Source organism: Oryx dammah, unplaced genomic scaffold (assembly GCF_014754425.2).
Source record: "Oryx dammah isolate SB20612 unplaced genomic scaffold, SCBI_Odam_1.1 HiC_scaffold_23, whole genome shotgun sequence".
NCBI lineage: Eukaryota > Metazoa > Chordata > Mammalia > Artiodactyla > Bovidae > Oryx > Oryx dammah.
Genome location: NW_024070207.1, coordinates 50,500,082 through 50,572,170, shown reverse-complemented (window position 1 = coordinate 50,572,170; position 72,089 = coordinate 50,500,082).

Here is a 72,089-nt window from a genome sequence, read left to right as displayed (position 1 = left end):
CTCACATATATATATATACACACATGCATACACACACACATACATATATACATATATGTATGTATATACATCCCCACACCGGGTGGATATATATGGATATATATGTATGTATGTGAGTATATGTAGATATACACTTACTTGAGTGTTTCCTTTATAATTTCTCAAATGTATTAATACCATACTATGCTGTGCCTCTATACTTTTTCTCTTGCTATTCCTCATCTACCTGTAATCACGTAGGCCTGGATAATGTGTCTTTATCTCTGACAATGTAGTATGAGCATCACCACATCTAAGAAGCCTCCTTATACACATTTAAGCAGGTTTAATATAATCATCTCTGCTCCCATACCATACCTGTCTTTTCACATATATCTTGTCTTAAAATAAACTGTTGCATATGAATAACTTTCCCGATGGACTATGATTTTGGAACAAGGACTAATTTTTCTTTTAATTCTAGTGGCTAGAAGGGTGGTTAGCACATAGTTTGTTATCAGTAACTACTAAACTGAACTGAACTTATTTAAATCAATGTGAAGGATACACAGATGCTAGCAAATCTAGAAATTGTGGAAATCATTTTTCATTGTGAATAATGTCTGATTATGTGCAAATAATAATGAAACCATCAACAGTAACAATGGCCTCCTTTTATTGAGTTGCTAAAATGGGCCAGGTGTGGAATATAAGCTTTATGTCTTTTCTCATTTCATTTCACAACAATTACAAGAAATGTCAGCATTTTTATCTTTTTGATTTGGAACCAAGGACATCTAAATATGAGATTTAAGCAGCATGCATTTTATACTTACTAATATGACTTTCATTTTTTTTTCTCATTTCTATTCATATTATGCTTTGGATAAACTCTCTAAGCATATGTCCTTCCAAATGCTTTCATAAATCGTCTACAGTTGCTGTCCTTTACAGCTTTAATGTGGTAGGTAAATTTTTCTCTCCTTAATTAGTAGACGTTAAAGAGGGAAAACTGTTTATATTTACATGTTTTAGACAGGCAATATATTTTATCAGAATTTTTTTAGAGTTAAGTGGTAGAAGATGCAATTTCCCTCATTTTAAAGTGGAAAATATTTTTGCTATGAATGCTAATGTGCTTTGGAAGGGGAAAAAAAACCCTACCCTTTGACTAATAAATAGAAGAATGTCCTAGTCTCAGTTCTTTTCTTCACTAATTTATTATCTTAGGAGTTGCTTCTCTTTTCTGGCCTCAATTTGCTCAGATTGTTAATGAAGGCATTGAACTAAATTATCTAAAATTACTTCAATTGTTTCAGTTCTAATATTTTATGAATATGTAACCCACAATAGTCATATCTGTTGAATAAATAAATTTGTTGGTGTTCAGTCACTAAATCACGTCTGACTCTTTGTGACCACTTGGACAGCAGCGTGCCAGGCTTCCCTGTCCTTCACTATCGCCCGGAGTGTACTCAAACTCATGTCCATGAGTCGGTAATACTATTCATCCATCTCATCCTCTGTCATCCCCTTCTCCTCCTCTTTCAATCTTTCCCAGTATCAAGGTCTTTTCCAATCAGTTGGCTCTTTGCATCAGGTGACCAAAGTATTGAAACTTCAGCTTTAGCATCAGTCCTTCCAATGAATATTCAGGGTTTATTTCCTTTAGGATTGAGTGGCTTGATCTCCTTTCTGTCCAAGGCACTCTCAAGAGTCTTGTACAGAACCACAATTTGAAATCATCAATTCTTTGGTGCTCAGTCTCTTTATGGTCCAACTCTCACATCTGTGCATGACTACCAGAAAAACCATAGCTTTCACTATATTGATCTTTGTCGGGAAAGTAAGGTCTCTGCTTTTTAATACTTTGTCTAGGTTTGTCATAGCTTTCCTTCCGTGGGACAAGTGTCTTAATTTCATGGCTGCAGTCACCATCCAGAGTGATTTTGGCACCCAAGAAAATAAAATCTGCCACTGCTTCCACTTTTTCCTCTTCTATTTGCCACAAGTGATGGGACCAGATGCCTTGATCTTGGGTTTTTGAATGTTGAGTTTTAATATGTGACTTTAAGTTTATCATCAACTACACCATTTGTTTATGTTTTAAAGATTTCATGAATCTCCCTTCTCTTTCTCTTCTGTTCTTCTTGACGTCAGACTTAAACAACTGCAGTGACCTCTCAAATACTATCTCGGACTTTTCTCTCATGGTCCTCCAAATACTTTTGCATGTATTATATAATAATACCATTACCATGACAAAAATTTGTCAGAAGAAACCTATACAATCCAAGTAAAGTTCCAAATTATTCACAGACTAAGGCTTTTTATGATCTAGCTTCAAACTATGTTTCTACACTCAAATCTTTTTCCATGATTCACATGTGTGTGTTCCAAATTCCATCAGTGGAACATTGTTTACCATTCCTTATAAGTGTCATAAATTTTATACCCTATAATTTTTACATATTAATCTTAGTTCCCGTGATGTACTGTCCATGCTTTCTCTCTCTCTCTTCCCCACCCATCTTATTAAGCCCAAAGTGACATTGAGTACCTCAACTTATGTCAGCTGCCCACGTCTACAACAATGTATTATGGCCAGAAGCATGGTGACAAAATCAAATATATGGTTTCTAAAAGTTCTGCCCTATTTTCCAAGTAGGCAATTCCAAGAAGAGATGAGCTGGACACCAAATGAAATCATTGTAGTCATGATTTCAAAATATGACTGATCATTATAAGATAAAAAATTATTTTAAATGTACTGTTCCAAGTCCTAAGCTTTTGGAGATTTTACAAGGTGATAAATAAATAATACCCTCTGCTTAACCAAGTTCTGAGCCAGTTAAGAGGCAAGACAAAGAATCTACATATAGACACCAAAATATCACCTTCTTATTAACAAAGCTATTATTAGAAAATTCAGCTTATATCTGAAAACAATCAGACTTCTTAATACTGAATTCCACAGATAGGCAGAGTTGTCTACCTAGTCATTGACAACAGTACTAAAAAGTACTATGGTTGCAGAGCTTGGAAACTATAAGATCCCAGGAAATACCAGGAAATGTTTGAATCCTGAGGAAGCCAATCAAGTAGAGAGGATTGAAGATACAGGTGAAAGAGTAGATAGATACTTGAAGGAGCAAAGTCCTTTAAGGGTAAAGAGAGATGGGATGCAGACAACACTTAGAGAAGTTGATGTCCAGTGGGAGGTGTGTGTGTGTGCATGGGCATGGACACACACATATCAGTCAAGATTCAACCACAGAAACAGAACTTGTAGGATTGGATATGTAGGTAGATAGAACATAGACACACGCATGCACACACACACACATGCACACACATACATGGACTTGGCTTATATAATTGTGGGCAATGACTCAGGTAGAATTTTTTCTCTCTTAAGGAAGCCTCAGCCCTGCTTTTCGAGCCTTACAAATTATGTAGTCAATCCCACTGAAGTCATCCTCCAGAATAATCTTCCTTAAAACCCTTCCCAGCAACACCTAGGGTAGTGTTTGATTGAATACCTGGGGACTGTAGCTTAGCCAAGATGACTCACTAAAAAGAACATTATAGAACTTGAAAAATCATTCCTTTAAATTTATTGCCTTTGTAACCCTTAACTATTTGAACAATCTACAATCCCACTATCCTTGTCATCTATTATATCATGAGAGTTGTAGCAGTTGACGTTTCAGCCCATAGATTTAGCAATTAGATCTCATTAAGGTTTCTGGAGAGTTATCTGGCTAAATACCTGTACCTTATCTTTTTTTTATTTTTATTTTTACTTTATTTTACTTTACAATACTGTATTGGTTTTGCCATACATTGACATGAATCCGCCACGGGTGTACATGAGTTCCCAATCCTGAACCCCCCTCCCACCTCCCACCCCATATCATCTCTCTAGATCATCCCCGTGCACCAGCCCCAAGCATCCTGTATCCTGTATCGAACATAGACTGGTGATTCATTTCTTACATGATAGGATACATGTTTCAATGCCATCCTCCCAAATCATCCCACCCTCTCCCTCTCCCTCAGAGTCCAAAAGTCTGTTCTATACATCTGTGTCTCTTTTGCATAGAGATGTAATTGATGCATAACATCATATAGGTTTAATGTGCAACATGATGATTTGATATACATGTATACAGATCATCCTCAACTTATATCCCAATAAACCCATCTTAAGTTGAAAAATATTGTTAAATCAAAAATGCATTTAATACACTTAACTTATGGAACATCATAGCTTAGCCTTTTGTTGTTCAGTCGCTCAGTCATGTCAGACTCTTTGCAACCCCATGGACTGCAGCACACAGGTTTCCCTGTCCTTCACCATCTCCTGGAGATTGTTCAAACTTGGGTCCATTGAGCCAGTGATGCCATCCAACCCTCTCATCCTCTGGCATCCCTTTCTCCTCTTACATTCAATCTTTCCCAGCATCAGGGTCTTTTCTAATGAGTCGGCATGCTCAGAACACTTCTATTAGCCACCAGTGTGGCAAAATCATCTAACATAAATCCTATTTTGTAAGAAAGTATTGAATATCTCATGTAATTTATTGAATACTGTAATTAAACTGAAAAATAGAATACTTTTCTGGAGACAAAATGGTGGTAAGTGTGTGGGTTGTTTATCCTCCTGATTGCATGGCCCAGCCATGGGAGAGAGAATAGGACTGCATATCACTAGCTGAAAGATCAGACATTGAAATAGAGTTTCTACTATATGCATATGGCTCTTCCACCACCATAAAGTCAAAATATCATTAAATCAAATCATCATAAGTTGGAGACTGCCTGTATTGTGAAGTGATTACCACAATAATGTTAATTATTGTATCTATTATCTCACATCTCACATATGTGAGATGTCTATGTGGTAAGAACTTTTAAGATTTACTCTTCTAGTAACTTTCAATTGTACAGTACAGTATTGACTATAGTCACCATGCTGTATATCAGAGCCCCAGAACTTACTCATCATATAATTGAAATTTTGTTCCCTTTGACCACCTTAACCCAATACCTAAATTCTACCACCCCCAGAAACAGCAAATCTACTGTCTATTTCTATAAGTGTCTTTTTAATTCCACATATAATTGATATCATACAGTGTTTATCTTTCTCTGTCTCGCTTATTTCACTTATCATAGTGCCTTTAAACTTCATCCATATTGTCACAAAATGGCAAGATTTCCTTCGTTTTTGTGGCTGAATGATAGTGAATTGTGTGTGTACATATATATACACATGCACACATATACATACAGCACCTTCTCTATCCATTCATCCACTGACAGAAACTTGTTTTCAGTTTTGGTTACTGTGAAGAATGCTGCAATAAGCTTAGCAATGTATATGTCTTTGATATAGTAATTTCATTTTCTTCAGATACACACACACACACACACTTATATACCCAGAAGTGATGTTTCTAGATCATATGATAGCCTTGTTTTAATTTTTTGAGGAACTTCCATATGTTTTCCATAATGGCTGTACCAATTTACATTTCTATTAACAATACACAAGTGTTCCCTTTTCTACACATCCTGACTAGCACTTGTCTTTCTTTTTTGAGGTAATACCTCACTGATTTTTTTTTAATTGAAATACAGCTGATGTACAGTATTATAAATTACAGGTGTAGGGTCAGAATGTTGAAATGACTTGTTCAAAGTCAATGCTTTGAAGTCAAATTCACCTTTGATTCTCAATCCAATTGTCTTCCCATACATAAGTTTTAAGCTATGCTTTGTGGAACTTTAGAGATCTTAGTAGCCACCAAGGAAAAGGGATATTGGAAAAGATGAGAAGTTTTTCTGTTTTATTTTGCATATTTGGATTTTAGATTTGGTCTGTGCAGACTCCCTTCAAGTTATAGAAACTGCACTCTTATGAGAACTGCATCATACTCTATCCATAGAATCATTATGGAGGCTGCTGTGTTAATAGCACATGATTAAATCCTTGGCCCGTTTATGGTACCAAAGGTGAGTACCACGCATGGCCAGTGTTTCTACCTTAGTTCTTTATGCAGCTGACTACAATCAATAGTATGTAACAGAATTAAGGTTTAGGATAAAATGGGCCCATAATATTTCTAAAAGCTATCAAGCTCATGAATACAATGGAATGCTAAAATTAGGAATCATAATACTATATTTAATAATCATTGCTACTACTAGAGCTATTGAAAGTTATAGTGAAGGCAATATAATTGCTCCTGGAGCCAGAGTGCCTCTGTTCAAACCCTAGTTCTAATACAGGTTAGTTGTGTGACTGTGAAAGAGTTACATATCACCTCTGCATATCAGGTTTTCATCTTAGAAATCAGTTTTTCATCTTGTTCAGTCACTAAATCATGTCTGACTCTTTTGCAACCCAATTGACTATAGTCTGCCAGGTTCCTCTGTCCATGGGATTCTCCAGGCAACAATACTGGAGTGGTTTGCCATTTATTTCTCCAGGGGATTTTCCCAACACAGGGATTGAACTTGAGTCTCATTTTGTGTCTAGAACTTAGGCACTTAATAACTATGTTTTGAATGAGTAAATGAGCAAAATAGTTAATGAAGAATACTCAAACATTAAAGTCATTTTGAAAAGTGAATAATTAGAAAACTAGAGATGGTTCCTGGTTTATGGTTCAACTTAAAATGATTTTTTGGCTTTATGATGAAATGAAAGCAATGTGAATTCAGTAAAATTACACTTTGAATTTTTATCTTTTCCTGTGGTAGCAATATGTGGGACAGTATTTTTTGTGATGCTAGGCAGAAGTAATGAGCCACAGCTCCTGGTCAGCCTCATGATCACAGAGGTTAACAACCCATATACTTACTCCTATTCTGTACTCAGATAACCATTCTTTTTTTTTTTTTCCACTTTCAGTACAGTAGTCAGTTACATGAGATATTTAACACTTTCTTATAAAATAGACTTTCCGTTAGATGATTTTGTCAAACTCTAGGCTAATATAAGTGTTCTGAGCATGTTCAAGGTGGGCTAAGCTCAACTATGACGTTTGGTAGGGATTCATGTTGATGTATGGCAAAACCAATACAATATTGTAAAGTAATTGACTCCAATTAAAATAAATAAATTTATATTAAAAAAGAACATTTTGGCTTAAAATATTTTCAACTTACAAGGGGTTTATTGGGACACAACCCAATCGTAAGTTGAAAAGGCTCCATAGTAAATCTCAAGTTATTTGTAAAACACAAAGAATAGTACCACTTCATAATGTGAAATCATGATGTTGCTTTGTAGGTTACAACACATTAGGACTAAGCCTACCCACCTGTGGACTTCAATTTATTTTAATGAATATCACTGCTTTTAATAGATCTCTGATATCTTTTATTAAAGGTTTATAGTTTTCCTCATACAGATCTTGAAATTTTTTTTTTTTTTTTGGCTTATAGCTGATCATTTCATGTTTTTGTTTTCATGTACATGGCTTCTGTTTTTAATTTTAAATTCCAGTTACTCATTGCTTATATATAGAAAAGCAACTGACTTTTGTTTATTGACCTTGTATCCTACACCCTTGCAATAATTGCTTATTTTTAAAAGGAGACTTTATTTTTAGAGAAGTTTCAGGTCCACAGAAAAACTGAGGGAAGAGTATAGATATCTCCTGTATATGTTCTACCAAGACTTATGCAAAGCCTCCCTATTATAAACATCCCTAATAGAGTGCTTCATTTGTTACAGTTCATGAGCCTAAATGGACACATCATTACCACCCCAAATTTATACATTATATTAGGGTTCAACCTTAGTTAATTCATCTTGAGTTTATTTGTTGTATATTGTGTAAGATAGTGGTCCAGTTTCATTCTTCTTCATGAATCTTTCCAGTTTTCCTAATACCATTTGTTGAAGACACTATCTTCTCTCCATTGTATATTCTTGCCTCCTTTATCATAGATTAATGCACTGTATGTATGTGGATTTATTTGGGAGTTCTCTGTTTTTTTCTACAGATCTATGTCTACATTTTCATTACATTATAGTACCATTTTGATTACTACATCTTAGCAATATAGTTTGAAATCAGGGAAGGTGATACCTCCTTGTTCTTCTTTCTCAAGATTGTTTTGGCTATGGAGTCTTTTGTGGTTCCATATAAATTTTAGGATTCTTTGTTCTAGTTCTGTGAAAAATGCCATGGTATTTTGATAAGGATTGCATTTAATCTGTAGATTGCATTGAGAAGTATGGCTGTTTTAATGATACTGATTCTTCCAGTCCATGAATATGGCATATATTTTCATTTATTTCTGTCATATTCAATTTCTTTCATCAATCGCTTATAGTTTTCAGAGTACAGGTTTATTAATTCCTTGGTTAAGTTTATACGTAGGCTTCATATTCCTTTTGGTGCATTTCTAAATGAGATTATTTTCTTAAATTTTCTTTCTGATAGTTCATTTATGTATAGAAACAACTGATTTCTGTATATTAATTTTGTATCCTGCAACTTTATTGGGTTCATTTATTAGTTCTAATAACTTTTCTGCCAGAGTCTTTAGGATTTTCTATATATAGTATCTTGTCATCTGAAAATATTATTTTACATTTTCCTTTCCAATTTGGATGTCTTTTTTCTCTTGCCTAAGTTGTGGCTAGGACTTCCAATACAATCTTCAATAAAAGTGTCAAGAGTGGGCATCCTTGTCTTGTTCTTCATCTTACAGGGAAAATTTTCAGCTTTCTATCATTGAGTATGATGTTAGTTGTGTTTGTTATATATAGCTTTAATTATGTTGAGGTATGTTGCCTCTATATCCAGTTTGTTGAGAGTTTTTAATCATAAAGATTTATCATTTGTTTATCTTTTCAAAGAATCAGCTCTTCATTTCATTGATTTTTCTACTGTTTTTCATTTGTTTCCACTCTGATCTTTATTGTTTCCTTTCTTCAGTCAACTTGTGGTTTTCTTTTACATTTTCTAGTTCCTTTTTAACTCTAGTTTCTTATGACTTTCTAGTTTATTTTGACTTTTTAAATTTTTTATTTTTAATTTAAATTTATTTATTTTAATTGGAGGCTAATTACTTTACAGTATTATATTGGTTTTGCCATACATCAACATGAATCCTCCACGGGTGTACACGTGTTCCCAATCCTGAACTCCCCTCCCACCTCCCTCCCCATACCATCCCTCTGGGTCATCCCAGTGAACCAGCCCCAAGAAACTTGTATTATGCATCAAACCTGGACTGGTGATTCGTTTCATATATGGTATTATACATGTTTCAATGCCATTCTTCCAAATCATCCCACCCTCTCCATCTCCCACAGAGTCCAAAAGACTGTTTTATACATCTGTGTCTAGAGAAAGGATAGGTATTTTTTTTTATTTCCTCTTTGATTTACTAGTTAATTCATTGGTTGTTTAGTAGCATGTTCTTTGGTTTCCATGTGTTTGTGTTTTCCTGTTTTCTTCTTGTAATCGATTTCTAGTTTCATACTGTTCTGTTTGGAAAAGCTGCTTGATATGATTTCAGTCTTCTTAAATTTACTGAGACCATTTTAAAAAATTTGTTTTAATTGGAGGCTAATTACTTTACAATATTATAGTGGTTTTTGCCATACATTGACATGAATCAGCCATGGGTGAACATCTGTTCCCCATCCTGAACACCCCTCCCACCTCCCTCCCCATCCCATCCCTCATGGTCATCCCAGTGCACCAGCCCTGAGCACCCTGTCTCATGCATTGAACCTGGACTGGTTATCTATTTCACATATGATAATATATATGATTCAATGCTATTCCCTCAGATCATCCCACCCTCACCTTCTCCCACAGAGTCCAAAAGTCTGTTCTTTACATCTGTGTCTCTTTTGCTGTCTCGCATATAGGGTCATCATTACCATCTTTCTAAATTCCATATATATGTGTTAATATACTGTATTGGTGTTTTTCTTTCTGACTTACTTCACTCTGTATGATAGTCTCCAGTTTCATCCACCTCATTAGAACTGATTCAAATGCATTCTTTTTAACAACCAAGTAATATTCCATTGTGTATATGTACCACAGCTTTCTTATCCATTCATCTGCCAATGGACATCTAGGTTGCTTCCATGTCCTGAATATTGTAAACAGTGCTGCAATGAACATTTGGGTACACGCATCTCTTTCAATTCTGGTTTCCTCAGTGTGTGTGCCCAGCAGTGGGATTGCTGGGTCGTATGGCAGTTCTATTTCCAGGTTTTTAAGGAATCTCCACCCTGTTCTCCATAGTGGCTGTACTAGTTTGTATTCCCACCAACAATGTAAGAGCATTCCCTTTTCTCCACACCCTCTCCAGCATTTATTGCTTGTAGAGTTTTTGATAGCAGCCATTTTGATTGGCGTGAGATGGTACCTCATTGTGGTTTTGATTTGCATTTCTCTGATAATGAGTGATGTTGAGCATCTTTTCATGTGTTTGTTAGCCATCTGTATGTCTTCTTTGGAGAAATGTCTGTTTAAATTCTTTGGCCCAGTTTTTGATTGGATCGTTTATTTTTGTGGGAGTGAGCTGCAGGAGCTACTTCCATATTTTTGAGATTAATTCTTTGTCAGTTACTTCGTTTGCTATTATTTTCTCCCATTCTGAATGATGTCTTTTCACCTTGCTTATAGTTTCCTTTGTTTTGCAAAAGCTTTTAAGTTTAGTTAGGTCCCATTTGTTCCTTTTGCTTTTGTTTCCATTACTCTGGGTGGTGGGTCATAGAGGATCCTGGTGTGATTTATGTCGGAGAGTGTTTTGCCTATGTTCTCCTCTAGGAGTTTTATAGTTTCTGGTCTTTTAGATCTTTAATCCATTTTGAGTTTATTTTTGTGTATGGTGTTAGAAGGTGTTCTAGTTTCATTCTTTTACAAGTGGTTGACCAGTTTTTCCAGCACCACTTGGTAAAGAGATTGTCTTTTCTCCATTGTATATTCTTGCCTCCTTTGTCAAAGATAAGGTGTCCATAGGTGAATGGATTTATCTCTGGGCTTTCTCTTTTGTTCCATTGATCTATTTTTCTGTCTTTGTGCCAGTACCACACTGTCTTGATGACTGTAGCTTTGTAGTATAGCTGAGACCATTTTGTGACTTTACATGTGCTCTGTCTTGGGGAATGTTATATGTGCACTGTAAAAATGTTTATTCTGAAGTTTTCTGAGCCATGTTAAGCGTAAATCTATTACATTCATCTGTCTTAATGTTGTTTAAGCCCAATGTTTCCTTATTGAGATTCTATCCGGATGGTATATCCCTGCCAGGTTGGAATTTGCTTGTGAATTTTCCTCTTTTCAGCATTTTGCATTGTATTATACCACTCCCTTCTGGCCTGAAAAATTTCTGCTGAAATATCTGCTGATAGTCTTGTGGACTATATATACCAAATTGTTTTTCTCTCATTGCTTCTAAAATTCTCTCTTCAACATTTGACATTTTAATTACAATGTGGTTCTCTTTGGGTTCATCTTGTTTGGGCCACTCTGTGCTTCCTGGACCTGGATGTCTGTATCCTTCCACAGCTTCGAGAAGTTTTCAGCCATTGTTTCTTTAAATAAAATTTCTGCCCCTTTCTTTCTTTGTTCTCCTTCTGGGACCCTTATAATGTGAACGTTAATATGCTCAGTGTTGCCTAGAGGTACCTTAAACTATCCTCTTTTAAAAAAATAGTTTTCTTCTTTTCGCTATTCTGATTGGGTGATTTCTATTACCCTGGTCTTCCTGGTTGCTAATCCATTCCTTTGTATCATCTAATCTGCTGTTGATTCACCATAGTATATTTTTCATTGCTGTTATTTTATTATTCAACTCTGACTGATTCTTTCTTATAGTTTCTAAGTCTTTGTTGTAATTTGCACTGTATTCATCCATTATTCTCCTAAGTTAGGTTAACATTTTTATGACAATTCAATCTACTTTTTTTTTTTCCAGGTTGATTACTTATCATCATATCATGAAGATCATTTTTTTTCTGAGGTTTTGTGTTGTTCTTTCATTTGGAACATATTTCTCTGTTTCCTCATTTTTTTTTCTTGGCTCTCTGTGTTTATTTCTATGTATTAGGCAAAACTGCTACCTCAGTATTGATGGAGTGACTGTGTAGGTGACATTCCTCCTTGTTTAACCCTTTCAGAGCTCTTGTTTATCTTTTAAATATTTGAGGTTATGTATGCTACCTAATCACTGCAGATGGTAACTGCAGCCATGAAATTAAAAGACGCTTACTCCTTGGAAGAAAAGTTATGACCAACCTAGACAGCATATTCAAAAGCAGAGACATTACTTTGCCAATTAAGGTCCTTCTAGTCGAGGCTATGGTTTTTCCTGTGGTCATGTATGGATGTGAGAGTTGGACTGTGAAGAAGGCTGAGCGTCAAAGAATTGATGCTTTTGAACTGTGGTGTTGGAGAAGACTCTTGAGAGTCCCTTGGACTGCAAGGAGATCCAACCAGTCCATTCTGAAGGAGATCAGCCCTGGGATTTCTTTGGAAGGAATGATGCTAAAGCTGAAGCTCCAGTACTTTGGCCACCTTATGTGAAGATTTGACTCATTGGAAAAGCCTCTGATGCTGGGAGGTATTGGGGGCAGGAGGAGAAGGGGATGACCGAGGATGAGATGGCTGGATGGCATCACTGACTCAATGGACGTGAATCTGAGTGAACTCCAGGAGTTGGTGATGGACAGGGAGGCCTGGTGTGCTGAGATTCATGGGGTCGCAAAGAGTTGGACGTGACTGAGTGACTGAGCTGAACTGAACCGATGCTACCTAATTTATTCTTGATATGTTCCTATTTTGTATGCAGAGACCTGTCAGTGTTTCAAGGGGAGGATCTCATTTAACATCTAGCTTCAGGGTGTTTGGAAGCCAGACCCTTAGGCAGTGGATATTTAAGGATGCTTGTATCTACAGTTCCATGGGGATGTAATTCTTGATGGCTTCCACCATGATATCTGGAAGTGTCCACTGGGTGACAGTTGCAAAACTTGAGACTCCTGGATGAGTGTTTAAGGTCCTTTATGGGGAGCCTTGTTGAGCTGGAGTAAGGCCAGTGGGGTACAAAGGGATGGTGTCTTCCTATTTATGCTCCATGGGGGTGTCTCCTTAGCCTCTAGATGTGTGGGAAACCTGAAGTTTGTTTCTCAGGGTGGAGCTCAAAACTAAGAGGACTTTTTCACAGAACGACTGCCATTGTGTTTCAGTCTGCTGTCTGTGCAGTACCGTGGGGGTGGTGACCTGATGAGAGCTATCTATCCAATTTTTACAGTTCTTTGGAGCTCAGGAACACTACCCTTTTGGCTACCAAGGTCAGGAGATCAAGGGGTATTTTTTGTGGATTGCTTGTGCTCTCTGGCTTTAGCTAGGCAGCTGGGTAAGTATAGGGGGTGGAGCTTACATTCTTGATTCAGAAAGGCAGCTGGAAAATGACTTGACTGTGCACACCTGCCAGCTTTAGCCGTGCATCAGGAGGGTGCCTTGGTTATATGTGTGCATCAGCTTTAGGCCAGGAGTAGGAGGATACCACTACTGCTTGTGCTTGCCAACCCTAGCCAAAGGGTACGGGAGTATTAAGTCAGCTTTAGACTAGGACAGGGATAATGTGGTGATGGCTCACATGCACCAGCCCTAACCAGGGCTGGAGGGAGTGTTGCAGCCTCCTGCACTTGCAGAATTTAGCTAAAGAGCAGGAGAATGGCTGTTTACCCCAGCCAGGAAGTGGGCAGGCATTGCAACCACCAGAGTGCTCCTGCTTCAGCAAGACAGCATGATAGTGCTGTGATAACTTGCTTCTGTGTCCAAGCTCACCTGCCTGTGCTAGCAGGCTAGGGGTGGAGTTCAGGTTAGGTGGTATCCGAGTGTTTCATATTATTATAGCTATACCAAGTGTCTTTTAGACATTGTTTGCATGGTATAACATGTTCATGTTACAGTTAATTTTTTTCTTTGAGTCTAGAGTGCATCTCTTATAAAAAACTTATAGTTGGATAAAGTTATTTTTTGTTACCCATCTGGCAACATTTGTCTTTATTTTATTTTATTTTTTGTATAAAAGAACTTAGTGGTTTATTCACTATAGGAAAAGTGGAGAATTATCACCTAATATAATTGTTTGATAACTACCTGATATTTTATTTTATTTTTTAATTAATGAATTAATTTTTTAGAATTTTTATTTAAATTTATTTATGTTAATTGGAGGCTAATTACTTTACAATATTGTATGGTTTTGCTATACATCAACATGAACATGTGTTCCCCATCCTGAACCCCCCTCCCACCTCCCTCTCCGTACCATCCCTCTGGGTCATCCCAGTGCACCAGCCCCAAGCATCTTGTATTCTGCATCAAACCTGGACTGGCGATTCTTTTCTTATATGATATTACACATATTTCAATGCCATTCTCCCAAATCATCTCACCCTCTCCCTCTCCCACAGAGTTTTAAAGATTGTTCTATACATCTGTGTATCTTTTGCTGTCTCGCATACAGGGTTAATTTATTTATTTTAATTGGAGGAATATTTGTCTTTAAATTGGAGTGTTTCATCCATTAACATATAGTGTAACTACTGGTGACATATGATTTATGTTAGCAAATTTGCAGTATATTTTCTGTGTTTTGTTTTTATCTTTCCATTATTCCTCCACTACTTCCTCCCTATCTCCTAATAAATTTCTAGTAGACAGTTATAATTACTGTGTTGGTTTTTTTCCTGTATATATCTACTAGTCCCATTTTATCCATAGTTTCACTTTCCATGGTTTCAGTTACCCATAGTCAACTACTCCCCAAATATATGAAATTGGAAATTCCAGTAATAAACAATTCATAAAATTTAAATTATGTGCTATTCTGAGTATTGTGGTGAAATTTCATGCCATCTCACTCTGACCCACCTGGGATGTGAATCATCCCTTTGTCCATTACATCTCACCCATTAGTAAATTAGTAGTTGTCTCACTTATCAGATCAACTGTCACAATACTGTGATGCTTTTATCCAAGTAACCCTTATTTTACTTAATAATGGCCACAAAGTACAAGAGTAGTGATGATGATGGCAATTTGGATGTGCCAAAAAAGACACCATACAAGTGCTTCCTTTAAGTGAAAAAGTTAAAGTTATCAACTTCATTGGGAAAGAAAAAAAATTGTATGCTGTTTGCCAATAACCTACAGTGACTGAAGTTGCTCAGTCGTATCCGACTCTTTGCGAACCCATGTACTGTAGCCTACCAGGCTCCTCTGTCCATGGGATTTTCCAGGCAATAGTACTGGAGTGGATTGCCATTTCCTTCTCCAGGGGATCTTCCCAACCCAGGGATTGAACCTGGGTCTCCTGCATTATAGACAGACGCTTTACCGTCTGAGCCACCAATAATCTACAGTAAGAATAAATCCATCCATGAAATTGTAAAAAAGGAAAAAGGAATTATTGCTAGCTTCTCTGCTTCACCTCAAACTGCAAATGATACAGCCAGTGTGTGATAAGTGCTTAGTGGAAAAGACATTAAATTTGTACAGTAAGATATTTTAAGGGAGAGAAAGAAACCATATTCACATAACTTTTGTTATATTGTTATAATTATTCTATTATTATTGTTCATCTTACTGGGCCTAATTTTTAAATTTTATCATAGCTATGTATGCATTGGGAAAATACAATATAGATAGGGATTGATACTATCCATAATGGTTTCAGTCATCCACTGGAGGTGTTGGATTATATCCCCTGGAGATAAGAGGGGACTACTGTTTTTTAGTTATTTTCTTACTGTCAGCTAATGGTGTTACTGTTAATATCTTAACTTACAAAGATCTAGTTTAGTTTGATATCCAACTAAATTCATAGCATACAAAAACTTTTATATGCTATAGCTCCAGTCTCTTTTCCTCTTTTGTGCTATTATTATTACAAAGCTACATCTTTATGTTCTATAAACATTAGTTCAGCCAGTTCAGTTCAGTCACTCAATTGTATCCAACTCTTTGCGATCCCATGGACTGCAGCACGCCAGGCTTCCCTGTCCATCACCAACTCCTGGAACTTGCTCAAACTCATGTCCATTGAGTTGGTGATGCCAAACATCAATATTGTATTACAATTACTGATTTATGAAATTGTTCTTATAATCAGGGTTGAAAAGTAAAGAGTTAATTTATATTTATATAAATATAATTTATACTGTCTTATAATTATCTATGTAGCTACTTTTATTAATGCTGTTTATTTCTTTGTATTCAGATTTTTATCTAGTGTCCATTTATTTCATGGTGAAAACCTCTAATATTTCTTCTATAGCATGTCTTCTAGTGACATGTTCTTTCAATATTTGTTTCTGTGCAGATGTTTTAATTGCTCCTACATTTTATGAAGGATAGTTTTTCTGGATATGGATTCTTAGATTATACTTTTTTCTTCCAACACATTAAATATACCATCCTACTTCCCTCTGCCTCTTATGATTTCTGATGAGAAATCTTATGGAAACTATCTTTCATGCAATGAGCTGATGCTTTATTGTTACTTTAGAAATTCATACTTTGCATATATATGGAATTTAGAAAAATGGTAACGATAACCCTATATGTGAGACAGCAAAGGAGACACAGATGTATAGAACAGTCTTTTGGACTCTGTGGGAGAAGGCGAGGGTGGGATGATCTGAGAGAGTAGCATTGAAACATGTATATTATCATATGTGAAACAGATCACCAGTCCAGGTTCGATGCATGAGACAAGGTGCTCAGGGCTGGTGCACTGGGATGACCCAGAAGGATGGGATGGGGAGGGAGGTGGCAGGGGGTTTCAGAATGGGGAACACATGTAAACCCATGGCTGATTCATGTCAATATATGGCAGAAACCACTACAATATTGTAAAGTAATTAGCCTCCAATTAAAATAAATTAACTAAAATTAAAAAAAAACACACACACACAAAAGAAATTCGTACTTTTTCTTTGGCTTTCAATGTATACCTTGGTATGGATCTCTTTCAGCTTATTCTACATAGATTTTTCTGCACTTGTGGGTGTGTAGATTTATGTAGTTTTTCATCAAATTTGGGAAGTTATATGTATTATTTCTCCAAATATCCTTTATATCCTTTTCTTATTTACTTCTTCTGTTAGACTTGTTTTTATGCATATGTTGGTCTACTAGATGTTGCTACACAAGTTCTGAGGTTCTGATGATGTTTCTTCATATTTTTTTCTATTTCTCAAGCAGGAAAATCTCAGTTGGTTCATCCTCATGTTCACTTATTCTTTTTCACCCCAAACCTGATGTTGAATGCTGCTAGTGAATTTATCATTCTAGTTATTACATTATTTAACTTCAGAATTTCTATTTGATTTACTTAGTAATTTACATCTATTTATGGGTATTTTTTATGTGATGAAATATTATACTTTCTCTGAGTGTTTAGACATGGTTTAATTTTCTTTGTGAATGGTTGGTGCCAGGTTTCTCACTGCTTTAGTAGGACATTACAATTATTCAAGGACAAGAATCTTGAGTGATCTGTGGGATAATGGATTAGAGCTGCAGATGTCAGTAAGAAATTGTTCTTTATGTAACTATAGTTAAGTACCTGTAGACATATTTATGGAAATGATATTTCTTTGCTTTGTTATCTGAGAGAGCTTAGAAGAAATGACACACATACACACCCATAGCAGCACATTTAGAACCCAGGTCTTCCTTTTTAATACCATTTTTTCCAATAAAATGACCCAAATATCCTTGTAGAAATGGCTGATTCTTGGAATTCAGTTCAGTTGCTCAGTCATGTCCAACTCTTTGCAATCCCATGGACTTCAGCATGCCAGGCTTCCCTGTCCATCACCTTGGAGACTGGCAGGAAATAAAAAGATGAATCCAGAGCATCATGTAATATTCAAAAATATGATAACACCCTTCCCTGATGCCAAAAAATTAAATCTCCACATGATGGGAATATATCAAAGTGGAAGAGCAATCAATTAAAATATCTGTCAATGGACCAAAGCTGGAATGGTTTGAGCAAGAAAATAAGGTAATAGTGGATTTTAACCCAAGGCATAATAAAAATATCCATGAGTCCATACTGAGGTAAATAAATGATTAAGTAAAGTCACAAAAGAGAAGAGACAATCTCCTATTTGGAAGAGTTCCAAATGATTTATACAGCTATTCTTCCCTTAAGGAATAAGAATATAACTCCCTATCCTTAAGTATAGGCTGAACATTCTGACTTCCATAGAATACAGTACAAAGAGGGAGAAAATAACTAAAATGATTAAATTCAATGTGGTATCCAGATGAGACTCTACATAGGAAAAAAATACATTAAACTACAGTTAAGAAAATCTGTACTAAGCATCAACTTCAATTAATAATATAGTATCAATATCAGTTAATTAATTGTAACAAATATACCAGTATAAGCTCTTAAGAGGTAGAAATCAATGTGGTGTTTATGATACCTCTCTTTATTAGCTTCTCGATTTTTCTTTATATAAAAAACCATTCAAAAAATTAAAGTTTATTTTAAAGATAACATAGAAGGCAGTTATATATCCAAGATTTCAGGAGACCAATATATCTGCTTTCTCTGGTCAAAAGGCAACAAAAAAATCTTACTGAGAGCTTTAAAAAGTAAATTTTGGAGAAGAGTCAAAAGTTGGAGATATGACTATAAGACATAGTTTCTCACTTGTTTTATTCCCTCATGGCTTTGCCCTGAGGGCAGAGCCCAATTGTGAAGCAAAACAATACCAGTGATGGGTCAGGTTGCTAAAACACCATTAGAAACTTGAACTTTCCGGCCAAGGGAAAAAGAGAAGGGAATCCTTTGGTGCTGGAAATGACAGAAACATCCTTAAGGAGACAAAGAAGGTATTGTTTCATTCTGTGTATGAATCTGCACAAATCTCAAGATAATCCCTTTAAATGTATGAGAAGAGAGATTTATACCAGTATAATAAAAGCTTAGAGAATCTAAATAAACTATAAAATACCACATAATGCTCAGGCTAATCCCTGAGAGACAAATGTATGGGACAGACTTAAACTAGCACAGCAAAGTTTTCGAGAAAGACCATATGATATGAACAAATACTTAATGAAAAGGAGACAGAACTTGTAGTTTGAAGTTAACAGGGTTTATTGCCAGCTAAAATTAAAACATCATATTCCAGATCATAATGGAAAACTGATTCTATACAATAGAATTCTCACAATGTTCAAGATGTAACTAAAAACTACTCTACAAACAAATACCCACAGTAATGTGACCAATTCTCAAAGGAAAAAGAGATCAATAGGGACTTTACCTAAGAGGTATAGATATTGGAATTATAAGACAAAAAGTATATATGATTATGTAACATGATGGAGACATTAAGTAATGCTATGGTAATAATTACTTTCTAATATATATGTGTATCAAATGAACACATTGTATACATTAAGCTTACACAATGCTATATGTCAATTACCTCTCTCTAAAGCTAGAAAAAGGAAATTAAGAAAAAAAAAAACCTTGAAAAAAAAAAGACTGTGCATCAGTTATTATAATTATTCACTATAAGGTCAAGGAAAATATACCTAAAATGAATACAGACATTCTCTGGAAAGACAGAGGGGAAAAACAAAACTTTAGAATGAAGAAGATTTCAATGAGAACTGAAAAATATAATACTTGAAATAGAAATCCACTCTATAGAGTCAATACAAGAATAGAGATGACTGTCAAAACAAAATTTATAACATCTGCTGGTGTTTTGATGAACTCGGTAATAAAAAAATTTCCAGTCAAAAAAGAGGAAGAAGGCCTACATACACATTTCTCCAAAGAAGACCTTATTTCAAGAATGTCCACAAAGAAAATTCCAGGTCCACAGGGCTTCATTCAAGAATTTTGTTGAATATTTAAGAAACCAAATCTTTCAGAAATTAGAGAAGGAAAAATCATTCCCCAATAAATGTATCAGGACAAGATTATCCTTACACCAAAGGCAGAAGAAATGACAAGTAAAATAAAATTTAAACCCCCATCATTAACATAAATGCAAAGTGAAGAGAAGTGAAGTGAAAGTTGCTCCTCATGTCCGACTCTTTGTGACCCTCATAAAATCCATGGAATTTTCCAGGCCAGAATACTGGAGTGGGTAATCCTTTCCTCCTCCAGGGGATCTTCCCAACCCAGACATTGAACCCAGGTCTCCCACATTGCAGATGGATTCTTTCACAGCTGAGCCACCAGGGAAGCCCATAAATGCAAAAATCCTGGCTAAAGTATTAGCAAATTAAAGCCAGAAACACATTAAAAAATGATCATTGCTCAAGACCCATTGAGGTTTATCCCATGAAATCAAGATAGATTTAATATGCAAAAATAAATTTTAATGTATTTTAATAGAAGAAAAGATGAAAAAGAAAAGTGATTTAATAAAATTGAACAGCTATTCATTAAACGAGAAATAGAAGGGAAGTTCCTCAACCTCAAACCCCTACTAATAGGAATAGACAAGGATGTCAGCCCTACATAACCAGCTCTACTCATCATCATATAGGAATTCAAACCAGTGCAATAAGTGAGTGAAAAACATTTCAAGTAAAGGGCAATCTATTAAATGTCCTACATTTTGTGCACCACATAGCCTCTGTGAAACTGCTGAACTCTTCTGCTATAGCATGAAAGCAGCCATAGACAATATTTATGTGGCTAGGCAGGACTATGTATAAATAAAATTTAATTTACACAAACAAGAAGTGGCCCATGTTTGGCCAATGGGCTGTTGTTTGCTCACTTCTGTGCTAAAGTAAGAAAAATAAATAGCATAAGTATTTGAACAAAAGGACACTTGTTTTATTTGGAAAAAAACCATAATTATCAATACAGAAAACCTTAAGATAACTACAAGATGCTAGAAGTAAATAAAATTCTGCAATGGTGTAACATAACAGGTCAATGTCCAGAAATCCATTCTATTTCAACATATTGGCAATGAACAACTATCAAATGAAATAAAAAATATAGCTCATTTATAATAGCATAAAGAAAAAAATATTTCAGAATAAATTTTATGAAAGATGCTGAAGACCTGTATTCTGAAAGCTGTTATTTCTTCCTCCTTGAGACACTCATGTCCTTAAATTCTCCAAAGCATAATGGTTAGGAGAATAAGCTCTTTAGCCACACAGTTTGAATCCAGGCTCTGCCACTTATTAGTATCTAACCTTGGGCAAGTTAATTAACCTCTTTGCACTTCATTTTATTTATCTGTTAAATGGAGATGATAATAGTATCTATCTACCTCTTAAGGTTGTCAAGAAACATTTTATGTGCTAATGTGTATAAGTAGCCTTCTTGGCAAAATAATGTATGCTTAAACACTTACCATGAAAATGTCTATCATCCTACAATGTTTTAATATTGTGTGTGCATATGGACATGTACCAATGCATTTATTCTCTGTCTCTTCTTGGTCTCCTTCTGAGGACATGATCTGTACATACATTAAAGTTGTGTATTCCCTGTGATTATTTTCTTTACCCTCTTCTCACTCTGTACCCTTTCTTAGGGTTATCTGATTTACTCATATGACTTTGTTATTTAATTATTGATAATTCTCCTATCTGTATTCCTAGCATAAATATTTATTCTAAGTTCCAGATACATGTATCTATTTGCTTATTGAATATCTCCAATATATGAAAAACAGGAACCTCCACATCAATATATGTAATGCTGAACTCGTTATCTCCCTAATCCCAAACATGGTTTACTTCCAGTTCTCTCCATCTCTGGAAATGTAACCAATACCTACCCAGTGTTGGAAGGCAGAAATCTAAGATTTTTCCTTGAATTCTCCAATATTTTTAATCTGTTGGTCAGACATGCTGATACTTTTTGGTACAATTTCAGACATAGAAAGATGAATTAAAAATTGGGCCCTGCTCTCAGGAACCTCGGAGTCTATTGAGGTGTGTGTGTATGTTAGTCACTCAGTTGTGTCCAACTCTTTGCGACTCTGTGGACTGTAGCCCACCAGGCTCCTCTGTCCATGGAATTTTCCAGGCCAGAATACTGGAGTGGGTAGCTATTTTCTTCTCCAGGGGATCTTCCCAACCCAGGGATCAAACCCGAGTACCCTGCATTGGCAGTCAGATTCCTTACAGTCTGAGCCACCAGTACAGATATGTAATTTCAGTATAACCTAGCAAGTCCTATCCATAGTCTAGCATTCTTTCTATAAAGGGCCCCCATTCTATTCTCCTCTTATTAAATGAAATATCCATCTACCCAGTTGACAAGGATATAAACATAAGTCATCCTAAATTGAATTCCTCTATTTCCACTTCCCCTATATATAGTAAATTACCAAATTCCTATCAATTCTGTCACCCAAAACGCATGCAGGAAGCTTTCACTTCCCCCATCCCACTGCCATCATTTTCATTTAGTGGCTGTCACTTGGAGAAACTTTGTCCCCTCTGGGGGACAATTGACAGTCACTGGAGACATTTTTCATTGTCACAACTGGGGGAGGATTTATTGTCATCTAGTGGCCTCTAGTAGAGGCCACAGTTGCTGCTAAACATCCTGCAATAGACAGTACAACCTCCCATGGGGCCTGGGGAGGGAGATGATCTGCCCAAAATATCAATCATGCTTAGTTTAGAAACTCTTCTAACGCAAGTCAGGATTATCTCTTATTCATACTACTGTGACTGCCTCTGAACCGGTTTTCCTCTGTCCTTTCTCTCTTCACCACCCACATGGGCATCCACCCACCACAGAGCAGACAGAATGATCCTAAACACAGTTCTGACAAGTCATGCCCCTGCTTAAATTGTCAGTGCTTTCCACTTAAAACCACTAACAGTGATCCTTTACTATGCCTAGCACCATGTTTTGCACATGGCAATAAAAAATTTCATCAGTGTCTGAGCTGATGAATAAAGTGATTAACTGGTCACCTTGAGTTCTTGTTTGCTGGTCTTTCTGCATGTCCTTAGTAAAACAGAACTAACCAACGAATCTGGAGGGCTGACATATAATAAATGTTCAATCTATTAGTTGAATGGTTTTTTTAATTACTTAATTACTGGGTGACAGAAATCATATACCACCTCCTCTTTCCCTGCCTACCAGGTACTCTGTGATAGATACAGAAGTATTGGAGGAAAGAGCAGAGAAATTTTGAAATACTGTAATCAGAGTTACTTTTCTTTATCTCAAAGGGTTCCCTTTCTTTCTCCTTTATTTTTACTTTTTAAACATTAAGATATAATTTGTGTGCAATATTATATGTTACAGGTGTACAACATAGTGATTCACAATTTTAAAATATTATACTCCATTTATAGTTATTATAAAATATTGGCTATATTCTTTGTATTGTACAATGTATTCTTATAGCTTATTTATTTTTTATGATAGCTTGTACCTCTTAATCCCCTTCCTCTAACTTTCCCTTCCCCCTTTCCCTCTCCCAACTGCTTTTTATTTTTATATGGTTTATCCTACTGCTAATATTTCTATATTATCTTGGCCTTCTACTACTTTATTGGAGTTATCCAAAATAATGGTATATATCTTTTAAAAATATATCAGACATTTTAGTAAGGTGTTATATAGTATATATGCCATTAAGATAATACATTTACCTCAGTGTTTCCAAACAGAAACCACTGATGAGAAACTGTCAGGAATTTAGAGGAGATGAAACTATGTTACTAAATGAGGTTTGTGGGCTCTAAAGATTTGGAAAGCAACTTCCATTGACTGCCACTTTCCTGCATGTTAAACTGTAAAATAATAACCTGGTTGAATACACAGTTGGGCTGGACAAAAACTTGTAATCTGATGTAGACTTTTCTACTTTCCTTGGGCAGGTCACTTCACTTTTAGGTCCCAGTTTCTGTACTTGTAAAATGGCACTGTCACCACAGAAGATTCTAGCTTGAATTCTATTGTCTTGTTTTCATAAACATTCCCCATTTCTTCTTCTCCTAAGATATGGAGTTGTGATATATGTCATACTGTTTGACATATAGTGGGCCAAAGTTGATGGTGAAATATCAAGAATATTACTCTTTACTCAATGTAAGAGTTGTACAAGCATATTATGTTTGTTTGTGTTTGTGTCTATATTTTTGTTCAGTCTTCCATTTTGAGAATGTAGTTCAAAGTAATGATTTTTTTGGGCAGAGCTACTACCTTCTATCCATTCTTCCTTTGCTTTTTTAGAAAGTATAGGGACAGTATAGAAAAATCATATTAAATACTACATTGCCTCTGATTAAGATCAGGTCAGGAAGAGTCATTTGATACTTACTCATTGGCAGGCTATGTTTTCTCTACTGAGATAGCTGCTTCTCTCCCCATGTCCTAGACTGGAGGTACAGAGAAGGTACCTTCATGTTTCCTTCTTCTTCATCATACATACTCCATTATTTATTTCACATCTAGTTGTTCCCTTATATGAAACACTCTTTCACTTTAAACAATAAGATACTACTTTAAAATGAAAGATAGCATTTAGATTTTGATTAAAGTTGTCATTGATTACTGTATTCCTTTGTACCAATCATTGTTCTTTAATTCATGAGCATGAAAAGCCCTTGATACATGACTGACAGAGGATGATGGAAAATATTGCTTTTAAAATTTATCTTTCTAATGTTAGGAATAAAAATGTATGGAAAAGGAAGAATTATGGTACTTAATTTTATAGGTAGCACTATCCTAGAAGTTCTATAACCCCTATTCCTAACAAAAAGCTAGGAGATACTTAAAATTGTAACAAAGGTAGCAAAATATTTTATTAATCAGATTGCTTACTGAAACTTTATTTCTAATCATAGATTTTATAATTACTAGATATCTCTATCAATCTATTATTTCATAAACATGACACATTTAAGAAGTGAATCATTATACAAATTGTCATCTTTGCATGCCAACACTAGTGGCATACTATCTTAACAAGAGAGTGTTTATCTTTTAATTTTGAAATCTACCAAAATATTATCATTCTCATTTTGAAACTGCTTTAAATTACGAACTTTTATGATAAGATCACCTTCCTCTTTTAAAATATATCCTTCTATCCAAGTTCAAAATTTTGCTTCGACTAAGCAATATTAACTGTTGTGTTTAGGAAAAAAGTGATCACCTCAAAGGCTTTTTCAAAGATGCTTTTGATTCATGTTGATGTATGGCAAAAACCACCACAATATTGTAAAGTAAGCATCCTACAATTAAAATAAATTAATTTAAAAAACTTACATGGATACCTTTTCAGCAAATATTGTGACTTTCACCCCATTGTAATTTTTCTATATTGCTTGAAGACCTACCTGATTATGTCTAGTGAGGTTCAAGAACTCGGCAGGAAGTCTAAAAGAGACAAGGAAAGAATTGTTACATTACTGATAGAGGTCCATATGAAAAGTTTATAGTAAGTCCATAATCACAGGTGGAAGAAAGAAGAAAGATGACCTACTGAGTGAAAACTGCTGTTGAATCCACACATCTCTCATTTACAGAGTTCTATTTGTTGTTTTTCAGTTGCTCAGTCATGTCCAGCTGTTTGCAAACACATGGAATGCAGCACATCAGGCTTCCCTGTCCTTCACTATTTCCACAGCTTACTCAAAGTCATGTCCCTTGAGTTGCTGATGCCATCCAACCATCTCATTCTCTGTTGTCCCCTTCTCCAGCCTTCAATCTTTCCCAGTATCAGGGTCTTTTCTAATGAGTTGGCTCTTCTTATCAGGTGGCCACAGTATTGTCGCTTCAGCTACAGCATCAGTCCTTCCAGTGAATATTCAGAACTGATTTTCTTTAGGATGGACTGGTTGGATCTCCTTGCAGTCCAAGGGACTCTCAAGAGTCTTCTCCAACACCACAGTTCAAAAGCATCAATTCTATGGTGCTCAGCCTTCTTTATATTCCAACTTTTAACATCTGTACTTGACTACTGGAAAAACCATAGCTTTGAGTATATGGACTTTTGTTGGCAAGATGATGTCTCTTCTTTTTAATACACTGTCTAGATTTGTCACAGCTTTTCTTCCAAGATGCAAGCTTCTTTTAATCTTTGTCCATGGAATTCTCTAGGCAAGAATACTGGAATGAGTGGTCATTCTCTTGTCCAGAGAATCTTCCCAACCCAGTGATCAAACCTGGGTCTCCTGCATTACAGGCAGATTCTTTACCATCTGAGCCACCAGAGAAGCTCACAAAGTTCTATTAATTTATACCAAATACAGTCTATTATCCAATTTAAAGTAATTTGTCTTTTTTTCCGTATGAGTAGAATAGCTGAATATTCTTGCACTCTTTCATAATTAACAGTTATAATCTATTTTGCACTTTTAAAAATTAGATAAAATTAAATATTTTACTTTCTTTCCCTCCTTTCTCTTTCCCACCTATTTATTCCTTCCTATTTCTCCTCCTGTCTTTCTTGTCTCATCTACATCTCCCTTCTTTCTTTTCTTTTTTCATGTCTCACACTCTCTCCCTCCAATACAGCTCTCTCAGATAGATAGACATTTATATATATATATATAAACACTATACAGACATTTACTCATGCATACACATATGATCCTTGGAAAACTTTGGGGTTGGGGCACCAGTCTCCTGTACAGTCGAAACCCTTTGTACAACTTTTGACTTCCCTAAAATTTAACAATAATAGCCTACTGTTGACTAGAAGCCTTACTGATAAGATAAATAGTTAACACCTGGTTTGTATGTTATCTGTATTATATACTATATTCTTACAATAAAGTAAGCTAGAGAAAAGAAAATGTTATTTAAAAAATCATAAGGAACATAAAATGCATTTATAGTTCTGTACTACATTTATCAATACTGTAAGTTTACCTTGTCTGTCCTCAAGATGAATCATCTGTTAATGTGTGTCTCAATATTGTCTCATATGATACAAAACACTGTAGATGTTGTACATATTTCTAACCATAGACATCAAAATGAAAAAATAATATGAAAAATAAATTTTTATTTATTCACAGATATAATGATTCATGCATTGATAATGAAGAAGCAGCAATATGATAGATTTATGGTAGCCTAGTATGGTAGAAAAGGCAGAGGAACCAGAGATCAAATTGCCAACATCCGCTGGATCATGGAAAACAGCAAGAGAGTTCCAGAAAAACATTTATTTCTGCTTTATTGACTATGCCAAAGACTTGACTGTGTGGATCACAATAAACTGGAAAATTCTGAAAGAGATGGGAATACCAGACCACCTGACCTGCCTCTTGAGAAACATGTATGCAGGTCAGGAAGCAACAGTTAGAACTGGACATGGAACAACAGACTGGTTCCAAATAGGAAAAGGAGCACATCAAGGCTGTATACTGTCACCCTGCTTATTTAACTTCTATGCAGAGTACATCATGAGAAATGCTGGACTGGAAGAAACACAAGCTGGAACCAAGATTACTGGGAGAAATATCAATAACCTCAGATATACTGATGACACCACCCTTATGGCAGAAAGTGAAGAGGAGCTAAAAAACCTTTTGATGAAAGTGAAAGAGGAGAGTGAAAAAGTTGGCTTAAGGCTCAACATTCAGAAAACGAAGATCATGGCATCTGGTCCCATCACTTCATGGGAAATAGATAGGGAAACAGTAGAAACAGTGTCAGACTTTATTTTTTGGGGCTCCAAAATCACTGCAGATGGTGACTGCAGCCATGAAATTAAAAGACGCTTACTCCTTGGAAGAAAAGTTATGACCAATCTAGATAGTATATTCAAAAGCAGAGACATTACTTTGCCGACTAAGGTCCGTCTAGTCAAGGCTATGGTTTTTCTAGTGGTCATGTATGAATGTGAGAGTTGGACTGTGAAGAAGGCTGAGCACCGAGGAATTGAGGCTTTTGAACTGTGGTGTTGGAGAAGACTCTTGAGAGTCCTTTGGACTGCAAGGAAATCCAACCAGTCCATTCTGAAGATCAACCCTGGGATTTCTTTGGAAGGAATGATGCTAAAGCTGAAACCCCAGTACTTTGGCCACCTCATGTGAAGAGTTGACTCATTGGAAAAGACTCTGATGCTGGGAGGGATTGGGGGCAGGAGGAGAAGGGGACGACAGAGGATGAGATGGCTGGATGGCATAATGGACTCGATGGACATGAATCTGAGTGAACTCCAGGTGATGGTGCTGGACAGGGAGGCCTGGCGTGCTGCGATTCATGGGGTCGCAAAGAGTTGGACACGACTGAGCGACTGAACTGAACTGAACTGAGTATGGTTGACATGGTAACCCTACTCTAATGAATGAATCTTTATAAAATTTTTATGGCATACTACATTACAGTCATGTTTGTAATACAGTCTTGTCAACAGTGTTGCATTTTTAAAAAAAATCCACATATCTGTTGATAGGCTGATACAGTTTTGCCAGTTATAAGAGAGAGAGGCATACTGTATGGTAATATAATCCTTTAAAAGCAAATTTATAAAATGGGAAGAAAGCAACACACTATTAATGATATTAAAAATCATTCACTTTAAAATATCACCAGTCCAGGTTCGATGCATGACACTGCATGCTTGAGGCTGGTGCACTGGGACGACCCAGAGGGATGGTACAGGGAGGGAGGAGGGAGGAGGGAGGGGGATTCAGGATGGGGAACACGTGTATACCTGTGGCGGATTCATGTTGATGTATGGCAAAACCAATACAATATTGTAAAGTAATTAACCTCCAATTAAAATAAATAAATTTATATTAAAAAAAATCATTCACTTTATACCTATGTAAGGATAGACTATTCATTTCAGTACAGTTCTTGCACATAATGTTCTACACGATGAATCCTTAAGCAATGACAATAACAGAAAAATGTCTCATACATTCTTATCTTACAGTTATTAGATATTCACATGAAGACACTTGCATACATACACAATAGAAACGTTTATTAACTGTACAGCATGATGATTATTTATGGTTCATTCAGTGGAAGTGGATCATCAGAAAGGTCTTCAACCTTGTCATTTTCATGTTGAGTAGGCTGAGGAGGAGAAAGAGGAAAAGTTGGACTTGTTGTCTCAGGGGTGGCACAGGTGGAAGGGAAAGCAGGAGACACAGGTTCACTCACTGCAACTTTATGGAAATACATCACAGTTTCTGCTTGACTTTTTGATGTTTTAATTTCTCAAAAAAGAAAAAGTTTCTATACAGTACCAACCCTTCTTCCACTGTTTAATTTCAGGGACCATAGCATAGAAAGGTCCAAGTCATTAAAAAAAGTAAAAAAAAAAAAATGACTAGAATAATCAGAACTCTTTTGCCAGATTGTCTGATGTTGATCTGTTTTCTGGCACTGCTTTTTCTTCATCTTCATTATCTGGCCTTGGTTTGGAAGCATTCATCTCCATCAAGTTGTCTTCTGTTAATTCCTATAGTGCATTGTCTATTAGCTCTTGAATTTCTCCAAGATTCATATCTTGAAACCCTTTAACCCACACCATTTTTGCCATAGCTACAAGATCTTCCAGTGGTTTCCTTGACTGGCTCTTTTGTAAATCTTGTGAAGTCATGCACAACATCTGAACAGTTTTCTCCAGCAGGAATTTATTATTTAAAGTTTGATGGCTTCCACATGGCTTTTTCTGGAACAACAATGGCATCTTCTGTGGTGCAATCTTTCTACACTTTCATGATGTTCTCTCTGTTAGGGTACTCTTCCACAGTATTAGCAATGCTTTCCATAGAGCAATAGGTACACAGAGCCTTAAAGGTCCTTATGACCCCTTGATGACCCCTTATGACCCCTTGATTTAGCAGATGAATTAGTGACATTGTGTTTGGGGCAAGTAGACCACTTGAACACCTTTGTTGTTGAACTTATGGGGTCTTGGGTGACCAAGGGCATTGTCAAGTATCCAAAGAACTTTAAAATGCAGTCCCTTAACTGACAAGGTACTTCCTGACTTCAAGGAGAAAGCAATGATGAAATCAATTCAGAAAAAGGGTTCTTATCCAGGCCTTCTTGTATAACCAAAAGATTGGCACCTGGTGTTTATCTTTTTCCTTCAAGCCTCAGGGATTAGTAAGTTTATGTATCAGGGAAGTCTTGATCAGAAACTTGACTGCATTATTGCACAAATAATAGAATTGCTTGTGTATTGCACATTTTGTTAAATATATGTTTATCTTGTCTTGAAAAAGCAGCTTTTACGTGGGTGCAAGATTGCTAAAAGAAATGGACACCTATGATTTGAGAAAAAGCAAAGTCATTGTATGACATCCTAAAGCAAAAGAAAGATAAAGGATGTAAAGCCAGAGAATTTTATGCCAGCAAAGAATGATATAATTTTGGAAAGAGGTTTGTTTTAAAAATGTCAAAATAACAGGAGAAGCAATTTCTGCCAATCAAGAAGCAGCAGACAAGCTCCAAGATGCCATAAAGAATAACATCTAGGGGCTTCCCTTATGGCTCAGTGGAAAAGACTATCCCTTCCTGCCTTAAATCCTGGTGCTCACCTCTCTTTCTTATTATTAAATGTCTTTTGTAGCATTTTATCTCCAGAATAGGGCACTTTAATCTTCTTTAAAAGACTATTCAGGCAAATGTCCTTTCTCCTCAATGATTTTCTTTTTCTAATAATTTTATTTATTTATTTATTTATTTTTGGTCATGCTGTGTCTTCGTTCCTGTGTGGGCTTTTCTCTTTTTGTGATGCACTTGACTTCTCATTGTGGTGACTTCTCTTGTTGCAGAGCACAGGCTCTAGGGCTTCAGTGGTTGCCACACGTGGGCTCAGTAGTTGCAGTTCCCAGGCTCTAGAGCACAGGCTCAATAGCTGTGGTGCACAGGCATATCCCATGGCATGTGGGATCGTCCCAGATCAGGGATTGAATCCGTGTCTCCTGCACTGGCAGGTGGATTCTTTTCCACTGAGCCACAAGGGAAGCCCCTTGATGATATTCTTTATGGCATCTTGGAGCTTGACTTCTGCCTCTTGATTGGCAGAAATTGCTTCTCCTATTATTTTGACATGTTTTAAAAAACAAACCTCTTTCCAAAATTATATCATTCTTTGCTGGCATAAAATTCTCTGGCTTTACATCCTTTATCTTTCTTTTGCTTTAAGATGTCATACAATGACTTTGCTTTTTCTCAAATCATAGGTATCCATTTCTTTTAGCAGTCTTGCACCCACATAAAAGCTGCTTTTTCAAGACAAGATAAACATGTATTTCACAAAATGTGCAAGGTTTTCATGCCTCCTGGTATAGCTGCGGTGACTGCTTTTCAGATTTCCTTCTTTCTTTATTTTTTTCTTTTTCTTTCCTTTTTTACAGTGTTCCTTATGCGAGATGCATTTATGTTGGAATGGTTGGCAACTGCGATGCAGACCTCACTCTATGGTACATATCAAGCAATTCACCTCTTCCTTGTAACGTTATGATTTTTCTCTACTTCTGGTAGCACTTCCAGCATAACTAGTGGTCCCATGGTGTTATTCAAGTTTTACAGTGTTGCACTAAATACAATGAAAATTATGGGAGAACCATATGTGATCACTTTTACTATGATTCACAATTTACTGTAGAGAGGAACTGCTCAGGGGGAGATGATGAGCATGACACAGCATTTTTAAGTGGATACTTGCAACACTTGAGCTCATTGCAAAAGCAACAGTAGATATCTATGAAATTATTACAGTAGTACAGTGTTTACCACAGTTAATTTTATGCAGTTATGACTTAATGCTACATCTTCACATTTGTTTACATTTCTCTTGACTGTGAATTGTGCCATATATGATCTGTAAGTGTTTGTGTGTGTCTAAGTTTTGATATTTGAACTTTTAATAATAGATTTGCCCCTTAGAAGAAAAGCTATGACCAATCTAGACAGCATATTAAAAAGCAGAGACATTACATTACCAACAAAGGTCCATCTAGTCAAAGCTATGGTTTTTCTGGTAGTCATGTATGGATGTGAGAGTTGTACCATAAAGAAAGCTGAACGCTGAAGAATTGATGCTTTTGAACTCTGGTGTTGGAGAAGACTTTTGAGAGTCCCCTTGGACTGCAAGGAGATCCAACCAATCCATCCTAAAGGAAATCAGTCCTGAATATTCATTGGAAGGGCTGAAGCTGAAGCTGAAACTGAAACTCCAATATTTTGGCCACCTGATGCGAAGAAACAACTCATTGGAAAAGACCCTGATGCTGGGAAAGACTGAAGATGGGAGAAGGGGACAACAGAGGATGAGATGTTTGGATGGCATCACCGACTCAATGGACATGAGTTTGAGTAAGCTCCGGGAGTTGTTGATGGACAGGGGAGCCTGGCATGCTGCAGTCCATGGGGTTGCAAAGAGTTGGACATGAGTGAGTGACTGAACTGACTGACTGAAGAATAGACATATATATTTTATGGTAGTAAATAATAGATTTATCTATATATAATTTGTGCATTCATGACTTATCTAACTTTTAAAAAAGTTTTGATATTTCTAGCCCATGTGGTTTATCTGTGAGTTTTTCAAATTGTTGCAGATCTCCAAAACATTTTCCAATATGCTTATTGAAAGAAATTAGACTATAAGTGGACCTGTGCAGTTCAAGCCCATGTTGTTAAAGGGCCAACTGTATATTGTGAATAGTTAGATAGTAATGTGAAAAAGGCTTTAATGCCTTTCATATATATCTGAATTTTAATGATCTTACTGTCTGGGACTATGTGTTTGGTTTAAAAAAACTTTTAACTTTCTTGATATCTGATACAGACACAAACATGAATATCAAATTAATTTAAAAATCAGTTTAAGTTAATTGAAATTATTTTATTTCTTCTTTTATTTCTTTAAGCATTACAAAGATACTTGTTTCAGTCTCTTTCACATCCTAACCAACGTGTTTCCTGGCATGAGAATTGTCCTGGTTTGTCTCCCCTGAATCTTATGGCATTTTCTCCTGCTTATATGTATTACATTTTAAAAATTCTGAGTTCTTCATTGGGTGTTGTTTTCTGTTGGAATCTTGCCTGCCCTAGTTATGAAGGCAAGTTATGAGTCAGTTTCATATTTTCCTCTTGAGGCCTTCATGGATATCACTTGTAATGGACAGTTTTAATGTTGAATTTGTAGTCTTGGAATATTCACACCTCCTGGGTAATAAGTATTTTCATGCCATTGTCTGTGTATGGTAAAGGTCTATGATTTTAAGTTCTAATAAATTACTGTTTCCCAATCATGGCTCAGGACAATTGGCAGCTTTCCTTCTTCAAACAATGGCCAGCTCGCTGACCTTCTCAAGGCTTTATACAGAGAGCTCAACTTCAGGACCCAACACCCAGGGCCGACAGCCTCTACAGCAGTCTGTGTTTTGGTGATAGGAGGGAAGTCAAAATCTTAACCCTGTACCTAAAGAATCATTGTAATCTGGTGCAGTCTTTCCCACTCTTAGTTAGGTATCAGCACTTTGGAATCAGCAACCTGATTTCAATTTTTTTTTTTCCTTTTTCCCAGATATTTTTTTCTTTCCTATCCTACTGATGATTATTTATATAATAATTAATTCTGCATTTCTATGCTTTTTCAGGGCTATGATAAGGGTCATTTTATGCACCAGCTCAGTCTGATATATTGCTTGGAATTCAAGTTTATTAATTGAGATGTTTAGCAAAGATTCTAGAGTACCCATGAGTAGGTAGGAAAGTCAACTTAAGGAATAAAAAGTCTAGCTCTGGGAATTTCTTCCTTATATGATTTTGAAAGCCAAACTCAAAATGAGCCAGTCTCATAAAGCAAAGATTATTATATATTTGCCTTATCAGAGAGCAGTATTTAAGTAATATACATTCTAATTTGCTGGCTAAATCCTCAAAATAATGCTTTGATCTTTTAATTCAAAAACTTTCAGAGCATTTTTCCACACAAATATTATTCTACCTTTTCATAGAAAAAATCTCATTCTCACTCCTTACTAATGTCCATAAAGCAGAATAATTATCCATAACTGAATACATAGCTGCACACTATCTAGTAATATTTTTGACTTGAGCAACTAGGTGAGTTCAATTTCCTGCTTGCCATTGCTATTTCAACATTTCATTAGTATAAGCAAAATATACACGTCATTAGAGAGAATATGGAATAATAATATTGTTCAGTCTCTCAGTCATGTCTAACTTTGTGACCCCATGGACTACAGCACTTCAGGCTTCAGTATAAGTCCTTCCAGTGAATATTTAGGATTGATTTCCTTTAGGACTGACTGACTTGATCTCCTTGCTGTATAATATAAAGAAATATTATTGTTGTTTGTTTTTTAGTTGCTAAGTCATTTCTTACTCTTTTGCAACCCCATGGACTGTAGCCTGCCAGGCTCCTCTGTCCATGGGATTTCCCAGACAAGTATACTGGAGTGGGTTGCCATTTCCTTCTCCAGGGCATCTTCCTGACCCAGGAATCGAATCTGCATTTCCTCCTTGGCAGGCAGATTATTTACCCCTGAGCCACCAGGGAAGCTCATATAATGAAATATATTTTACAATAAAAAGTTTCTCATATTAGATATAATCAATGTATTTGTCATTTATATTCTATGTGTAGAACTATGGTGGTGGTGGTTGAGTCACTAAGTTGTGTCCAACTCTTTTGCAACCCCATGAACTGTAGCTCACCAGGCTCCTCTGTCCATGGGATTTTCCAGGCAAGAATACTGGAGTGGATTGCCATGCCCTTCTCCAGGATATCTTCCTGAGCCAGGGATTGAACCTATGTCTGCTGCATTGCAGGTGGATTTTTTACCAACTGAGCCACCAGAGACTAGCTGTAGAGCTATACTAATGATAGCTATAGCTATCATTCAGTAGGGTGTATATGGATGTACACACACACACACACACACATACACACACACCTGCCATGTGTTGATAGACATGCACCTGCATAGTAATCCTTTTTATATTAAGGTAACAGCTCTGAACATTTTGCTGTTATTGTACATACACATACGCCTTCAGATATAAATGTGCTGAAAAACATACTGGAGCTTCTTTATGTGTTTACACAAACAAATCCAAGTGTGTGTGTGTATATGTGTGTGTATATATATATATCTGCATCATGCATTCATATATAACAAAATTAATGACCATACAGTCTGTCTTATTCTACTTGGGCTACCATAACAATACACCACAGACTGTGTGGCTTAAACAGTCCTAAGGCTAGAAAGTTTAAAAGCAAGGTTTTGGTAGGATTCAGTTTCTTGTAAGGATCTCTTATTACTTGCAGAAGGCCACCCTTTCAGTGTCTTCACATGGCAGAGAGAATGAACTCTGGTGTCTCTTCCTCTTCTTTTATAAAGGAACCAGTTCTATTGGATGAAGGTTCTACCCTTATTACCACATTTTTAACCTCAATCACAGGTCTTATCTCCAATATAATCACATGAGGGGTTATAGTTTCAATGTATGAATGGGCAGAGCACAATTCAGTCCACAGCACAATCATTAAAATTTAATTGTTTTTTCTACCAACATTATAATATGAACATTTTAGTATTTTTCATTTCTATATTTTAGCTATCTCTTTTCTATATTAATGAACTCTGAAACTTATGGAATGACATAGATAATAAAATGAACACTCATAGTTCTTCCTGCCTAGCTGTGATATTTTCATTTGGTTATAATTGCCTAAATTTTGTGTTTGTTTCTTTGTTTTATTATTTGGAAATCATGTTACTAATTCAGTTGAAGCCTTCTCCTGTAATCTCTCTGTCACATTAATCCCTCCTTCCCCTCCATAGAAAATCATAATCTTTATTTTGGTGATCACTAGAGTTGACTCATTGGAAAAGACTCTGATGCTGGGAGGGATTGGGGGCAGGAGGAGAAGGGGACCACAGAGGATGAGATGACTGGATGGCATCACGGACTCAATGGACGTGAGTCTGAGTGAACTCCAGGAGATGGTGATGAACAGGGAGTTGTGGCATGCTGCGATTCACGGGGTCGCAAAGAGTCAGACACTACTGAGCGACTGAACTGAACTGAACTGATTCTGTCCTTTTTCAATATGTTTTTCCTACATTGTTACTTGTATATTAAAATTCAATACCATTCTGCATGGTTTAAATTTTTATTTAAATTCTATTATACATATTCAGTTTTTGCTAATGTTAGTTTAGTAAACTAAAATGTTAGTTTTTACTAACATTATGCTTTAGGAGTTTACTCAGTTTAATATAAAGTACTTCATTGATTTTTAGCGCTGGGTACAATTTTGATGTAAAGTCATACCACAATTAGTTCATCTATTCTCATTTTGGTTAATATTTGTGTCTTCTGTTTATTGAATTATAAATGAATGCTGAAATTAATCTCATTCATGTATCATGTGCCAGAGATTATGCTGGAGCAAATTCCTGGTTCTAGATCCTTGCTCCCCTTTGTGTGTGTGTGTGTGTGTGTGTGTGTGTGTGTGTCTTCTATATGTTTTGATTTTCTTTATAAAGGAGAATTGTGCAAAAATACATGTATGTGTGTGCTTAGTTGCTCAGTCATGTCCGACTCTTTGTGACCTCATGGACTATATCCTGCCAGGCTCCTTTGTCTGTGGGGATTCTCTAGGAAAGAATACTGGAGTGGATTGCCATGCTCTCCTCCAGAGGATTTCCAGCCAAGATACGGAAGCAATCAAAATGTCCATCTATAATGGAATATTATCCAACCATAAGAAAGAAGGAAATCATGCCATTTGTGATAGACAGCACAGATGAAACTTGAGAACTAAGTAAAAAAGGTCAGCCAGGGAAAGAAACATATGGTATAATACCACTTATATTTGGAATATAAAATAGTCAAACTCACAGAAACAGAGTAGAATGGTGGTTGCTAGTGGCTGGGGTTAAGGGGGAATTGTGGAGATACAGGTAAAGGGATACAAACTTCTAATTGTGAAATGAATAAATTCTGGGGATCCCATATATATAGATAGCATGGTGACTATAGTTAACATTACTGTATTGTATACTTTAAAGTTGCTATGGGAGATTGAGATTGACAAATAAGAAGCAGAGACATCACTGCCAACAAAGCTCCATATAGTCAAAGCTATGGTTTTTCCAGTAGTCCTGTACAAATGTGACAGTTGGACCATAAAGAAGACTGAACACCAAAGAACTGATTCTTTTGAACTGTGGTGCTAGAAAAGACTCTTGGGAGGCCTTTGGACAGCAAGGACTGTAAATCCTAAAGGAATTCAACCCTGAATATTCACTGGAAGGACTGATGCTGAAGCTCCAATACTTTACCCGCCTGATGCAAAGAGCTGACTCATTGGATAAGACCCTGATGCTGGGAAAGACTGAGGGCAGAAGGAAAAGGGGGTGACAGAGGATGAGATGGTTGGATGGTATCACTGACTCAATGGACATGAGTTTGAGCAAACTCCATGAGATAGTGAAGGACAAGGAAGCCTGGTGTGCTGCAGTCCTTGGGGTTGCAAAGAGTTGGGCATGACTTAGATAGTGAACAACAACAACATGATATATATACACAGACACACAGACACACACTATTGATACTATATATAAAATAGATAACTAATGGGAAGCTACTGTATAGCACAGTACTATAGCATAGTACTTAGTGCTCCATGGTGACCTAAATAGGAAGGGAATCCAAAAAAGAGAGGGATATATGTTTACATATAGCTGATTCATTTTGCTGTATAGCAGAAACCAACACAACATTGTAAAGCAGCTATAATCCAATAAAACTAATTTAAAAAACAAAACAAAAAGCAAAAAAAAAAAAACAAACCAAAGAATTCATAATCTAATCTATACAAGAATGTATGTGTGCAAGTACACGTCTAGAAGAACATACTCTCTCTTTTTTTCCTTATATTCTGTTTTATGGCAGTGTTTTCTGCCATTGTCTTCTGGGTCACTTATGTGTTCTTCTGCCTCAGTTATTCTGCTATTAATTCCTTCTAGCATATTATTCATCTCTGTTTGAACATACTCTAAGTTTTAAATGCCTTTAAAACATTTATGAACATAAAAAATTTTAAAATAAAAAAATAGATTTTCTAGGAGATAAGATCTTAAATATCCTTACCACACACACACACAATGGCAACTAAGTGAAGTCATGGAAGTATTAACTAGTCTCATCACTTTGAAAACTATAAGTGTATCAAATCATCACATTATATACCTTAAACCTACATGATATTATGTAACTTATATTTCAATTGGGATAGGGAAAAACAGATATTTGAAATTTTGTGGCAAAAAAGCATAAAAGGAAGTAGAACAGACTGATGTAGAAATAAAGGCATCTCAAAAGAGATACTTTGAGGGAACTTATAATTCAAATACTTAAAGTTAGAAAAACTGTAATTTGTACTCATAAAATAAACAATAACCTATACATTTTGGGCACTAATTTGGCTATTGAATATAATTTTAGATATTGATATTACCTAACAAAACTCCATAATTAGGAGTATAGGTCCAAATATGGTCTGGTTCCTTGCACTGTACTCTACTTGTGACTACCTGCTTCATATATTAAGCAGTGTTGACCAAAAAAAAAAAAAAAAAAAAATCCTGGCTCATTGAGAACTGGTAATACATCCCATACCTGGTTTTAATGTGGCTGTTTCCTTTTTGAATTTATTATATTAGGAAAGAAAAATAAATAATGTGCCTTTGTCAGCCTTAAATTAATCCAGCCTCAGGTCATGATTCCCTTCTTTGCTCCATAGCTTTCAGTGAAATATTATAAAAATGCCAAGAGAATTACTTTCAATACTGTTCCCTAAACCCTGTTGATTCCCCAATATCCATTCTAAAATCATGATTCATGATGTTGTGAGAAGACCTTGTAGGTAACCTTTTCTCACATAGATTTCCCATCATCTCCCGAGCAGACATGTCTGTCATTTTATTGCAATTTCTTCCTGTAGTCATATTTAGACAAGTTAAGTTTTGGCAGCTGATAAAATGTTGCCTATGATTTTTAAGTTTTTCACAAATGGCATTGCATCTAATGTTGAGAAACCTTCCTTCAATGGTTTGATGGTTTAGATGGTTGCTAAACCAGTGGTTGAGTATACAATTTCCCCAAAGTTAGTCATAGAAAATGGACCCCAGTTTGTGGTGTGCATGCCTGTGGGCATGCATGTGTTTAAAGTTAAATCAGGATATCTGTCTGTCACTCTATGTATCTCCCCCAGTCATTCTCACTCTGCCTAAAGGTTTATCAGTTTTGTTGACCTCTAAAACTTAGCTTTTTGTTTCATTGATTTTTCTCTACTGCTTTTCTATTTTATTAATTTAGTTGTGATCATTATTATTTCCTTTCATCTGCATATTTTGAGTTCAATTTACTCTTCTTTATTTTCTAAGCTGAGAGTTCTATTCTTTGATTAAAGGGCTTTCTTCTTTTCTAATATCAGAATTTAGTGTTAGAAATTATTCCTTAACTTACTTTAGTGGCATTCCCCAAAATTAAACAAATTGTATTTTCATTTCCTTCATTTTTTAAACAAAAAAATTTAATTACAATGTTGTATTAGTTTCAGTTGTATAGTAATGTGATTCCATTATATATATATATATATGATATTCAGTTATATATATGTAGAATATATATATATATATTTTCAGATTCTTTTCCATTTATAGGTTATTACAAGGCATTGAATATGGTTCTCAGTAAGTCCTCATTGTTTATCTATTTTATATATAGTAGTGTGTGTATGTTAATTCCAAACTCCTGGTTTATTGCCTCCCTTCTCACCCCCACTATCCCCTCTGGTACCCATAAGTGTGTTTTCCATGTCTATGTGTCTATTGTTTCATTTTTTAGATTCCACATATAAGTGATATTACATGATATTTGTCTTCCTCTGTCTGATTAAGTTCACTTAATATGATAATCTCTGGGTCCATCCATGTTGCTACAAATGACATTATTTCATTCTTTTGTATGACTGAGTAGTTTTTCTTTTTTTATGTTATTTATTTATTTTTTTATTTTACTTTACAATACTGTATTGGTTTTGCCATACATCAACATGAATCCGCCACGGGTGTACACGTGTTCCCAATCCTGAACCCCCCTCCCACCTCCCTCCCCATACCATCTCTCTGGGTCATCCCAGTGCACCAGGCCCAAGCATCCTGTATCCTGCATTGAACCTAGACTGGCGATTCGTTTTTCATTGTATACACACACACAGAGACACACACACATACCATCTTGTTTATCCATTCATCTGTTAATGGGCACTTGAGCTTTTCCCATACGTTGGCTATTGTAAATAATGCTGCTGTGAACATTGGGGTCCATGTATCTTTCTGAATTAGAATTTTTATCTTTTCTAGATATTTGTCCAGGAGAAAGACTGCCAGATCATATGGTAGCCATATTTTTAGTTTTTGAAGTAACTTCCAGACTGTTTTCCGTAGTGATTGCACCAGTTTTTATTGTCACCCACAGTGTAAGAGGATTCCCTTTTCTCCACATCCTCTCCAGAATTTGTTGTTTGCAGCCTTTTGTTGATAGCTATTCTGAACAGGATGAAGTGATACCTCACTGATGTTTTGATTTTTATTTTTCTAATGAATAGTGATGTTGACCATCTTGCTATGCCTGTCAGACAAATATATGTCTTCTTTGGAAAAATGTCTATTTGGGTCTTCTGCCCATTTTTTGATTAGGTTGTTTATTGTTTTAAAATTAGGCTTTATAAGCTGTTTGTGTATTTTTGAAATTAAGCTCTTATTGGTAGCATTGTTTGCAAATATTTTATTCCAGTCCATAGGTTATATTTTTGTCTTGTTGATGGTTTCCTTTGCTGTTAAAAAAGCTTTTAAGTTTAATTATGTCCCAATTGTACTCATCTCACATGCTAGTAAAGTAATGCTCAAAATTCTCCAAGCCAGGCTTCAGCAATACATGAACCGTGAACTTCCAGATGTTCAAGCTAGTTTTAGAAAAGGCAGAGGAACCAGAGATCAAATTGCCAACATCTGCTGGATCATCAAAAAAGCAAGAGAGTTCCAGAAAAAAAAAAATCTATTTCTCCTTTATTGACTATGCCAAAGCCTTTGGCTGTGTGGATCACAATAAACTGTGGAAAATTCTGAAAGAGATGGGAATACCAGACTGCCTAACCTGCCTCTTGAGAAACTTATATGCAGGTTAGGAAGCAACTGTTAAAACTGGACATGGAACAACACACTGGTTCCAAATAGGAAAAGGAATACATCAAGGCTGTATATTGTCACCCTGCTTATTTAACTTATATGCAGAGTACATCATGAGAAACGCTGGGCTGGATAAAGCACAGCTGGAATCAAGATTGCCAGGACAATGATCAATAACCTCAGATATGCAGATGATACCACCCTTATGGCAGAAAGTGAAGAGGAACTAAAGAGCCTCTTGATGAAAGTGAAAGAGGAGAGTGAAAAAGTTGGCTTAAAGCTCAACATTCAGAAAACTAAGATCATGGCATCTGGTCCCATCACTTCATGGTAAATAGATGGGGAAACAGGGGAAACAGTGGCTGACGTTTTTTTGTTTTTTTTCTGGGCTCCAAAATCAATGCAGATGGTGACTGTAGGCATGAAATTAAAAGATGCTTACTCCTTGGAAGGAATGTTATGACCGCCCTAGAAAGCATATTAAAAAGCAGAGACATTACTTTGTCAACAAAGGTCTGTCTAGGCAAGGCTATGGTTTTCCCAGTGATCATGTATGGATGTGAGAGTTGGACTATAAAGAAAGGTGAGCACTGAAGAATTGATGCTTTTGAACTGTGGTGTTGGAGAAGACTCTTGAACGTCCCTTGGACTGCAAGGAGATCCCACCAGTCCATCCTAAAGGAGATCAGTCCTGGGTGTTCATTGGAAAGACTGATGTTGAAGGTGAAACTCCAATACTTTGGCCACTTGATGTGAAGAGCCAACTCATTTGAAAAGACCTTGATGCTGGGAAAGATTAAGGGCAGAAGGAGAAGGAGATGACAGAGGATGAGATGGTTGGATGGCATCACCAACTCAATGGACCTGAGTTTGGGTAAACTTCGGGAGTTGCTGATACATGGGTAGGCCTGGTGTGCTGCGGTTCATGGAGTCGCAAGGAGTTGGACATGACTGAGCGACTGAACTGAACTGAACATTTTTTTTTGCTTTTATTTCCATTACTCTAGGAGATGGATTTAAAAAAATACTACTGTAATTTATGTCAATTGTGTTCTGCCTATGCTTTCCTCTAAGAGTTTTATAGTATGCAATCTTCCACTTAGGTGTTTTATCCGTTTTCAGTTTATGTTTTTATATGGTGTTAGAGACTTAGCAGGAGAAGGCAATGGCACCCCACTCCAGTACTCTTGCCTGGAAAATTCCATGGACAGAGGAGCCTGGTAGGCTGCAGTCCATAGGGTCGCTAAGAGTTGGACACCACTGCGCAACTTCATTTTCACTCTTCACTTTCTTTCATTGGAGAAGGAAATGGCAACCCACTCCAGTGTTCTTGCCTGGAGAATCCCAGGGACGGGGGAGCCTGATGGGCTGCCATCTATGGGGTCGCACAGAGTCGGACACTACTGAAGCGACTTAGAAGCAGCAGCAGCAGCAGCAGCAGCAGAGACTTAGCAGCAGCAGCAGCAGCAGCAATGTTCTAATATCATTCTTTTACATGTTGCTATCCAGTTTTTCCTGCACACTTGTTAAAGAGACTGTCATTTATCTGTTGTATATTCTTGCCTTCTTTGTCATAGATTTATTGACCATAAGTGCACGGGCTTACTTCTGGGATTTCTATCCTGTCCCATTGATCTGTATGTCTGTTTTTGTGCCAGTAACATACTGTTTTGACTACTATAGCTTTTTGAATTATAGTCTGAATTCAGAGAGCCTGATTACTACAGCTCTGTTTTTCTTTCTCAAGATATTTTTGGCTATTTAGGGTCTTTTGTGTTTCCATTTAAATTTAGGATTATTTGTTCTAATTGTATGAAAAATATCATTGATATTTTGATAGGAATTGTATTTTGAATCTGTAGATTTCCCTGGGTAGTGTGGTCATTTTAACAATATTAATTCTTAAAATCCATGAACATGGTATATCTTTCCATCTGTTTTTATCATCTTCAGTTTCTTTCATCAGTGTCTTATAGTTTTCAGGGTGCAGTTTCCTTCATTTCCAATTATATTCTATTTTCAGTTTGATTTCCTCTTTGACCCATGATTTATTTAGCAGTATAGTTTTTATTCTTCAATATTAGATAATTTTTCCAGACAACTTTCTTTTATGAAAGATGGGAGTATTTAATTCCATGGAAGGAAACAACATAGAGTTTATATTGTCTCTGGACACTTAGGTTGTTTTCATGTCTTGACTATTGTAAATAATGCTGTGTAAAACACAGGAGTGAAGATATGTCCTCAAGATATGATTTCAACACATATCTACTAAGAACAAGGGCATTCTCTGAAATAATCACAATACCATCATCACACACAAGACACTTAGTGTTGGTCTAATTATTATACAATTATATACATTATACAATTATATATATAGACATATATATACATATACATATGTATATATATGTACATATATATGTATGATTATATATTATACAATTATTATACAATTGTCTCTATATTGGGGAGTCTAGATGAAGATTATTGCAACAGTTCATTGTAAACTTTCATCATTTCTTAGGTTTAAAATGGTTAAAATTAAATTTTAGGCTCACTTTAAATATTGCAAATTACATATACTTTTATCAAATAAAAAGTTAAAGCCCTTTGTTGTACCACCCTCTCCTGTCCTCTAATCCTCCCAAACTGCTTCCCAGTAGTAACTGCTGTTAACAGTTTGGATTGCATCTTTTATACATTCAAACATAGTCCTAAATAGAACAAGTTTAGCTTACAAAAAAAGGATCATACTTTTACATTGTTCTCTCTCTCTTTTTTTAATTTGGTCACTTTGCTAGTGTTAATAATTATATTCCCATGCATTTGCTATATATGTATGTGTGTGTGTATGCATGTGTATGTGTGTAATACACACAATCATATCATCTACAAATAAAGGCTATGCTTTTATTATCTTATTTATGTTTTTTTCTGTTATTATCTTATTCGTGCTTTTTCTATTTATTTTATTGGCTTAATGCATCAGCTAGGCCCTCCATTACATTATGAAATAGAAGAATAAATAATGAGCTCCTGTGTCTCAGTTTAATGCGATTACTCCTAATTTCTTCATTTCCTTTTCGATCCCTGGGTCGGGAAGATCCTCTGGAGAAGGAAATGGCAATCCACTCCAATATTCTTGCCTGGAGAATCCCATGGATGGAGAAGCCTAGTAGGTTACAGTCCACGGGGTTGCAAAGAGTCGGACACGACTGAGCGACTTCACCTCACCTCACCTTTGTGGGTTTGATGACAGCAATGCATTTCAGTACATTCCATGTTCTTCCTCTTGATTCTTAATACAACATATAACTGCTTTGTCTTTAAGCTCACATGTAAAGAAAACCTATTTGACTAAATTAAACAGTAGATATTCTAAAGAACCTAATCTCTAAAAACCCTGAAATTGCCAATTTCTCCAGAAAGCCTAGTAGGGCAGGAAAACTTTTCTCTTCTTATCTTCTTGGTTCTTTGGCTGGTCTAGTAAGAAATGATATAATTTTGTATGTACTGGATCTCATAAAAAATGAGACTCAAGGAAGTTACCAAAGTAGGCAGCTTTTATACCTTTCAGACAAATAAACAATTTATTAAGAATTAAAAAGACAAAGAAGTTTAATCTTGGGGTAGCAAATTAGTGAGGCATTAACAAGTTACATTTATATTGCCTTCATGCCTCTAAATTCCCTGATTTTGGTGATAAGGATGCCTTCTACTCTCTTATTTTTCACCTACTTCTGCAGAATGTCCTTGTATTGGCTGTTTCTTAACTAACTTTAATTCAAAATAATCAAGATACCAATGAGGCATATTTTGGAGTGGGATATTTTGTTCCTTATTAGCTTCTTTTCAGTCTGTAAAAATCTGTAGGTATTACCTCATCATCCTCTTAATTTAACCTGATTTTCTTCCTACATCAAGCTGTATGTATTACTGGTTTATTATTCATTTAACAATTTGTGTTTAAAATTGTCATGATTACAAATGTTTCTTTGTAAATTTTATTTAAAATGAATACCTGATATTCAGTGAGCATGTAGCTTACATACATTTTCAAAGGTAATTTTCAAAGGTAATTGTCTAACATACTTATCATTTAGAAAAGTGTTTCCACTGGAAAATATCCTAATCTCCTAACAAGTAACATACAATTGAATCTTCAACCTGCTTCTAAGTTGGGGAATGTGTCTTGTCAGTAGTGGAGAGATCTGAAGTCTAAGGAAGAGAGATTGACCAAGTCACTAATAAGATCCAATTGCCATCAGCTGCCATCTACTCAAATTGTAGAGGGAACTTCAAAATAAACAGGTTTTGAAAGATATATTTGCCACAGTGGTGCTCAAATATTTCTTTTTTTAAAAGAAGCATTGACCCAGTTAAAAGACTTTAAAAAATTTTTTTAAAACACCAATACAGTATACTAACACATATATATGGAATATAGAAAGATGGTAATGATAACCCTGTATGCGAAACAGCAAAAGAGACACAGATGTATAGAACAGACTTTTGGACTCTGTGGGATGATTTGGGAGAATGGCATTGAAACATGTATACTATCATGTAAGAAATGAATCGCCAGTCTAGGCTCGATACAAGATACAGGATGCTTGGGGCTGGTGCACTGGGATGACCCAGAGAGATGATATGGGGAGGGCGGTGGGAGGGGGGTTCAGGATTGGGAACTCATGTACACCCGTGTCGGATTCATGTCAATGTATGGCAAAACCAATACAGTATTGTAAAGTAAAACAAAATAAATAAATAAAAAATAAAGAGCACACACACAAAAAGAAACCTAAAAAAAAATTTAAAAAAGAGTACTTTCCTACCACTTTGCAATGCCTCATATACCTCCTTATATAGGAGGAATATAGGAAGAACCAAAAAAGTGCTGTGGGGTGGAATTTATCACTCTCTGGGTTGTGGTGACAAAGAATGGAAATATTATATTTTGGGGAGCTAACTGAGATAAAGTAGAGATTCAATTTGACCTTTAGTTAAAGTTGTTTCATTCTTAGTTTTCTGAAAGCTATGTTTACAATATTCTTAGAAAAGTTATTTTTAAGTTTCTCATTAAAGTTTTCAATGTATATTTTCATTAAAGCTTTAAAATACAGCTATATTCCCTCCTCTGTGCTTCCATAACATTATGTTGATGTTTGATTAAAATGGGATCTGAATTCATATTTCAGCAACTTTATTTTTAAGGACTTTAAATTTAAGTACATTTGTTAACTATCAAAATTTCTTTGGGCATGATATTTAATAGGGTTTTAAAATAATCCAAGAGGAGACTGCATCTCAGTGATATAAACATAAAGAATAATAATTTTATTTACTTCTTTATTCACATGTGATATTTGTGGTTTACTCTGGACATGTATCTTTTTAGAGCACTGTAATTCTTATAACTCATAAGTGCACACTCTTGATTTTCACCTTACCTCTAAGTATTGTCTTCCCTTCTCTCATATATCAAATTTAGATATCCCACCTTTGCCTGAAAACTCATTTGAATTGTAAAACTCTTATCATTCCTTCTTAGTTAGACTTTCTTCCAATTTCACTGTTTAGAGAATAATTAAGTACAGTGATATAATCCCTTCATTTTACTAAGTGAGAAGCAAAGCTCAGAATTAATGTGACTTGTTTTGGTTTACACATCTAATTAGTGAGAGAACCAGATAAAAACCAAATGGTGTTTTCCTCACTCTACCATTCTTATGTCTAGGGCTTTTTTAGTCATCCTTGACTTCAACCTTCCATTTATCCTCATGGATCTAAACTATTATAAAGCCTTATTGGTTATTAATGGAATAACTTTTGATGTTTTTTCATCTCAATTATTACTACTATCAATTAACCTAGGTTCCCTATTTTCTTACATCTGAGGAAATGCAATAAATTCCTTGGCTGTCAATAATTTATCTATTTATCCCCACCTATCCCCCAAAACACAAATGTTTAAAGATTATTTTTCTGGAATCTCATTATTCTTCAGCTCTGCTTTAAGATCTCTATATTCTAGCTGCAAATAAAATTAAATTTCCTTATTTTAGCATGTAACATTGATTCTACTTTCCTAGGTTGGTTTTCCCTGGCCCATTCAACTTTAGCTTTGCTGTTCCTCAACTTGTATTTCTTAATCTTAGAAACACCATCTGCTAATTCCCTGACACCTGTCAAATTTCCTTTTCCTTTTGCCTCTTGACACCCACTATCTCCTTAATTGGAAATACTCTTTCCATCTTTGCAAAGATCATCATCTCGAATTCTAGACATTTCCATGAATTTTTCCCCTTCCTGATCATGCCAAAAACTTTCTTTAAAATACTTTTGATATTTCACTATGATCAGCTTAGGACTTATTTAAATTCTATACAATATTGATCAATTTTCAGTTAGCCAATATCAGTCTCACCTACATTCAGTATAAAGATCAAAGCTTTTACTTCATATGTCTTTTACAACCATTTGAGCACTAGCATGACATTAAATAATAATAAAATTCAAGAAACACTGACTGCCATATTCATGCTTGCTTTTTCACGCTCAGACATAATAAATGGTGTAGGCAGTTTATGAAGGTTCTTTTTCCTACAGTATGGTATATTGATGGGAAAAAATTGGGGAAGTATCTTAGAAGAATAGGTAGAAATATAAGATAAGACAATATACTCTATGAATAAACCCCTATGAAAATAGTTATTGATTATGTTTTACATCTAGTTTTCCTAATCAAAGCAGAAATAAGATATTGAGTTTTAATGTTATCAGCAAATTAATTTGAAAGTAATAATTTTGAGATACATGAACTAATATATTTAAATGACTCAGCACTCAGTCATTTAAATTGCTAGAAGGTACTCAGTAATAATAGTCTCTTCTCTGTCCTCATATGAAATAAAATAAAAGAAATTTTGGTTTGACCAAAAAGTTCATTCGGATTTTTTCCATAAAATGTTAACAGAAAAACTTGAATGAACTTTTTGCCAATGCAATATTAACAAATGTTATATTTTTTTCCAGATCTGTGTACATTGAATGTATACTATGGAGTGTACTGTTTTTATCCTTGTGTTTAATACTGGATATTTCATATCAAATAACTCATTGCTTTATGATTTTTGTTTTTTATGAAATGCTTAATAGGCACCTTGGTTTCTGATATTTAGCCCATTTTTCACAATTTAAGTTGATGTTGCTGTTCCATTCAGGTACCAGAGTCTTTTTATGATATTTAAACACTTCATTTTTATTTTGTTCTCCTGTATACTAAAATTGTGTTTATTGTATCTTTTGGCACTCTGGGATATTTTGGAGATAAAAAAATGTCTTTTTAGATTTCCACTGAGATTTTCTGCAACGTTTTCTCATTTATGGTAATCCTTCTTTTAGATTGCTTGGAAAGGATTTACAGTGCATTGTTTGAACAGAATAAATATAAGTCTTGTCCTTTGCAAGTCAACTTAATCCATATGAAGCTGACATTTTTGTGGAACTCATAGAAAAATCTGTTGTATATATATCGTTTTTAGAAGAAAAGTACTGGCCACATTTTGTCAATTATCCTGAGGGTTTGAAACAAACAAAAAAAATCATAAAATAGTTTCTGCATTAAAATATATTTCTAAAACATACTTTCTTCCACTTTTGTCTCAAAGATGTTAAATATATACTCATTTAAGAAAAGATGCTATTGATCAATGTACAAATGCATTTTTTTTTCAAGCTTGTTTCACTCAATAACCATCTGGACCTCCGCAGCTGCAAAAAAAAATATTGAGGACCTAATAAGGCTCTGAAAATTTGATTTCCCCCAAAATACTAGTGCATCAAAATATAACCAAATCCTAAATGTATGAATCTGATTCAAAGTACTATTTGCTGCCGACATTGATTTTACATGCACTGAAACTCTCTAACCCAAAATAGACCATCAAAAGTGCCTCATTGACACTCTAAATTTGCCTCATCCTACTGTTACTAAGAATTAGAAGCAGCACAAGAAAATGCTGACAAGTTTTTTTTTTTTTTTGCATATTTGGCTGTCTTCATTTCAAGTAAAATCTGCTGAAAGATCTCCCAAAGCCAAGTGTTAGCTATAAGCTTTAAATGTGTGAGAAATCATCTTATTTAATAGAAAAAATGTATTGGATGCAGTCCTGCATCAAAGTTACACACACCATAAAAATTTCTCAAAATTCCAATTGATGTGTTCATATTGATTTAATTTTAATCAAGTTTAATTGTAGAAAATAGTACAATTGACAGAAGACTCTGTTCCCATTTAGGGTTTCTGGATATTTTCCTCATTTCTCTTTCTTAGCAGCTCACCCAAACTCTAAATGTACAAGAAAATGAGAAAGAAAAACAGTAATCCTAAAATAATTCAGTTTGTCCGTTTCTTTGAACACCACTCTTTGGTTTATGTACAAAATTTTATGTTAATCTATTTTAACTTGTTCATTGAGATACCTTTTAAAATATTACTTAGATAAAGGTTGCAATAGGTCACAATTTTACTTTGTCTTTGTGGACTAAATATAGGCCTTTTCTTTACTGAATAAAGGCAGGATATATATGCAGGACTTCAGAAAGCTGAGCTGTTTGTTTCTTGTATGACTCAGTGGTTGATTTGACCATATTAATCAAGTCAGGAACTTTAATTTTGGAAGATAGTAACACATCTAATAATCTCAGGAGCTACTCAATTTTATCTGCATTTGAACATTTCAATCTATTATGCTTCAAAAAAGAAACAAAAAGGACATTTTAGTATATTGGGTTAGTCCAAGTCATCAAGTCCTCTCTCTTTGGCAAGCAGAAATGCTCCATGAATGCACAATTTAAAGGTGATATTCAGTTAATGAAGATCTTCTCTGCAGAAGTATTATTCTATTCAAGATGCTTTTGAAATGTACATGTTCATTTTAATGCATGCTGTATTTTTAAAAGAGAAATATGAGAGTGAATTTTAGGAGCAGCCAGATTGATGTACATAATGATTGCACCATCCTAGAAACTCATGGAGTTGATAAGGAATAGCATAAATAAAATGTATCATCAGACATGTAAGAGTTAGCAGTAATAAAAATACACGGAATTAGGACTTCTCTTTCTGAAGAATTTTATTCACACTTGTAAGGAAACAGCAATACCACTATAACAAGAACAAGCAGGATGAACTGCAAAATAAAGCTTTTCTAACCAATTAGGAAGCAGAAGTTTCAAAGAAGTATGATATATAATCTAGAAAATGACTTTCCCCTCCTAGGAGTAAAAACACCTTTTGTCGTATAGTCACTAAGTTGTATCTGATGCTTTTGCAACCCCATGGACTACAGCTTGCCAGGATCCTCTGTCCATGGGATTTTCTAGGCAAGAATACTGAAGTGGGTTGACATTTTAAATGCTTTAATAATTGGTATAGCAGTGGAGAGAGGAATAGATGGTTGTCATTGACAGGGGTAGGAAGAAAGCATTAATAAATATTTTTTTTACCAAGTATAGACTTCATGATAGTTTTAAATGGAAAAATATGTATTGAAACATACACATTATCAAAACTGACATAAGAAATAAAATTTTGTAAAAGCCATATAGCCATTCAGAAATTATTTTACTATTGAATTCAATGTAACATTTAAGAAAGAAATAGGATCAATGTTTTGCAAAATTTTCAAAAATAGAAAAAAAATCACAACTCCACTCTTTTTATGAGGCTATTATTACCCTGATACCAAACCAAAAATATAAGAAGCATATGATAAATATTTTCACTAACATAGAGAAAAATTCATTATATAATAAAAAAGAATACAAAAACTAATGTAGCAAGTCATAAAATTACATGACCAAGTACAATGTCTATTAATATAAGAAAATCAATCGGTGGTGGTTCCAGGTAACATTTAGTAAAATGATTGGATTGTTAATTTAGAATCATTGGTAGACAAATAGCAGAAATCTAATTGTTGATTCTATTTATCTATGTATCTAACTCTCTACACACAGTGTTTTCTATAAATTCTTTACACACAGATACTCCTTTAAAAATATTGGAAGAATATGTTTATGCCATTTTAATTTAGCTCCTGTTTCATTAAATAATTCTCAAAAGTTTGTGAAAGAATGAATTGTGCCTCTTCAAATGAACATGAGGTAATGTAATTAGTCAAACCCATATTTAGAGACACTTTTTGTCATATCAAAATTATTTATTATAAAATAATGTTGTGATGAGCCTCCCATACCTTTTTATTAAATATAACTTTTATTATTCCATGAATTTAAATTAGTATAAGTAATTTTCAAGGTCAACTGAATACAAAGGCCTGCTTGGCACTATATGTCTAAGTTTGAAATGCTTCTACTGATCAAAACACCACCCAGCAAACCTGAAAGCTAAAGTGATAAAAGATATGAAAGTGAAAAGTGAAAGTGAAGTTGCTCAGTCGTGTCCGACTCTTTGCGATCCGTGGACTGTAACCCACCAAGCTCCTCCATCCATGGGATTCTCCAGGCAAGAATACTGGAGTGGGTTGCCATTTCCTTCTCCAGGGGATCTTCCTGGCCCAGGGATGGAACCCAGGTCTCCCACATTGCAGGCAGACGCTTTAACCTCTGCACCACCAGGGAAGCCGTCATACTTAAAAAGCAAATTACAATCTTTATAAGATAGAAATCAAATGTAAGTACAAAGTGAAAGTGAAAAGTGAAGTCGCTCAGTCGTGTCCGACTCTTTGCGACCCGTGGACTGTAGCCCACCAAGCAAGCTCCTCCGTCCAAAGTGGTAAGGAAATGAGGCTAAGAAACTTGTGAGATCTGGGAAAGATGAAACCAAAGCAGGCAGGAATTCAAATCCCAAGAGAAGGCAAAGACTAATAGTAAAGAGGAAGTGTGATAGGAGTAACGCTTTAAACCAAACATATAAGCAGGAGTCAGCCACTCATGAAAGGATACCAAGAAAAAGCTGCAAATTCAGACCAGGGCTAGGATTTATCTAGGGATTCTGAAATAGGAAACATAGTCATACACTAGGATCTTGGCTAAGCTGCCCACTAGCTTACAGACTGCATCCACACTAAGAAATCAATGTATAATAGTGTTTTCTTTTGTGCTTCTGTTCTCAGGGATAAAGTGGAGGCAATATCAAATCCATTTGTCAAGGAGATTTGAGCACATGAATAAGGAAAAAAATAGTTTTCAAAAAATTGGTAAGCCATGTTACAAACATACGGGAAAAATTAGCATTAGAAATACCAGTAAAGTTAAAAAAAATTAGAAGATACATTCACTTCAGAAGAAATGGAGCTTATAAATAAATATGATTAACTATGAGTTTTAACTTAAATGTGAATAGACTATTCAAGGAGATAAAGAAATTTCATGCATGAAAAGACACTTTGGGGTAAAAAGAGGCACTAACTGAAACAGGAAGAGGTAGATATGAAAAATATCTATAAATTCTGAAAATTAAATAGGTTTTCATCAAACACTTTAAAAAATCAGTATATAAGAAAAGACACAGAAAAGAGTTCAAGTAAAAGGAAGAAAATATGTTTTAACCAATATCTTTAAAAAGTTTGGGACAGTTAGATTTATAGAAAAGTACTACAGTCTAGAGTAATTGCAAGAGTTAGATTCAACTTAGCGACTAAATCACCCACCAGTAACAGTACAGAGTTCCTTTACATAGTGCAGAGAAATCTCATGCTCAATTTCCACTATTTTTAACAACTAATATTTTTATAGTACTTTTATTACTGTAAGTGAACCAATACATCATTATTAACTGAAGTCCATTCTTTATTCAGATTTCCATAGTTTTTACATAATGTCCTTTCTCTATTCTAGGATCTCATCCAGGATATTACATATTAAATTAGCCATCATGACTGTGAAGTTTTCTCAGACTTTCCCTGTTTTTGAATGACCTTGAAAATTTTAAGGTGTTCAACTTAGATATTTTGTTGAATGTCCTTCAGTTGGAATTTGAGTGATGCTTTTCTTAGATTTAAGATGAAATGATATTCTTTTGGGAGGAGTACCTTTTTCATTACATACTATTAGCATGATTTATCACTATTGATATTCATTGGTCATCTGGCTGAGGTAATGTCTTCCATGTTTTCCAGTGGAAAGTTATGATAGTTTTTCCTTCTTTACATATTATACAATATTGAAAGAAGTCACTATATGTAGACAAAACTTAAGCATTAGGAAGTTATGCTCCACCAACTTGATGAATGAAACATCTATATAAATTATTTAGAATTCTTCTGTAGGGATACTTGTCTCCTCTCCATCATTTATTTATTTATGCAACATTTTATTTATAGATGTATGTCTCAATATTTATTTCATAATTCCAGTTATAATCCAATGTACAATATTTATTTTATTATTCAAATTGCTCCTCCTTTGCTATTGGGAGCTCTTTCAGTCCACACTTGTATCTCTTTTACATACCTCTATCAGTATTAGATTGAGAGTTTATGTTTGTTGGCACTTGCTTACTTTATGGTATTACAAGATATTCCAGGGTGATATTGTATATTTCCTGATCCATTACTAGAATCAGCCATTTTTCCAAAGAGTCTTTGTTTTAATGGAGAATGGTATTACAAACCAAGAGGTACTTATTAGGTTTGCTCTTTGATACAGAAGTGTCATTGTTTCTATGTGCCCTTAGTTGATAGAAGGAACTACATATGTGCATACTAATTATATATATGTTGGGCTGTAGTCAACATATGTCAGAGTCCTCTGTCCATGGGATTTTTCAGGCAAGAATATTAAAGTGGGTTGCCATTTTCTTCTCCAGGGGATCTTCCTGACCCAGGGATCGAAACTGTAACACCTCATGTGTCTCCTGCATTTTAAGTGGATTCTTTTCCCACTGAGCCATCAGGGAACCCCCATGTATATACACACATATCTATAAACATTTTTATATATTACATAAATATATCATTAATTGTTCCAGTTTTATTGAGATATAGTTGACATATATAGCTGACATTGTACTAGTTTAGGTATACAACAGCGATTTGATATAGGTATATACTGTGAAATGATTACCACATCCATCAGCAGTTTTAGTTACTTGTTTTTCCTTATAAGAACCTTACAGATTTACTTTTAGCAACTTTTAAATATAAAATAAAATATTAACTATAGTTACCATCTATACGCTAAATCACCAGAACTTGTTTATAACCATATGTGTGTACCTTTTGACCACCTTCACTTAGTTTCCCCACCCCTGACATCACCAATCTGTTCTGTTTCTATGAGTTCAGTTTTTTTTTTTTTTTAGCTATCACATAGAAGTCAAATTATACAGTATTTGTCTTTATCAGTCTGACTTATTTCAACACATAATGTCCTCTGGGTTCATTCATGTTGTCACAAATGACAAAATTTCTTCTTTGTGGCTGAGTAATATTCAGTTCACCCCCCGTTCCTCCCTCCTCCTCCCTCTCACATATATCTCAATCACACAATTTATCTATTGATTGGTGAACACTTATGTTGTTTCCATATCTTGGCTACAGTGAATAATACTTTTTTGAACATAGGGGTGCAGATGTCTATTTGAGATATACTGATTTCTTTTCTTTTTTCTTTTGGAGTATATACCTTAAAGTAAGATTGCTGAATCATATTGTATTTCTACTTTTCATTTTTTGAGGAACTTCTATAGTGGCCGTACCATTTTATTATTCCTACCACTGGTTTAAAAGAGCTTTGATTTCTCTACATCATCAATAAAACTTGTAAGCTCTTGTCTTTTTGATAATAGCCATTCTAAGAGGTATGAGGTGATATCTCTTTGTGTTTTTTATTTTCATTCCTCTGATGATTAGTGATGTTGAGCAAATTTTCATCTACCTATTGGCTGTTCATAAGTCTTCTCTGGAAAATAAATCTATTCAGGTTTGTCCATTATTAAAATCAAGTTATTTGTTTTGTATACAAATCCTTTCACAGGTAGTTGTTTCTGAAATATTTTCTCCAGTCTGTGATGTGCCTTTCTCTTCTTTTAAATCTTTAATAGAGTAGAAGGTTTTTTTTTTAATAAATCCCAGCTAATCAATTTTTCTTTCTTTGTGCTTTTTCTGTTGTATTTGAAGACACTTAACCAAACCTAAAGACACTTGGATTTTATCTTTGTTTTTTTTTTTTTTTAGTAGAACTTTCATATTTTTGCATTTTATGTTTAGAGTTCTGATCTATTTTGAGGAAATTTTTGTGAAAGTTGTAAATTCTTTGTCTGCATTTATTTTTTTGCATGTGAATGTCCAGTTGATTCATCACAGTTTGTTGAAAAGACTGTCCTTTTCCCACCAAGTTGTCCTTTGTCAAAGATCAATTGATTATATCTGTATGGGTCTATTTCTAAGCTCTCTATTCTGTTTCTTTGGCCTTTGTGTTTACACTTTCACTAATATCACAGTGCTCTGATTGCTGTAGCTTTATAAAAAGACTTGTAATCTGCTGTTGAGAGTCCTCCAACTTTAGTCTTCAGTTCAGTTCAATTCAATCGCTCAGTCGGGTCTGACGCTTTGTGACCCCATGAATCACAGCACGCCAGGCCTCCCTGTCCATCACCAACTCCCGGAATTCACTCAGACTCATGTCCATTGAGTCAGTGATGCCATCCAGCCACCTCATCCTCTGTGGTCCCCTTCTCCTCCTGCCCCCAATTGCTCCCAGCATCAGAGTCTTTTCCAATGAGTCAACTCTTTGCATGAGGTGGCCAAAGTACTAGAGTTTCAGCTTTAGCATCAGTCCTTCCAAAGAAATCCCAGGGTTGATCTCCTTCAGAATGGACTGGTTGGATCTCCTTGCAGTCCAAGGGACTCTCAAGAGTCTTCTCCAACACCACAGTTCAAAAGCATCAATTCTTCTGCACTCAGCCTTCTGCACAGTCCAACTCACATAATACATGACTACTGGAAAAACCATAGCCTTGACTAGACAGACCTTAGTCGGCAAAGTAATCTCTCTGCTTTTGAATATGTTATCTAGGTTGGTCATAACTTTTCTTCCAAGGAGTAACCGTCTTTTAATTTCATGGCTGCAGTCACCATCTGCAGTGATTTTGGAGCCCCCCAAAAAGAAAGTCTGCCACTGTTTCCCCTGTTTCCCCATCTATTTCCCGTGAAGTGATGGGACCGGATGCCATGATCTTCGTTTTCTGAATGTTGAGCTTTAAGCCAACTTTTTCACTCTCCTCTTTCACTTTCATCAAGAGGCTTTTTAGTTCCTCTTCACTTTCTGCCATAAGGGTGGTGTCATCTGCATATCTGAGGTTATTGATATTTCTCCCGGCAATCTTGATTTCAGCTTGTGTTTCTTCCAGTCTAGTGTTTCTCATGATGTATTCTGCATATAAGTTAAATAAGCAGGGTGACAATACACAGCCTTGACATGCTCCTTTTCCTATTTGGAACCAGTCTGTTGTTCCATGTCCAGTTCTAACTGTTGCTTCCTGACCTGCATACAGATTTCTCAAGAGGCAGGTCAGGTGGTCTGGAATTCCCATCTCTCTCAGAATTTTCCAGTTTATTGTGATCCACACAGTCAAAGGCTTTGGCATAGTCAAAGGCTTTGGCATAGTTAATAAAGCAGAAATAGATGTTTTTCTGGAACTCTCTTACTTTTTAGATGATCCAGCAGATGTTGACAATTTGATCTCTGGTTCCTCTGCCTTTTCTAAAACCAGCTTGAACATCAGGAAGTTCACAGTTCATGTATTGCTAAAGCCTGGCTTGGAGAATTTTGAGCCTTACTTTACTAGCATGTGAAATGAGTGCAATTTTGCGGTATTTTGAGCATTCTTTGGTGTTGCCTTTCTTTGAGATTGGAATGAAAACTGACCTGTTCCAGTCCTGTGGCCCCTGCTGAGTTTTCCAAATTTGCTGGCATATTGAGTGCAGCACTTTCACAGCATCATCTTTCAGGATTGGAAATAGCTCCACTGGAATTCCATCACCTCCACTAGCTTTGTTCATAGTGATGCTTTCTAAGGCCCACTTGGCTTCATATTCCAGGATGTCTGGCTCTAGGTGAGTGATCACAGCGTCGTGATTAATTGGATCATGAAGATCTTTTTTTGTACAGTTCTTCCGTGTATTGCCACTTCTTAATATCTTCTGCTTCTGGTAGGTCCATACCATTTCTGTCCTTTATCGAGCCCATCTTTGCATTAAAGGTTCCCTTGGTATCTCTAATTTTCTTGAAGAGATCTCTAATCTTTCCCATTCTGTTCTTTTCCTCTATTTCTTTGCATTGATCACTGAAGAAGGCTTTCTTATCTCTTCTTGCTATTCTTTGGAACTCTGTATTCAGATGCTTATATCTTTCCTTTTCTCCTTTGCTTTTCACTTCTCTTCTTTTCACAGCTATTTGTAAAGCCTCCCCAGACAGCCATTTTGCTTTTTTTCATTTGTTTTCCGTGGGGATGGTCTTGATCCCTATCTCCTGTACAATGTCATGAACCTCATTCCTTAGTTCATCAGGCACTCTATCTATCAGATCTAGGCCCTTAAAAGTTTCTTTTAAGTACTGTGTTGGCATTGTAGATCTTTTGCTGCTTGGTATAAACTTTAGAAACATTTTGTAATGTCTTTATCTGGCTTTAGCTTTGGGTAGTCCTGGCCTTATGTAATAACTTAGGAATAATTCCCTCTGATTCTGTTTTCTGGAAGAGACTGTGGAGAGATTGTAATACTTCTTTACATATTTGGTATATTTTAACAGTGAAACCATGGTGCTTTCTTGCTTGGCTATTTATTACTTACTGATCCATTGTTTTAATCAATATAGGCATATTCATATTATTTATGTCTCCTTGTGTGAGTTTTTATAGTTTGTGTCTTTCAAGCAATTGGTCAATTTCACCAGTGTTATCAAATTTTTGAGTATAGAGTCATTTTAATATTGATGTATTTTCCTTTGAAGAGCTGTAATCAGTAGTGCTGACCCAACTTTGCTTGAAATATTGTTAATTACATCTTCTCTCTTTTTTCCTTGGTTTCTTGTCTTGAACTTTATAACTTTTATTGATCTTATCAAAGAATTTGCTTTGGATTTCCATAGTATTTCCTATTGTTTTATTGTTTTCAATTTCATTGATATCTGCTGTAATTTTCATTATTTTTTTCAGCCTCCTTTAGGCTTATGTTGCTCTTCTTTCTGTAATTCCTAAGGTGGAAGATTATATTATTGATTTTAGCTCCTTCACCCATTTGAATGCTTGCAATTAATTTCTCTCTAATCACTGCTTTCACTGCATCCTACACAGCTTGATAAATTGTATTTTTATTTATCTTTAGGGACTTTTAAGTTTCTGTTGAGATTTCTTTGACCTGTGTGTTATTTACAAATGTGTTATTTACTTTCCAAATATTTGGAGAATATTTCCAACAAATCATCAGGAGCAATTGGACATGTATATGGGAAAAAATGAATGGAGGCACAGACCTTATGCCCTTCATGGAAATTAATGCAAAATGGATAACAGACCTAAATGTAAGATCCAAACCTATAAAACTCATAGAAGATAAACAGAGGAGAAAACCTAGATGACCTTGGGTATGGTAATGACTTTTCAGATACAATGCCAAATATATAATACAAAAGAAAGAATTAATAAGCTAGACATCATTAAAATTAAAAACTGTTCTCTGAAGAGAATGTCAAGAGAATAAAAAGGCAAGCCATGAACTAGGTGAGCCTATATTCAAAGAAATCTTAAAATTCAGCAACAAAAATATCTGCCAAAAACCTTAAGAGGCACTACACCAAGGAAGATACTCATATGGCACATGAAAAGATTCTCCACATCATTTTTCATCAGGACAATGCAATTCAAAACAATAGCAAATACCACTATACACCGATTAGAATAGCTAAAATCCATAACAGTGACACCACCAAATGCTGGTGAAGATGTGGAGCAATAAGAATTTTTATTCATTGCTGGTGGGATGCAAAATGAATGGTACAGTAACTTTGGAAGACAATTTGGTGGTTTCTTAGAAAACTAAACATACTCTTAACATTCTATTCCACATTAATGCTCCTTGGTATTTACCTAAAAGAGTTGAAAATTATGTTTACAAAAAACCTGCATACACATCTTTGATTGTTGTTTAGTCACTAAGTCATGTCCAACTCTTTTCTGACCCTATGGAATGTAGCCTGCCAGGCTCCTCTGTTCATGGATTTCCCAGGCAAGAATACTGGAACGGGTTGCCATTTCCTTCTTCAGGGGATCTTTCCCACACAGGGATCAAACCTGTGTCTCCTGCTTTGGCAGGCAGATTCTTTACTACTGAGCCACCAGGGAAGCCCACACATTATGTTTATAGCAGTTTTATTCAGTTCAGTTCAGTCATCGCTCAGTTGTGTCCGACTCTTTGCAACCCTATGGACTGCAGCACGCCAGGTTTCCCTGTTCATCACCAACTCCTGGAGCTTACTCAAACTCAGTCCATAGAGTCAGTGATGCCATGTAACCATCTCATCCTCTGTTGTGCCCTTCTCCTCCTGCCTTCAATCTTTCCCAGCATCAGGGTCTTTTCAAATGAGTCAGTTCTTCACATCAGTTGGCCAAAGTATTGGAATTTCAGCTTTGGCACCAGTACTTTCAGTGAATTATTGGAAGCTTTATTAATAGTTGACAAAACTTGGAAGCAACAAAGATGTCCTTCAGTTAAATAAACAGTTGTCCATCTAGAGAGTGAAATGTTATTCAGTGCTAAAAAGAAATGAGCTATCAAGCTATGATACTACATGGAGGAAGCTTAGATTCATATTACTAAGTTAAAGAAGTGAACCTGAAAAGGCTACATACAGTATAATTTTAACTATATGAGATTCTGGAAAAGACAAAACTATAGAGACAGTAAGAAGATCAGTGGTTTCTAAGAGTTGGGAGAGGATGTAGGTTGAATAGGTGGAATTCAGAGGACAATTTGGGGATTGGAAATATGTAGTATGGTGCCATAATGAGGGATATATGTCATTATGCTGCTGCTGCTAAATCGCTTCAGTCATGTCCGACTTTATGGCAGCGCACTAGGCTCCCCCTTCCCTGGGATTCTCCAGGCAAGAACACTGGAGTGGGTTGCCATGTCCTCCAGTGCATGAAAGTGAAAAGTGAAAGTGAAGTCACTCAGTCGTGTCCAACTCTTAATGACCCCATGGACTGCAGCCCACCAGGCTCCTCCATCCATGGTATTTTCCAGGCAAGAGTACTGGAGTGGGGTGCCATTGCCTTCTCCAATATGTCATTATACATTTGTCCAAATCTGTAGAATGTACAACATCGAGTGAACCCTTAATGTAAACTGTGGACTTTGGGTGATTATGAGGTGTCAGTGTAGGTTCATCAATTATACCAAGTGTACCTACCACTCGGGTACGGGATGTTGATAATAAAGGAAGATCTCTCTGTATCTTCCTCACAATTTTGCTGTAGACCTAAAACTGATCTAAAAATAAAGTCTTAATCTAGAAAAAGCTTATTTACTTGTTAAAAAACCAAACTAACATGGTATTTAAGGGCATCATTTTTATAATAAAAAAGATCTGTTTTTAAGACTTTTTTCTGTCACTTATTAGCTTTGTAACTTTAGTCAATTTGTCCCTATGAGTCTATATCCTAGTGGTGATCTTGAAACTGTATTATATTATCAAACTTATGGGTGGTTATAATATATAAAAAAAAAAATATATATATACATATATACACACATATAATGCATGTGAAACATAGTACTTAGCAAATACTAAGTATTCAATTAATCAAATTGTTAATTCTTATAACAACAATACATTTACAATAAATTGTTATGTTAGAACACAAGGCTGATGGTCCAAGAGTATATTCTAAAATTAAATACAATTTTCAGGATATCAGATACAAATAGAACTTAGGAGAACCAACGTATTGACCCAAAACCACCAAAGAAATGCCAAAAGATGGCAGTTGAGCCAAACTTCAGAAAGGATACCTTTCTGAAAATCTGACATTGATTTCAAAATTAAGTACTGAATAATCTTTCCATTAAATTAATTGTGAAATGTATTTTAATAGAAGAACTTTCACATTGCCAGGATATCTGAATTTGGCTACAAAGACACTAACAATAATCTTCAAAACTAAAAATTCTCATTAGAGATAAATGAGAAATCCCAAACTCATGTTTTTATGTTTTATCACTTCCATTCAAATCCATATAATTTGATAAATAATCAGATTTAGGAAATAGTGTCCTGGTTTTACATACTTCCTATGTTAACTATTAAATAATAACAATGTCTTGTCTTGCTTCAAATACTTGGTGTTTGCTTAGTAAAGGGTAATAGATAATCATCCAAAATATTTCCTAAACTTGGCAGATGACTCATTAGAAGAAAATGAAGATTTACTCATTTTGATAATATAAAAGTATGTCAATTTTGATAAGTTAGAAACTATAAATGGGCCCTCTAGAAATGTTAGTGTTAGTCACTAAGTCGTGTCCGACTCTGCAACCCCATGGACTATTGCCGGGAGCCAGCGTGAGGAATTCCACCCGTGACAAGGTCATGCGGCAAGAGCTCTGATGGCAAGGCTAATCAGACCTCAGGTTTCCCCCCTGGAATTTCCTGAGCATCCACCCCCCCCCCAAAAAATAAGAATCTGCCTGCTTTTCCACTCTTCTGATATTCTCTGGAAAAAAGTCAATTCAGGGCTTTAGTCTTCTGCATTTGAAAGGGATGTTTCAGTTAAACCCCCTCTGATAGCTCTCTGGCTTGCCTAACAGGTTCCCCCTAGACCTCTTACAGCTTGTGAATTGCTTATAGCCCCCCAACCGCGAGAGGCACAAAGCTTAAAGCATCTTAAAGATACAGAGCCTTTTCTAAAGAGTTAAAAATCATATTGGTGACGGGTTTTCACTGTTGACTCAATGATTGCCGCCAGGCCTCCATATTCTTTATCTTTTAGGCACCTGGGAGGGTGTTAATCAATGTATATGGGATATGGAAAAAGATATATAATAGTTGTGATGTTAGCAACACTAGACTTTTGAGTTAATTACTTTTCTTTGTTATATATCACTGCACTCCTCTTGTGTCCTTGCTATGTAAGAATGTAACTTTATTTAGTGCTTTCTGAGAATGGCACCAGACTTTGGGAAGATCAACACAAATAAGTCTTCTGGTTGACAAACCCTTATCAGAAAAAAAGGCTGTAAAATGTTAATTGGCCCTTTTTTGGCCCGAAGATGCTGTAAATCACCTAAGACTTGTGTATACAATTAGGTATGCAGAGAGAAAAGCCTGGTTTTGATAAAAGTCTGGACTGCTAACACTGCATAACTTTGTGTTACCCATTGATCTCCATGTTTTATCAAAAGTATAAAAGGCCTTCTGAACAATAGAGGCCGGAGCCAGTCGCTGGACTGGTTTCCCCCATGTCTCTCTCTCTTTTTCCCTCCCTCTCCTCTTTACTTTAATTTCAGGCTGAATTTCCATCTGGGGCGCAGAGGCTCGCCAAGTCTACTTACTTGCCCTGGCTGTTAAGACCCTCACAAAAGGGAGCCTAAGGCGAGGCACCCTTAGATATTCAAGCGAGCGCCGGTGGCCCAACGTAGATGGTACAAATTCCTTGTCTGGAATTTTATTGGTCTTCCACGTAATCCAAGCTATTCAGCCCTCTTCCTCCACTTAATCTTCCTACTACACTATTTCTTCCTAATCTAATCTTATATTAATAAATAAATAAGTCTTTCCTCACCGACTCCGTCCACCCTTCGAATTCCCTGGATCCACCAGGGCTGGACCCTGGCAGACTATAGTCTGCCAGGCTCCTTTCTCCATGGGATTTCCCAGGCATCAATACTGGAGTGGGTAGCCATGTCCTTCTCCAAGTCAGTTGACTAAATATATAATATAATATAATCAGTTGATATATTTAGACTATTTATATTTCTTTATATCATTGGCACTATTTTTATTTGTTTTCTGTTTGAAAACTCAGCTTTGTATTCCTCTATTTCACTTCAACCCTTTCTTGTGGGTCACTTGAACATATTTTAGAATTCCATTTTGGAATATCTGTTGAGTTTTTATTTCTTTGTATAGATTATTTAGTAGCTTATGCAAATATTACATTATATATATGTAACTTATCAAGGTTATGGTATTTCCAGTGGTCATGTATGGATGTGAGAGTTGGACTGTGAAGAAAGCTGAGTGCCAAAGAATTGATGCTTTTGAACTGTGGTGTTTGGGAAGATTCTTTTTGTGAGTCCCTTGGACTGCAAGGAGATCCAACCAGTCCATCCTAAAGGAGACCAGTCCTGGGTGTTCATGGGAAGGACTGATGCTAAGAATGAAACTCCAGTACTTTGGCCACCTCATGAGAAGGGTTGACTCTTTGGAAAAGAGCCTGATGCTGGGAGGAATTGGGAGCAGGAGGAGAAAGGGACGACAGAGGATGAGATGGCTGGGTGGCATCACCGACTCGATGCACATGAGTTTGGGTGAACTTGGGGAGTTGGTGATGGACAGGGAGGCCTAGTGTGCTGCGATTCATGGGATTGCAAAGAGTTGGACACGACTGAGCGACTGAACTGAACTGAACTGATCATAGTCTGCTGATATGAGCATTTAACAAGTCTGGGAAAAGTGTAGACAACTTACCTCCATTTAATTTTTTTAATTCTCTATTTAGAGTGTTCTCTTCTTAAATGTCCATCTCTATGTATACTAAGACTGCACTATACAATGTTGTTATGTTTTATGCAATTTCTGACATAATTTGGAAAGCTCAAGAGGAGGAAGATATATTGTATATACTCGAGTTATTGATATTTCCATTGTTCTTTCTTTCATCCTGATAATCTCGGATCCCTTCTATTTCATTTCCTTTTTTGTGTGAAGAACCTCCTTTAGCCATTTAGCCACTACTGCTCATCTCTTTCTATGGCATTAATGACATAGATGCTAGTTCTTTTGTTATTGTCCCATAGGTATCTGAGGCCCTGTTCGTTATTTTTTCAGTCTACTTTATCCTATTTTAAGGTTTGGAAATTTTACTGATATGCCTTTACATTCACTGATTATTTCCTCTGTCATCTCTACTATTGAGCCCTCCCAGTAGGTTTAAAAAAAAATTGGTTATTGTATATTTCATGTTTTTAATTTTTCAATTGGTTCTCTTGTATACATTTGATTTCTTTGGTAAAATTTTGTTTTCCTTTGTTGCAAAAGAATTCATAATTGATTTCTTAAGAATTTTTATCATTGTGAAGTCAATATTATTTTCAGAAAATTACAGTATCTAATTTGTCTTCATGTTGGCATCTGTTGATTGCGTTTTCTCATTCAAGTTGAGATTTTCTTAGTTGATGGTCTGATGAGAGATTTTTGTTTCTATCATGGAAATTTTGGATATGATGTCAGGAAACACTGGATCCTATTTAAAATTATTTTAGCAGGCAGTCACCCAGTTTAGGGTTGGCACATTGGTCCTGGCCTACTTTTATGGGCTATGCTTCAAATGACATTTAGCTTTTCAGTTCATTTCAGTTCAGTTGCTCAGTCCTTCTGACTTTTTGTGATCCCATGAATAGCACAGTAGGCCTCCCTGTCCATCACCAACCCCCGGAGTTTCCTCAAACTCATGTCCATCGAATAGGTGATGCCATCCAGCCACCTCATCTTCTGTCATCCTCTTCTCCTCCTGCCCCTAATCCCTCCCAGCGTCAGGGTCTTTTCTAATGAGTCAATTCTTCACATGAGGTGGCCAAAGTATTGGAGTTTCAGCTTCAGCATCAGCCCTTCCAATGAACACCCAGGACTGATCTCCTTTAGAATGGACTGGTTGGATCTCCTTGCAGTCCAAGGGACTCTCGAGAGTCTTCTCCAACACCACAGTTTAAAAGCATCAATTCTTTGGCACTCAGATTTCTTCACAGTCCAACTCTCACATCCATATATGACTACTGGGAAAAAAAAAAAAAAAAACAGCCTTGACTAGACAGATCTTTGTTGGCAAAGTAATATCCCTGCTTTTCAATATGCTATCTAGGTTGGTCATAACTTTCCTTCCAAGGAATAAGCGTCTTTTAATTTCATGGCTGCAGTCACCATCTGCAGTGATTTTGGAGCCCAAAAAAATAAATTCTGATACTGTTTCCACTGTTTCCCCCTCTTTTCCCATGAAGTAATGGGACCAGACGCCATGATCTTACTGTTCTGAATGTTGCACTTTAAGCCATCTTTTTCACTCTCCTCTTTCACTTTCATCAAGAGGCTTTTTAGTTCCTCTTCACTTTCTGCCATAAGGGTGGTATCATCTGCATATCTGAGGTTATTGATAGTTCTCCTGACAATCTTGATTCCAGCTTGTGCTTCTTCCAGTCCAGCGTTTCTCATGATGTACTCTGCAAATGTTAAATAAGCAGGATGACAATATACAGCCTTGATGGACTCCTTTTCCTATTTAGAACCACTCTGTTGTTCCATGTCCAGTTCTAACTGTTGCTTCCTGACATGCATACAGATTTCTCAAGAGGCAGGTCAGGTGGTCTGGTATTCCCATCTCTTTCAGAATTTTCCATAGTTTGTTGTGACCCACACAGTCAAAGGCTTTGGCATAGTCAATAAAGCAGAAATAGATGTTTTTCTGGAACTCTCTTGCTATTTCCATGATCCAGTGGATGTTGCCAATTTGATCTCTTGTTCCTCTGCCTTGTCTAAAACCAGCTTGAACATCTGGAAGTTCGTGGTTCACGTATTGCTGAAGCCTGGCTTGGAGAATTTTGAGCATTACTTTCCTAGCATGTGAAATGAGTGCAATTGTGTGGTAGTTTGAGCATTCTTTTGCATTGCCTTTCTTTGGTATTGGAATGAAAACTGACCTTTTCCAGTCCTGTGGCCACTGCTGAGTTTTCCAAATTTGCTGGCATATTGAGTGCAGCACTTTCACAGCATCATATTTCAGGAAACAGCTCCACTGGAATTCCATCACCTCCACTAGCTTTGTTCATAGTGATGCTTTCTAAGGCCCACATGACTTCACATTCCAGGATGTCTGGCTCTAGGTGAGTGATCATACCATCGTGATTATCTTGGTTGTGAAGCTCTTTTTTGTATAGTTCTTCTGTGTATTCCTGCCACCTCTTCTTAATATCGTCTGCTTCTGTTAGGTCCATACCATTTCTGTCCTTTATCGAGCCCATCTTTGCATTAAATGTTCCCTTGGTATCTCTAATTTTCTTGAAGAGATCTCTAGTCTTTCTCATTCTGTTCTTTTCCTCTATTTCTTTGCATTGATCGCTGAAGAAGGCTTTCTTATCTCTTCTTGCTATTCTTTGGAACTCTGCATTCAGATGCTTATATCTTTCCTTTTCTCCTTTGCTTTTAAGTTCTCTTCTTTTTACAGCTATTTGTAAGGCCTCCTCCGACAGCCATTTTGCTTTTTTGCATTTCTTTTCCATGGGGATCGTCTTGATCCCTGTCTCCTGTACAATGTCAGGAACCTCTGTCCATAAATTTAGCTTTTAGAGCCTTGTAAGGCTTTTCTTGTGGGCTTCATTTTTATGCATGAAGGCCACTTCATTTTAACATGAAGGCCACTCTGAAAAGCTGGATGGTGTTCCAAACTTTATTTCAGTTCTAAAATTTTTGACATGTTTATTCTAAACGTTTGGTGCAAATTGGTCAGGGGTCTTTCTAGTATATTAGAGTTTTAAATAATTCTTTCCCCCCCTCCAGCTCTCTTCTCTCTGAGATCTCCCCTTTATAGTTGAACCTGTGAGAGATACTTGCCTTCTTTTGTCTCATGTTGAGGTGGGGAGTGACAAAATGCAGACCTCCTTACTCAGTTTTTGCTATTAACAGTGGCAGAGGAGAAAAGTGTTTCTCTGAGCTGACTGCTTGCAGTGATTGAGGGTCATGGTCCAGACTCCCTACTCAATCTCCATAGATACCATGGGGAGAAATCTTGGGGTGATGTTAAGGTCTAACTATTATTGTGATATGTTTTGATAATGTACATGTATGGTTCATATGACATTTTAATACTTACACTTTTCTACAAGGAAGTTAATGTGGAGGGTTCCCTGTTATGCAACTGGCCTGAGACACAGGTTGATTTAGCTATTCCTGTTGCTTTATAAGGTTGAGTTCTTAATGGTTTGGAATTGTTAAAACTTGCTTCTGTTTCACATCCAGTCTGAAATCCCTGTGAAAATATATATAATACAAATACATTATGCAAATACCCCTGAATTCAAATAGTAATTCTGAATAAGCAATAATAGCACAGTGATTTGAAAGAACAAGGAAACCTGGGATTAGTTTAGTTTTATCATTCTACGTGACATATGTCTTTTAGTTTAAGTATAGTTGATTTATAGTATCATATTAGTTTGGGGTTTACAGATAGTGCTTAGTTATTTTGGTGGATTATATTCCATCATAAGTTATTACAAAGTAATAGGTATAATTCTTTGTGCTATAGAGTATATCCTTGACTATTATCTATTTTATATATAGTAGTTTGCATTTCTTAATCCCATACCCCTAATTTGTCCCCCTGCCTTCCCTCTCCCCTTTGATAAACACAAGTTTGTTTTCTATATCTGGTTCCATTTCTATTTTGGATACATATTCATTTGTATTTTTAAGATTCTACATATAAGTGATATCATACAGTATTTATCTTTTTCTGTTTCATTAAGTATAATATCTCCAGATGCACTCATGCTACTGCAAATGGCAGAACGTTATTTTTCTTTATGGCTGAATAATATTCCACTATATATAGGTAACATATCTTCTTTATCCATTCATTTATCAATGGACACTTAGGTTGCTTCCATGTCCTGATGTAAATAGTGCTGCTATGAACATTGGAATGCTTGTATCCTTTCAAGTGAATGTTTTCTTTTCTTTTATTTTTTTTTTTTGCAGATATATACACAGGAATGAACTCCTTATTATCAACTTCAGACTGAAATTGAAAGCAGGAAAAACTGCTAGACTATTCAGGTATGACCTAAATCAAATCCCTTATGATTATACAGTGGAAGTGAGAAATAGATTTAGGGGCCTAGATCTGATAGATAGAGTGCCTGACGAACTATGGAATGAGGTTTGTGACATTGTACAGGAGACAGGGATCAAGAACATCCCCATGGAAAAGAAATGCAAAAAAGCAAAATGGCTGTCTGGGGAGGCCTTACAAATAGCTGTGAAAAGAAGAGAGGTGAAAAGCAAAGGAGAAAAGGAAAGATATAAGCATCTGAATGCAGAGTTCCAAAGAATAGCAAGAAGAGATAAGAAAGACTTCTTCAGCAGTCAATGCAAAGAAATAGAGGAAAAGAAGAGAATGGGAAAGACTAGAGATCTCTTCAAGAAAATTAGAGATACCAAGAGAACATTTAATGCAAAGATGGGCTCGATAAAGGACAGAAATGGTATGGACCAACAGAAGCAGATGATATTAAGAAGAGGTGGCAAGAATACACAGAAGAACTATACAAAAAAGATCTTCACGACCCAGATAATCATGATGATGTGATCACTAATCTAGAGCGAGACACCTTGGAATGTGAAGTCAAGTGGGCCTTAGAAAGCATCACTATGAACAAAGCTAGTGGAGGTGATGGAATTCCAGTGGAGCTGTTTCCTGAAATATGATGCTGTGAAAGTGCTGCACTCAATATGCCAGCAAATTTGGAAAACTCAGCAGTGGCCACAGGACTGGAAAAGGTCAGTTTTCATTCCAATACCAAAGAAGGGCAATGCAAAAGAATGCTCAAACTACCACACAATTGCACTCATCTCACATGCTAGGAAAGTAATGCTCAAAATTCTCCAAGCCAGGCTTCAGCAATACGTGAACCATGAACTTCCAGATTTTCAAGCTGGTTTTAGACAAGGCAGAGGAACCAGAGATCAAATTAGCAACATCCCCTAGATCATGGAAATAGCAAGAGAGTTCCAGAAAAACATCTATTTCTGCTTTATTGACTATGCCAAAGCCTTTGACTGTGTGGATCACGATAAACTGTGGAAAATCTTGAAAGAGATGGGAATACCAGACCACCTGACCTGCCTCTTGAGAAATCTGTATGCAGGTCAGGAAGCAACAGTTAGAACTGGACATGGAACAACAGAGTGGTTCTAAATAGGAAAAAGAGTCCATCAAGGCTGTATATTTTCACCCTGCTTATTTAACTTATATGCAGAGTACATAATGAGAAATGCTGGACTGGAAGAAACACAAGCTGGAATCAAGACTGCTGGGAGAAATATCAATAACCTCAGAATTGCAGATGACACCACCCTTATGGCAGAAAGTGAAGAGGAGCTAAAAAGCCTCTTGATGAAAGTGAAAGAGGAGAGCGAAAAAGTTGGTTTAAAGCTCAACATTCAGAAAACGAAGATCATGGCATCTGGTCCCATCACTTCATGGGAAATAGATGGGGAAACAGTGGAAACAGTGTCATACTTTATTTTTGGGGGCTCCAAAGTCACTGCAGATGGTGACTGCAGCCTTGAAATTAAAAGACGCTTACTCCTTGGAAGAAAAGTTATGACCAACCTAGATAATATATTCAAAAGCAGAGACATTACTTTGGTGACTACGGTCCGTCTAGTCAAGGCTATGGTTTTTCCTGTGGTCATGTATGCATGTGAGAGTTGGACTGTGAAGAATGCTGAGCACTGAAGAATTGATGCTTTTGAACTGTGGTGTTGGAGAAGACTCTTGAGAGTCCCTTGGGCTGTGGAGATCCAACCAGTCCATTCTGAAGGAGATCAACCCTGGTATTTCTTTGGAAGGAATGATGCTAAAGCTGAAACTCTAGTACTTTGGCCACCTCATGCAAAGAGTTGACTCATTGGAAAAGACTCTGATGCTGGGAGGGATTTGGGGCAGGAGGAGAAGGGGACAACCGAGGATGAGATGGCTGGATGTCATCACGGACTCGATGGACGTGAGTCTGAATGAACTCCGGGAGATGATGATGGACAGGGAAGCCTTGCGTGCTGTGATTCATGGGGTCACAAAGAGTCGGACATGACTGAGCGACTGAACTGAAGTGAACTGAACACAGGAATGGAATTTCTGGATTATATGATACTTCTATTTTTATTTAAGGAACCACCATACTGTTCTCCATGGTCGGTACACCAAATTACATTCCCACCAACAGTCTACACATCCTCTCCAAAATTTCATAATTGTAGACTTTTTGGTGTGAAGAGATATCTCATTGTGATTTAGATTTGCATTTCTGTACTAATTAGTGACATTGAGCATCTTTTCATGTGCCCATTAGGCATATGTATGTCTTTGGAAAAATATCTATTGAGATCTTCTGATTTTTTGATTGGGTTGTTTTCCTGATATTGAGATGTATGAGCTATTTGTATATTTTGGATATGAACTTCTTGTTGCTTACATTATTTGCAAAATACTTTCTCCCATTCTATAGGCTTTTTCCATTTTCCATTTGTTTCCTTTGATATGCAAAGGCTTTTAGGTTTAATTGGTGAGGAGTTCTCACTGTGTCTGCTTTAATTGTCACTTCTATATATCTTGTAAAGAAATGAAGGGAAGGCAGGCAGGTCAGACCTTCCGAAAATAGGGAAATGTCATTTTCTATTTTCTCCTCCCCATTGACTTTGTGTGTGTATGGAAAGAAGGGGTACAGTTGGTTGGGGCAGTGTGAGAGAGAAAAGAGAGGGTACAAAGTTTGGGAATATGGAGAGCATCTATGGGAAAGCAACTCTTCTGTCTGGGAAGTAGGCACTGTGTTTCTCTGCCCTCTGTTGGGAATAGGGGATGTCCTGATTCCTCCAATCACATCAGGGAATTTCATGGCAGACTGGTGTTTGGGCAGTTTTAGGGCCAACTTCCAGAGAATTCCGAATTGCATTCTACTCCAGAAAAGGAAACGGCTCCATCCTGCCTGCTCACATCCCCAGCAGGCTCCTTCAGGCATGGATTACTCCAGGTGCCCCCTCCCATCTTCCTAGAGCTCTAGGCTGTTCCAAGGGCCAAATCACCTGCTCAGGTCATGCAGCCCAGAAAGGGCCACGCAGGGACACGCAGGCTGACCATGGAAAGATCTATGTTCTTATCTAGTGCACTATACTGGCTCTGGAGACTGGCAGGAGGGGAGGGAGATGCATTGGCTGGAGCTTTTCCTGCTGCTGTGATTCTTCCAGGGATGTCAGTTGTGACATGTAGGCCATTTTCAACTTCACATTTCCAAAATGGTATGAGTGGGACAGAATGGTGGCCTGTGATAGTTGGAGGTGTCTGTGCAACCCTCATCAAAACACTTTGCTGTCTTCAAAGACCTGTGCAGGTAATTGGTCTCAAGAAGTATTTCTCAGGCAGTCAGAAGTCTTTGAAAAATTCACCTATTGCACTGAGTCCTGCTCCCTGCAGGCAGAGTTTTCAATTAGAAGGGTCTCTGAGAATTGGGAAGCAAGGGTGTTGTGTGAAGTTGGCTCTAAAAGTGGGTATCAGTTCAGTTCAGTTCAGTCGCTCAGTCGTGTCCAACTCTTTGCGACCCCATGAATCGCAGCATGTCAGGCCTCCCTGTCCATCACCAACTCCCAGAGTTCACTCAGATTCATGTCCATCGAGTCAGTGATGCCATCCAGCCATCTCATCCTCTGTCGTCCCCTTCTTCTCCTGCCCCCAATCCCTCCCAGCATCAAAGTCTTTTCCAATGAGTCAACTCTTCGCATAAGGTAGCCAAAGTACTGGGGTTTCAGCTTTAG